This window comes from Adiantum capillus-veneris, chromosome 2, assembly GCF_014529385.1.
Source record: "Adiantum capillus-veneris isolate H3 chromosome 2, ASM1452938v2, whole genome shotgun sequence".
In the NCBI taxonomy this organism is placed as follows: Eukaryota; Viridiplantae; Streptophyta; class Polypodiopsida; order Polypodiales; family Pteridaceae; genus Adiantum; species Adiantum capillus-veneris.
Window position 1 is genome coordinate 169,082,961 of NC_140932.1, and position 72,089 is coordinate 169,155,049.

At 42.1% G+C, this 72,089-nt stretch overlaps 1 protein-coding gene and 4 pseudogenes across 2 annotated transcripts; 1 reads left to right on the forward strand and 4 right to left on the reverse strand.

Moving 5' to 3' along the window:
* Nucleotides 1–8,250: 8,250 nt before the first annotated feature.
* LOC147464048 (uncharacterized) lies at nt 8,251–9,374 on the forward strand. Its single transcript, XM_086530125.1, has 3 exons — nt 8,251–8,350; nt 8,562–8,687; nt 8,878–9,374. Exons 1-3 carry the CDS (start codon nt 8,251–8,253, stop codon nt 8,976–8,978), a joined length of 327 nt encoding a protein of 108 aa, XP_086386251.1. The 3' UTR covers nt 8,979–9,374.
* A 2,548-nt stretch (nt 9,375–11,922) lies between these two features.
* LOC147464049 (putative pre-mRNA-splicing factor ATP-dependent RNA helicase DEAH5 pseudogene) lies at nt 11,923–13,112 on the reverse strand (annotated as a pseudogene).
* A 1-nt stretch (nt 13,113) lies between these two features.
* LOC147464050 (uncharacterized) lies at nt 13,114–14,184 on the reverse strand (annotated as a pseudogene).
* Nucleotides 14,185–17,984: 3,800 nt separating this feature from the next.
* LOC147464051 (uncharacterized) lies at nt 17,985–50,215 on the reverse strand (annotated as a pseudogene). Its single transcript, XR_015185571.1, has 4 exons — nt 49,509–50,215; nt 18,449–18,599; nt 18,307–18,339; nt 17,985–18,233 (listed from the first exon to the last, which is right to left on the reverse strand). The product of XR_015185571.1 is annotated as an uncharacterized LOC147464051 (transcript).
* Nucleotides 36,440–37,162, reverse strand: LOC147464052 (uncharacterized; annotated as a pseudogene).
* Nucleotides 50,216–72,089: the final 21,874 nt, after the last annotated feature.

A 72,089-nucleotide genomic window follows, 5' to 3' on the forward strand; every position in this document is an offset into this window, starting at 1 on the left:
GACTGGCTAACATATTCATCGGAAGATTTCAAGCCGCGGACGGAGAGATAGTGAAGACCACCATCTTCCCAAGGGAAATGTGGACACTACACCAAAAGCCACAAGTGCAAGCAGGGGGAAGGTGCCTATAGTTGGGGAACGAACTTCAGAAGAACTCATGAACTCATAAGCTCGATTCAGTACAATAGGGAAACCACCCTGATTGACAAACATCGAGCAACAGTCAAGGTTAAGATCACAATAGAAACAATCAATGAAGCCCTCCATCTGCAGCAAGGGATGCAAAATCTATTGCAAAAAACAAAAGCAATAGACAACAACAAAGCCTTCCTGAAGCAAAGAGGACACAAGCTAGCATATCAAGGATCTACTCAAAAACCAAATTGATGTTGCCCCTCATATCGCAACACTTCAAAGTACAGAAGCCACCAAGATACTTGGAACCACTATTGTACATGGCAGTGGTAATGGCAATGGGCTTCACAGAAGGAAGAGTGGTCAGCTGCGACTTTGGAAATTACCTCCTCAACAACATCGTTGAAGCAAATCTTAAGGGGAGCCAAAAGAGAAAAACCTACATGAACGCTGGACCAGTGCTGACACAAATAGCCTACCAGGCATTGGGGATAATTAATGATTTACCACTTGCAGAAGAGTATATAGATTGGATACACAATGTAAAAGAGCAATAAAAACGGTGGCCGGATCATCCACAAGGCCAAAACCAGAAGTTAAACAAACAAGGCAAAGCGCCACAAGAACGGACACTGAGAGTGAAAAGACAAAGTCGCATGCTCCAAGTAGCGGGGAAGCTGGGTCTCAACAAAGAGTTACCCCTTCGGAATACCAGTCTTCAGAAGAGGAGCATGGGAGTGAGTTCTCCCTCAGTTATACAAGATTGAAGAAGAGAACAGGCCATATGGCGGAGGCCATCCCAATTACCCAAGCCAAGAGAAAAATGGAGGAAGCGCATGCGTTGAGAGAAAGAATCTGTCAGCAGAAGCACGAAGAGAAACTAAGTAAAGGAACAGAAGCGGACGATAAAAAGGAGGAAGAAGAAAAAGAAGAAGATGTTCCATTACTACGTAGGCAAAGATCAGCTTTGGAAAGGATGAAACAACAAAATAGATAGGAAGCGGAAAAGAATCTAAATATTGCCAATACCATGTGGCAACGGATTCAGAATGAGCTCAAACGAAAGATGGAGCAAAGAGAAAGAGAAGAGGCAAAGCGGACATGCATCGATGATCTTGAACCATCTGACGAATCGAGTAAGACCAAGGAAAAATATGATAACCAATAAGAGAAGAGAGAGAAGGACACGCTCGACCAGTAGGGTCAGAGATTTGAATCTCCAAAGGACAAAGAGATACCTTTGAAGGATGGAGCAACAAAAGGAGAAGAAGCTATAGACCTCCCTGAATAAGGACCAGAGAAGGTGTTGTTGAAAGAAAAGACAGATCAAGCAACAAAGACAGCACACCAAAGACTACTACAATTTCATTGCTATTGAAGTACTGAAAATGAAAGAAAAAATGACTGAAGAGGCTGGGTCATCAAAAAAGGGCCAAGGAAGCCAACAAAAACCAAGATCACCTCGTTCACAAGTGGTAGTAGAGAAGGGAACAGAAATGATCAAATCATTCGACATTGATGCTTATTTAGAGCAAATCAAGCTCCAGTTACAATGCCAAAGAGCTCTCTACAACTTGCGCAAGCTAGAGCTAGAAGATACCAAAAAGGAGGCTTCTAAAGTAGCTAAAAACACTCTGCAGTTAAAAGACAAAATAGAGGAGCTGCAAAAAGTTCAGCTACAACTCCAAGCAGAGTTGCAAAGAGAACAGGAAAATGCTACCTATTACTACAAAGAAGTCCAATAATTTAATGAGGCCAACTCTACTCAGCAAATTGAGCAGCAACGACTAGAGGAGGAGCTATCCAGAGAAAGAGAGCAGAGTGAAAAGCTACAAGAGTCTTATGTGGTGGTGAGCAAGACGCTGAGCCAGCTTTTAGCCCTACAAGAAACTCCAACCTACTCAACCATGATTGCTAAATCAACCTCGCTAAACAAAGAGGTTCAAGATCTAAAAGAGGTCCTTGCCCAAGAAAAGTATGACAGACAAATCATGGCAGCAGGACATAAAGCACTACAAAAAGCCAAATACCAGGAAATTGAGGAAGCAGTTGGCAGAGGCACGGGGGACTTGGAGACTCCAAGAGAAACACAAGCAAAGCCTCAACAAATAGCCCCAGTGGAAATTGAGCAAACAGGAGGATTTGAGCGATCCACTCTTGAAGCTCACCACATAGATGTGCCAACGACAAGCACATGCAAAACAACGTAGGAATGTGAAGATCCAGACAACATCCATCTCGGATTCGGCCAAGGAAGAAATTCAACGCTGGATCTCAGAAGTCAAAGACCCCTCGCACAAAGAATATCTGCAGTATGAATTGAAAGTACTTGAATTGGCTGCCCTGCTCATGATCACTCCAGATGAGGTGATAAAAAACCTTGGGCATGAGATAATTGGCCTGTCACTGATGCAGTAGGAGGCTAGATTATGGAAACAAAGAATGCTACCTAACCTTGAACCAAACAGTAGAGGGGATTATTGTCACAACAATAGCAATACAAATTCAGACTATCATTGACAATCCACTCCTCTGGCAAAAGAAATGGTTTGAGCAGCGACCAATAGACGAAACATACTACAAGAATGCTTCGCAACACCTCAGGATTGACCCAACTTATTGTCCCATCAACAGACAACGATCTTGGGACAGTTTTTACTCTTGGCAAAGCGGTATTGAACTACCCAGCTATAACAAAGCCAATCAATAACAACTCCCCCATCAGAGAAGTATATGGTTCAGACGCTCAGAGGGGTCATAAACATGATGAAGGAGATCCCCAATCTCGCATGCCAAATGCTCATGAAAATTTCCAAGATGCTAATCACCTGCATAATATCTTTCAATGATATAGAGGCAGTAGAGCATCCCTGGCAGATTTTTGTGGAAGGCACAAGAGGGCTCTGTTGGAATATGGAGACGAAAATGCCAAGCAAAAAACATCATCACGGGATTCTATACAAGAGTCACGTTCTGGCCCTCCCACTACATGTAGACTTTTAAGGAGGTGTTCACGATCGGGTTCTTTGAGGTAGACTCCTCCATATTCAATCCCATGACCAAAGATTTGCCAGCCCGACATGTAGCATATCAGAGCACTCTCAGCAATTATCCTTTCAAAGAGCTGGCAGCAAAAGTGGAGATCAAGGCAAGAGCGCAGAAGTTCAGACACTCACTGCAATGCTAGAGAAAAGACGGTAGAGGACACTTAGAGACAGATTGCATGAGGACGTGCAATAAATAGGAAGGGGGGAATGTTTGGTGGACACAGTGGACTAACACATAAAAAGCGGATGTACACCAAACCTTGTAGTACTCACTCATTTTTTCAAAACAAGTGATGTAATTCAGCTAATGAGGATTTGTAATTGTAATATATTTTGTCATGCCCTCTTAGCCTCTTTGAGTCTACACCCCTTGTAAGTGGACGAATGGCCGCGGAAAATTCCCCTTAGCTCTTAAGTCAAAACCCTTAGTTTTGAGAAAACACAGGACCATTAGGTGGGAAGAGTTTGAACGTTCACTGTGAGAAGCCTCTTGCTATTACAAATTATAATCCATTTTTCTCCTGGACTCGTAATCAGAATTCATTTCCAAATACCACATTGTGTTCCTTGTCTCTTGCTCTACAATTTGAGTGAACCATTCTCAATTCTGATGGGGCTCACGATGCATTGTTTGTGAGCTAAATGCATTGATTTGAGGTCTTAAATGGTTGTTTTTTGATGTTTTGACCACGGATAAGTGTTTCTATGCTTAGGGGGGACCTTTTCGTATATTTTGTTTTAGTTTTTTGCACATTTTTTGTGATGGATCGTGATTTATGTGCCTTCCCAGATGGTTGTAGAACTTGGTAAGATTGTGCCCCTAGGCGTTGTAATACCTCTCCTTAAGTTTCGTTGCATTTCGAATTCGTTTGGATGTCGAAAAGGCGTGATGACCTAGAGCGGTGAGATTGGACGCAGAATGATTCTCTGACTATGAAGAGGTTGATTTCCTTTTGTCGTAGTATGAGTAGCCCTCTGAGTTCACTTTGGTGAGATTAACACTCTCATCAAGTCTCCGTCCCCATCCCTAGTCACTTCCTTGCATATTGACATTATGTTAGTACAAAAAAGCTATGTTGCCGTCGACGTTCATCACGGTGACCCGCTAACAAATGCTCATCTTTGTTGACAAGATCCTCCACAATCAACATAGAGACCTCACAAAAAGGAAACTCCAAAGGAACATAACTAATCAAAGGCCTTACCCTAGCAAACTCCACACTTTGCACACTTGGCACCATCCTTACTGGTCTACAGAACACCCTACTGCTACAACATGCATACAATCTATAGGCTTGAACAAGCCTAACTCCAGCTTTATTTTCACTTTCTTGCTCTTCACCCTGACAACTTTGATAGCCTTGGCATAGCTTCTTAGTTCTTCTCATAACCAACCTTCTCTTGAACACAAGGATGCATGCAAGCTAGGAACTTTTCCAGCTTGAAACAATCTGCATTGACCACTTGGGTAACATACACCATATCCTTCTAGCTTGTTTCAAACTTACCCACAAAAGCATCAAAATTTTCACTTACTTCTTGTCATAGCCCTTTGATCTTTGCATCCACTTCAGCAGTCAATACCACTTTGCAAAAGTTGTGTAGAAATTGATCTCAAAAAGCAATCCAATATTGCTTATCTGTACCTTCTAGACCATCAAAACATGCCTTTGCTTTACCTTGCAATACCAATGGCACCGTTTTCACCTTCTCTTCATCAATTCTTCATCACTCCACATTTGCAGTGACATCATGAACAACTTGAAATCTATCACCATTGTCCACATCTTCAACACCGTTGAAAATTGGACCAACACTTTGCCACATCTTTGATCACAAACTCAACACCGGGGATCAATCAACGTGCTCCTCCATGGGGGACACTAGAAGATGGAAAGGAAGAAAGGGGTACACATACAACACACAACATATTGTCTCTCTATAGCCCATGATACACACAAACCCCCAAATCCACTGGGATTCACCTTCAAAATCCTCACAATCTCAGCTACACACACCCTTCTCGGTGTACCAATGCATACAGAAGACTTTTTAAAAAGTTGAAGCACATTCCACACCCACACAACCCTTGTTCCACACCACCTAGCACACATAATCCTCTCTTTCTCTCTCAGTTTGCATACACGGACCTCAGTTTGGGGTTGCACCCAACCACGTCGCAACTGGCAACAAAAGAAAAGAAACAACAAAAACGGGAAAGGGGAACGGGGAACCAACGCAAGAAATGGGGCAATGACAAGCTTTACATTTCACAAAACCTCTATACAATAGCACCATCATGCTGAGAAGGGCACAATCCTCCTGTGCCACTTCTTCTTCACCTTCAAAAGGCTCCCCAAGCCTTGGATTTGAAATGGCAGCTTCCCAAAAGATCCGACTTCAAAAAGCCTCCTTTAATTTTACAAAAAAATCTCTTATATGGAGTCCTCTCTTCAAAAAAAAAAAGAAAAGGGTTTTGATTGGCTCCTGTAGCTCGTTTTTGACATTTGACCCACATTACATGCACTCGTCCTTGCATTTTCAGTATGCTTGATAGGATGGTGACACCTCATCAAGTCTCTAGCTCCCACTCGCATGTGAAGCACCTCAAAGGACCCACTTTGGTTGTAACGGTGCCATGAAAACCCTAAGGGAGCCTCTTATATCTCAATAAAAGGACTGGGCTGTGTGTGAGCGCCCCCCCTGCATTCTCGCAAGAACACCACCTATTAGCATGCCACATCATCATCACCCTCATGCGAGCGGCATCGCCAACCATTGGCCACGAACTCCCATCACCGTAGGTTCTCAATCATCACCAAAATCACTTTTTTGAATCAAGTTACTAAATTGGGGAATTAACTGGGGTTTGCCAGGCTTTAATTAAGTCATGTATGAACTAGAAGTAGTATAATGATTTACAAAATGCACAAAAGATAACAGTGGCAAGTTGCAACTTTGATCACCTTGATACAGGAAAGAGTCACCAACAAAGAAGAGCACACACAAGTGGTAGACAAACCAACCTCCACAGGGTTACATATCTTGTCCTTGATAAAGCAAATCGAATGCTGGACATGGGTCTTGAACCTCAAATCAAAAAAATTATCTCCTAGATTCGGCTTGACAGACAAACTTTGCATTGGAGTGCAACTTGGCCTAAAGAAGTTGAAGGTTTATCCATACAATTTCTACAGAATCCTTACAAAGTTGTCATTGGTTCACAAGATCTAAAAGCTAATCATTCAATTCTACAAATTGTAAAGGTTGTTTCTGACAATGAGAAAGACACAAAATTGACATACATTTGTCATAACTTATGATTTTCTTGAATCATGTGAAGAATATGTACGTCGGATTGGACAAACAAGACGAGCTCATGCAAAGGCTATAGCCTATACTTTCTTTACATCAGCAAAACAACAACAAAGACCGCACTGACATCGACAACTAGGTCATGTCAGGGATGACATGAAATTGGAGGGGGGAGTGTTGACCATTGGGTCAACAACACAACATAGCTCAACAAGGCCTTATTTTCTGAGAGTTATGGAATGCTGAGGATTATGGTTATAAACATCATTTGTAATAAGTAGCTAGTCTAGTTGTAGAAGCCGGGGTGGAAGGGCACTCCCAGATTGTAAATACAAAGCCATTTTACCCCTTGAACTCTATTTTAGGTTTAACCTATGGTAGCCTTAGTATATAAGGTATCTTGGTCATTTTGTATAGAGAACTTTTATCATAATCTAAGTTTTAAGCTGCTGTTGACAATGTGTGAGAGGGGAAGAGAGAGAGCGTGAGCTTCATCTTGGAGCTACTCCCTGCTCATTCATCACATTAGAGAATCGACAATACCATCATGCTAGGCTCCACGAGAGCTACACGACAATGCCAAGCATTCCTCACAGAATGGAGCGAACTTGCTCGCACATCTACGAGCTATTTGTGGTCGTAAGTATATCTAATGATGTTAGTTTTTTTCATGCAAGTAGTCATTAGAATCATGGAAACATAAGCTATGCATAGGTACTCACAGATTTTAGTTTTGGGCATTTCAGAATTCTGCTCTATCTTTATACGTATTTTTCACAGATGGGTTTAGAGTGAGGGGTTGAGTGTAGAGGCTTTGGGACAGGTGTATGCTAGTGAGGGGATGGTGTTCCTTAAGTTTTGTATGATTTTGGCATGGTTTGATGGGTTTCCTTCCGTTGTGTGTATATGGGTACGTGGTGTAGTTGGGAGCAGTGAGATTCTAGATTGTGGTTTAGTTGGCCTTTCATAGTGTTGTATGTGTAGGATGGTCTCAGCCTGATAAGATAAAGAAATTGCCTCCGTGCGCCTATCATGTCATCTGTGTCCTCAATTGACATTATGTTGATCTAGGTTGTGTTGCATGCACTTTATAGGTGGTGTGATTTGCTCCCGCAACATTGGCGCCATTGCCGGGGACATAAGGACTTAGGTAAGTATTCCTACTAGCACTCGTGTGATGGTTGCTTGATTTAGTTTTGGCTAAAGAAAGAATCTTTCTTAAGTAGATCTGGAAGAGGTTATTCCAAAATCAAGTGGATAGCTAGGAAGCATGTGTCTTGCCGAGGGTATGCAACTAGGCAGATTTAGTTAGGATTTTTAGTATTAGTTGTAGATTAGAGTAGTTGTTGGTGGCTGAGTGACTTGTGAGGTGCTAAAAGTGTTTGCTAGTATGTGTGCGGCAGTGAAGCGTTTTTCTACCATAGATGCAAAATCCCATATAATGTGTAGGAGTAGGTTTAGGTAAATGATTAGATTCTAGAGTTATTCATCACTAATTTATTTGTTGAAGTGCTTGTTTGCATTTGGAATCACAAAAAAGTCTACTTTTGAAGGTAAAAATGCAATAAACAAGGAACTCCACCGTGTCGTCTCTCTCTCTCTCTCTCTCTCTCTCTCTCTCTCTCTCTCTCTCTCTCTCTCTCTTCAAAGTTCAATGATTTTGCAATTTCTAATCGTGTGTTGCTATTGATTTCTCGCTTGGAGTGTCCAAGCCTCTAACAACAGTCCTCTCTCTAAGGCTGGCTGTCATGGAATGGGGTGTGGGTGGGTTCCTATTTTCTCTCCGTATAGCTTATGGCCCTCTGTTGCACATCGCAGGGATTTTTACCAAACACAAAGTAGAGAGGCCAGAGGTTGTCGCCTTGGCATAACCTCGGGCCCTTTTAACTCGACTTGCCTAGTGCTCTAGTTTGAAGGCACCCTGTCTCTTGAACTCTCCCCTCTGCAGGGGTTCATTTTAGTATTGTTTCTGGTCAAGGATTAGTAGTATCAGTGAACCAAAATAGAAGACGTTCTAGAATTTCATATTGATGTTCAAAGAGTAATAAACTCTCTCTTTTTCAGCTGATGAGGAGAACTGGGAAGGTTTGATAAGGAGTGGCCTTGTCTATGGAGGTGGCCAGATTGAGCCAGAAGAGCTGTTCAAGGTCATGAAAAAGAGGGTGGAGCGAGTTGACATGCGCACGGTGAGTTTTCTCTACGTTTCATAAGAAATCAAGACATATTTTTGAATGGATTCACACAGCACGGGTTGTGCATCCCAGAGACTTGAACATGATTCCATCCTATTGTGATGATGCGTAAAATGTTTACTCAGTTGAATACATTCATCACTTGGCAGTAAACCCATTTCTTGTGCATTTTATGTTTGTTATGCAAGAGAGTGGATCATACCAACAACGGGTTGTGTTAGAGTATCTGAAGGAGATAGAAGAAAGAGCACAAGCTGTCATAGAGGCCTTTCAGACCTCCAGAACATGAGGCGTATGATTATGGCCTTAATAGCATGGCTGATAGTTGTGAAGGGGCTGAGGAATATTATGATCGAGCCAGCTAATTTAACCTGGAGTGGGATGTTGTATATATTAGTGCCTGGAGTGGGCTGTTGCATATATTAGTGCAAACACAGACTTCCCGTTGCTGGCCTCTTCCAGTATCATTTGTATGACTAGGAAGGACCAGTGGTCGATTCTCTCAACCGTCAGTCAAGTGTTGCTCGTAATATCTTGCCTGTACTCATTGAGTGTAAAGTCAGTATCTTCAGCCTTTTTTGGAATGAACTTAGGGTGCGCAATGTCAAGTTTTGAAGCTTTACAATTTGATTTAGTATCATGTAATCCTTACTGTGAAACCTTCTGACCATGTTCCTCTGTAGATCATTTCTCTGCTAGCCGGTCAAAACTATGTATTGCGCTCTCTCTCTCTCTGTGTAAGCATTGCAAGTTCTTTGATGATTCATGACTAAGTGTCTACGAGCTATATCTTCAATTTTGAGTGCTTAAAGCTTCACTTTATGTCATTTTGACTAGAGAAAAGTGTTATTAGACCAGTTTAGATAGTTCTGTTGCAATCTTAATGATTTGGTTAATGATAGATCGTGATTTTTGTATTTTGTTGGAATGCTGTCAGACTTGTCCCCTTAGATCTTCAAGGTCTCTCGGAATAGTTTCCTACGACGTTAAGACTCTCTTTTTCATAGTATTTATATTTCATCATTTTGTCATTTCATTTTGTTATTCTGACTTTGTATCAGATCCACATTACATTGAAACGATCTGGTCTCATAGGTCATTTTGGCCTTTTGAAGACGTTAATATATATTTCATTTCATTTTATTTCATTTGAAGACAGAGTGCCTACGTTGGAGGACATTGAATCTCTATAGCCTTTTGGATACTGATGTATATTTATATGATGCTTCGACTGTCAGAGAGCTCCATTGTATCAGCTCACCCTTTCTATTCCCTTTGTATCAAGCTTTCACCCCACCCCTACCCACTATTTTCTTTTCAATTCTTTGTACTTTTTGTGATTAGATTCACCATATGTAACCTTTTGGTCTCATAGGTCATTTTGGCCTTTTGAAGACGTTAATATTACATTTCATTTCATTCTCTCTCATTCTCTCTCTCTCTCTCTCTCTCTCTCTCTCTCTCTCTCTCTCTCTCTCTCTCTCTCTCTCTCTCTCTCTCTCTCTCTCTCAATATCAACACTTTATTGAAATCATACCAGAGCGAACATACGCTGAAGGACTACTATGCCTGAAACATAAGCGTCCGAGTAACAACGGAACATAGTGCGAGTGCCACCATTGAGAACCACGTTTTTCCTGAAGCAGTAAGGCATTACCGTTGATAGGAGAAAAAGGAATCACCCAGCACAGACGAACAATGTTATCTACTGCTCAAGGCATCTGCGTGCTTTCCTACTACTACTACTAGTTCACATGTAGAAGCTCGCTTCGCTTCTCTAGTCTCTTAACCACCCAACTCTCTTAGTCTCTGCTCATAATAAATTGAATAGTCAAGAGAAGGTGTGTGCCAAGTAGTTGGACTTGCTTTGTGTGCATATCCTTTGTTTGCTTTATAGAGCAAGAAAGGATACATACTGAAGAAGGAATTGCGAAGTTGAGCTCAAGAAGAAGGTGAACAGAAGCTTGTTTTGCTTATAATTCCTTCGCATAGAGCCGAAGTAGGGTAAGCCAACTTCTGTTTTTTGAACTAATGATAGCGGTGAACATAAATCATAATTGGGCTTGTGAAATTCTGAGCAGCCATAGTACGAGTTTGTGCAATCTTTCAAAAATGTGTCAAGAAGAAGAGGGTGGAGAAGAGGACTTGCAATAACCAAGAGACACCTTCAAGGAGGGAAGAGGAGAGCCTACATTACCACCGAAGTGTAAGTTTGTAAGAAGTCAGAAGTCCTCCCCATGCCTCTCATCTGAGCAAGAAGGTTAAGATTATTCATGTAACGTTTGTCATATCTGCGGATCAAGCTAGTGGTCATGTGTTGATTTATATTCATATCTCGGGATCAAGCTAGTGAAGTCTTGCCTAGATTACTTTTTTATTCTTAGGATATCAACTATTGTGAGCCCTAATGATTTGGGTGATTCAGGATTATTCCCATGCTGATACATTTAGGAGACAAATGCTGAAATTCCTATTTGACAGTTTCATGATATCCTCTCGAGGCTCCACCTCAACAACAGCTTGAATGCAATCTTCTTCATGTCTTGCACACAACTAAGAAGTAGAGCATTTAACAATAGCATCAAGAAAATTCATGAAAACCAAACACTAATATAGAGTCCCTCAAAGATTGGAGGGCAGTCGTCGCTTCAAAAGCAATTTGACAAGCCCACTTCACTCATAAACATAGCCCAAAAGCTCAACATAAAAGCGCCTACACCTATGATCATATCAAAACGATAGCCTTCCCCTCCTTTTCGAAGAATCTCCACAACTTGGAAAAGAGTTCTCTCAATTTACACTTCCACAATAGTAGCATCCACTTTGAAAATATCTTCTCCAAATCCATTATAGCAATACATTAGGAAAAACTAGTCTTGCTTAGAGAAATGGAGAAAAATTAATTGAAATATTGACTTGGTAATTGAGTAGGCATCCTGTACGACAGTGCAAGGCAAAGAACATTGTTTTTCAAACTACAAAAAACCTTGTGACTAGTTAAACGTCTCTTCATGCAATGAGGAAATGACGCAAACTAAAGACCATATAGTGAAGTCATGCAAAACAGAAGTGGCCATACATAACTATTGTGGAGGGTCGGCACTGTGTCTCCTTGGAAATTACAAGAAACACAAGTTGTGCCTTTGCCCCGTAGTTTGGTTGTGTGATCCAAGCAAATGCATATGAATCCAAATAACGAACCTTTACAACTTGTTGACATAGGGTTTTGTCTGTCAATTTGTAGAAGCTCCCATTGTCGATTTACAAATTTTATCATGAATAGAGTTGAAGCGTGTTGTAGCACAAAGGGCAAGAGGTCGGCACATCTGTTGTGGACCAATCTGCGATGACACATAGGCACCTAAAGTATAGAGTTGTTCCATAGCCGATATTAGAGCATGTAGATTGTGGAGGCCGTAGATCCAAAAAATTGAAAGTCAATGAATCAGTAATACACAGCCTTCAGATGCAAAGTTGTATTGCCAGATTTATTCTTTGAATTTCAGGCACAGTTCGTTGTAACATCTTATTTCATTCTTGTGCATGCTCTCAGCGTACAAGAGACAACACTTTCCTGGACTTGTTCTGCCTGCTTGGGGCTTTGCTTTGTAGAGGCTTGAGAAATGGGTATAATGAGAAGTGAATCTAACCCAAGCTTGGGATTATAGACATTTGGCTTAGCAAAACTTGGATCTAAAAGGGACATTAGATTCCATTGATGATTAAAAATGCCTTTCCAATGTTGGTTGGAGCCACACTTTCCTTGTTGGTGCTCGATCAAAAAGTTCTCGTCTATATTTCACTAGGAAAGGCACTATAAACTGGGAGTATAAGCAACTCTGGAACATTGGGACCCAACCCCTTTATTCTCTCATACAAAATCTGGTACACTATACTTCTTCTTGTCCTCTTCAGTTGAAAAGAGAAGGATATCACCTTCTGGCTCAATTTAATGTATCCGCGTAATAGTAATAGGTGCAACATCTAGAAAAGTGCCCAGAAATCTTCTCAGCATCCAAGTGTAGCTGAGGTGACTAAAGGACGCAAACCTTTATGCCATGTTACTAGGTCCTTCGGCAGCCCATAGAGTCCATCAGTGTGTATTGTCCTTTCATGTGCTTCATCAAGCATGATGACAAAATGCGCGAAGAGCTGGCTATCCACGAGCAATATTCTGAGACGTATTCCATCTGTCATATACTTGATTACTGTCTCGGGGCCCGTTCTTGAACAAGGATGCACCCAAATTCTTTTGAAACCCTCTTGACCACAGACATTGTGGCCACTCTTTGAGATTGTGTGCAGCCAATCTTTCGTTTTGTTGTGCACCCCTGCTTTTGCTAGATATTGTGTAGTCTCTATTGTTTTTCTTTGAATTGGTTTCTCCAATCACAACTTAAACCTGGTTCTCATGGACTGCTCCAACTGGGGTAATACCTCACATCCAAGACCCCTGACACTAGTAGTTGCTTAGCTTCTCATCTCTCAAGCAAAACTCGTTCTCTTTAGTGGTTGCCTAGAAGGGCCATTTTCATTCTAATCTGTGATGATAATCCCAAAAAGCCCTTTGATCATGTTGAAGGCTGAATCATACAAGAGGGATTAGATTCCTCATCCAAAGAGCTTCTTTTCATCATTAGAATATATTGCCCTATCTTTTGGTGCACCTCCCTCATGGAAGGGCTAATTTTATTCCCATCATGGAAACAACCTTAACCCATACCTCTTGATCATATTTGTGGTAATTTGCAACACATGCACAATCCATTCCTTTTGATCACAAAAGCCTAGAAGCTACATAAAGTAGCCGTATTCCATGACATTTGAAACCCTACCTCAGTAAACATTGCATAGCTTAAGTTCTTGTGGTTGATGCCCTTTTGAAGAGCTAGGGTTTCTATCATCTTGATCCCTCATGATCCGGTCACTGCGTTTATCATCATTGTCATTGCTTGTATCTATCCTTGCGATCATCATGATCTCTTGAGTCCTTCGATCACCATCCTGGTGGCTATGATCCCTTCTTTATTCATCCTCTCTATCATGGTCTCTTTGTCTTTCGTACCTTATCTCATCTAGATCATGTCCATCGCGATCTCCATTTTCATGTTGATCATGTCTACTGTAATCTTCATCATTATCTCTTCTGTGATTTTTGCCATCGTGTTGACTATCACATTCACTTTTGCTATCATGTCTACCATCACCACTACTTCTGTGTTGTTCCTCTTCTTTCATCTTAGCCTCATGCTCCAAGCTCGTTTTACAAATGTTTGATCCTCCCTCTGTCATGAGGGTCAGAAAGCCCAAAGAAGGTTGAATCTGAATGCTTACTTTTAGCTTTTAGGAGGAAGAACAACATAAATGCTAGTGAGCAAACTTTTAATGAAGTGCTTAGGAAGCTTTGCAAATGCCAAGCTTGCAAACCAACACAAGCAATTATGGCCAACCCTTGACAAAAAGATGGCTTTCTTATTAGCACCACAAAGGAGCATTATAAACAATATTTCCAGTGCTCATGGAGTTCAGAAAGGCATTCACTCTATCTTGGGAGGAGAGCAACATCACACTTTACATGGTGAGTAACAACACACATTACATGCTTTAAAAGTATTATTCATTTCTTGATTATGGTCACATTGTATCTTATTTGTGCATCGAGCATTTTTTATTGAAAAATATGGATCACTCAAAAATTTCAGCACCTAGGGCATGGAGAACTCCCATTGCCGAGCTACAGGGTGCAATTTAAAAATACCCATCATGATGGGGGTGTTGTGTATCCAAATATTTTAAAGGAGGCATTCAACTAGATACCACATGGGGTTTGCTTGTTAGTTCGCCATGGAGAGTGCGTGATTGTCTAACATTGCGAAGGAAGTAAGAACATTGGATCATGGAGAGGCATCAAGCTCCATTTGTTGCATAGCTATGACATAGAAGATTGCATACAAGCCATCAATTTAGATGCTGCATAGTAACCTACTAACGCACACCTATAGGTCTACTAGAGGATACTAAATTTTTGTCCATCCATGCCAAGAGAGTGACTATCCAGCCTGAGGGGACAAATATGGCATGTAGATCGAGGCAAGGGTTTGAGCAATTATAAGTTGCATCTTCTTTGTGATTGACCGCCCTATGTTTTGTACCCTTACATGATGTAAACGATTAGTGCCCGTTTATAGTGCAATTTCATTTTCCAAAACTCACACAGTTAAGCATTCATGTTAGTCTTGGTGTGAGATGGTTTTTTTTTTTTGGGGGGGGGGGGGGGGGGGGGGACATGGCTTAACACCAAAATCTCTCGGCCAGACATGTTGTAAGAGGTTCTTCATGGCCCCAATATGTCTTCATGCTTCTTCAATGCTACCACCACTTGAATCCGCTCATCAAAGAAGTACCCATCTCACCAGAAATTTCTTGAAAGCAAGTTATTCTCTTTGAATATGGGCAATATCCTTGGTGAATAAAACTTAAAAATTCTATGACACCCAAATCCTTGTGTGTGGTGGAATAGCTACCACATACTTGAAGATGTGCTCCTCCGTGCATGCCACAATTTTGAGAAATTTGTTGCTCTTGAGGTCAATGATAGAGCCAAGTTCTGGGACACAAGTGAAGAAAGCATTACCACCCATACACCCCCCCCCCCCCCCCCCCCCCCCCCCCCCACACACACACACACACACACACCATTCTCAATGTGTTTAGGAAGAGGGTGCATTGTGATAGAGGGATGGGTGTGAGTGGAGAGACGCTTGCAAAGGCTACAGATGTGGCCATGTTCAGAGTGTGTAAAAGCTAGCACTAAATGAGCTCAAAAGAAAGTGTAGGTGAAAAATGAAAAAGAGGTAGGTGGCTACCTTTTATAACGTCCCTCTTTCCAAAAAAGGGCTAGCCTCTTCTCTCCTCATAGCCTCCTTGAGTCCTTGTAGTGCACATTCTTGCACATAAACGTTGTGGTAGTTTCAAAAGAAGCAAGTTTTTTTAAGCACATGCACAAAACAATGAATAGGAAAGCACCAAGTCAAGGCTACAAATCAAGAAGCTCTTATCATATTTCAAGGAGCTTTGGACATCTCATACCATCTTTTGCTTCAAAGATGCTACCGACTGCAATTCTGGCTCATGCCACTCCACACTTAACAAAGACAAGACTTGGATAGGTTCAAGTCTACCATAATTATGTGTAGTAGTGGGGATGACATATGCGGGTGAGTGAAAGAAAACTATCGCTCTAAAATCTGTATGTAGTGCTTTGAATGTTCTCAAGGCTATGAAGTGGTTGCTCTTTCACCAATCTAGATGAAAAAAATGACTACACAAGCAAGTAGAAACACAATTGTAGGTATGAAAGACCCTTGTGACACCAAAAGAAACCCCTCATTGCCAGGAAGGTATTCAATGTGGTGGAAATGCCTTTCGAGTAGGTTGTTGCAATGCATCCTTTTGAGATTGAGAAAACAATAGCTACAATCCCCTTGTCCTTGAAATTCTTGGAACCATGAAGCCTCCCCTCTAATGGTGGTTTCAATTTCCACTAGTTGACATGGTAGGGACTATCATAAATGGTTGCATGTATACCCAAGCACCTTTGGTGAACTCTTGTGGCACCCATTCACGATCTAGCGACATGCAAGATTTACATAACAATTTCTAGATGAATCACATCTGCATGCATGTATTGATAAGAGAGAGAGAGAGAGAGAGAGAACCTAACACCAATTGAGGGCTACCCCTCCAAAAGAAACTATATTTATGACTCTTCTATATAAGACTAGAATTGAGTTCTCCAAGCTTGAAAGAGCATCAAATTCCTCTAGCATCTCATACTAATTATATTTAGAGTTTGATGACTCAATTGGGAAGCATCTCTCTCAAGGTGGATGAGGACATTACCACACTAATGCGGGAACTTTGCATGCTGGGTTCTCGTTTTCCATGTTTTTGAAGCTTCTTTAGACCGAAGGCTAGCCATTGATGATACAACTTTTGGAGGCACGCAGAGACACATTGAAGCTTTATGGTCTCTCAAAAGTCTTCATCTTCAAAAGCATAATTAAAGTGGCATAAAATTGAGGACCTTGCCAATGTCACCAAAGGTCCTATCATGGGAGAAAAAGGGTATTTGCCTTCCTCCATCCTTGAAATTCTTTAGATGACGAGCTCTCTTCCAAGCAATGTAAGAATGACGATGCCCTCTACACTTTCTTTGAAAGACAATTTACATATGTATGAATCACCGTCTGAGCTTTACCTTGGATGTCATGGAACTATCCTTGTCATCTACAAGAGAGAGTGCCAATCTTGCTCAAAAGAGTTTCCTTGTTTAGTAATTGGAGGATAATTTAATGATTCAAGGAGTCTCTTCCTACCACTGGATCACTAGAATTGACCGTGAGTCTCTTCCTACCACTGGATCACTAGAATTGACCGTGATTCTTGTAGATGTGGACTTATTTGCATCCCAAAGCACACAAAATCTATTGGAATTAGTGCCCAAGTTGGGGGGACATATCACTTATCCTAAATGAACAACCAAAGAGGTAGGAAGTGTTTCCATGTGCGTGAAGATCCCATTATTTGCATCCAAACTGGACACCTATGGCGAATCAAACTATGGTAATCTTTAGTAAGTGCTCATGGCAATACATGTGTCAGTCTCTCTCTCTCTCTCTCTCTCTCTCTCTCACACACACACACACACACACACACACACTTTTTTGTAAATCAATTTGATTTAACTTTCTGTGGGAAACCACAAAGAGAGGAAAACCCACCAAAAAGATGTACAAGGAAAGTCTCTCTCTCTCTCACACACACACACACACACACACATTCAAGCCAGTTTTTCACCATCCGCACTCCTTTAGGTACAATTTCTTTAAGGGCCAAGAGGAGAAATGTACACACACACACACACACACACACAAATTTATCAGAGCGCTTGAGCCTTGCATTCACCACTCGAAGCAAGCATGCTCCCTTAGCTGATTGCTCTCACAAAAGTAAGCATAGTTGTGACACAAAGCTGTAATTCTTTGAAACGAATTGGCACTGCAAGCTACATTTTCCATAGCTGAGCTGAATGGTTTATTGGCATGTGCCAGTAGCGCTATTAGGCCAAGAACTTTGGAAGACATTAACGTATTTTGTCCTTCAATGTAGCAGATATGAAACTTAGAAGCCATCTATTGTAAACCAATAAGATGCAGGGCTTGCACAAGTACTGTAGGCGATGGGGGGGGGGGAGAGAGAGAGAGAGAGAGAGAGAGAGAGATTGATTGATTGATTGCACAAACAACAAGGTGCATTGTTGAGATAAGAGAAATTCTCATCGGTTTCTCTACAATCAGCTCTTTTCCCGCATACTCTCACTTTGATTACTTACAAGAGTAGACTGATATTAAGTGCTCATAGGACTGCTGAGAGAAAGGGCTGCTTTTTTGATGAAAATGCGGCAGGTGCATGATAATGGGGCGTCGTCATGGTATCACAGCCTTAAATCTGGATCGATACGACACTATACATGTGAAGAAACCTGCATCAACATGACAATGTTAGAAACTATATCAAAAAGCAAAGAAAAAGTCGACCAAAACCAGTGAAGCCACCTTGTAAAGTGAAACTCGGCTTGGTGAGGGCCCCTGAAGTCAGGCTAGTTTGGATAACCAGCCGATCATCAAACTCATTCTACAGCATTGTATCGAAGCTCACAGCTTCCTTAATTCACATCTGGAAGCAGAATCTGCGCACCTCTCCAAGACTCTCCCTTATCTAATGTTATTGGAGAAAGAACTGTGCTGTAAGCGACTGATATGAAGGGCTTGTCTCCATCCGTGACTGGACTGGACACCACCAGGTTCTCAAACCCACGATTTTCAAGGAGTAAGGACCTTCGCAAACCCTGCAAAATTGTAAACAGCTGGGACATGGGCCTTATTCATTCATAACAGGCATTTCTTTAGAAACGCAGAACCAAACAAAGGAAAGAAACCTTAAAGCAAAGCAGCTCAGAGACAGCTCTCCATATTGATATCTTTCAATTCTCCAGAGACACTACTTGCTGGCCTGCCTGAGGCTTTTGTTAAGAGAGAAAATTTTTGCTACCCCTTCACAAGCTGCAGCAACCAATGATTGCCTTGCTTTGCATTGCAAGCTGTTGTCTCTTTCCTTATCAGCTAGACACAACTTTAGAACCACAGCATAAAAGGGGTTTTTATATGCCATCATCATGACACAGACTTTTACTAAGGTTTCTGCCATGTAAGCCTCAGATGTATATATTATATAAAGGAGCATGCAAACGCCCACAAACACATACATTATTATCACTGATGAAATGAAGTTAGCCTCTGTCCCGTTTCTGATGAAGCCTTGGCCCTGTTGTCAAAGAAAATCAGAGCCTCTTGATCTCGTACTTTGCCCTACGCTTGGAAGAGCTCAGTACTCTCGTCCTCTTTATCCTGTGGTATCCCCTTAAAATCTGAGATCAATCCTCCTTTAGTCTAACCCTTCTCTTCTTGTCTCTCCTCTACTGCCTTCGCTGTCTCCACCTTGTCCACTGGACTTTCTTCCTTTATCAAGCACTTCGCTGCAATATGATTGGTCTCTCTACAAGTGTAGCACTTTCACCACTTACTGATCCCACTCTGCCTTCTCTTCTGATGTCAAACAAGGAACTTCTTCACCTTCTTCCTACACTTCCTCAACTCTATCCAACGGCTTCTCCTTACTCCTCATCTACAAAAGCCAATGATCCCATGAGCAAAGCATAGTCCTGTGCATGGGCCATCATCCCTTGTATGCTCGCGACCTTCTACTTCAAGCAATACCTTTCCGACTCCAGAAGCAGACCGCAACAGTATAGCTCCATCTCGAGAGAGACCATCTAAAATGAAGCGAGGGGAAGAAAAGAACTCCAAAACCTCTGGTTGTACAATAAAAGAGCGTCGGTCTTCTTCATCCCTGGGCGCTTCCAAACTGTGAGAGTATGTGCCTCATAAGCAGGTGCCAACCATAGGGCAGGCTGACGCAAACAACTGTTTGAATCCCACCCAAGTACCTGGTGCATGTCCATGAAGCAATAAAGTCAGCCACCACTGCCGCCCATTCCCCTTCGGAAAGAGGTAGCGTTTCTGATTTTGGAAGCTTCCCTGAAGTTGCCTCCTGAGAAAGCTGTGCCAAAGCTTTCGTTTCATCTCAAAAGTCCTAAAAAAGTATCCAACTTTACGTTCTGGCCTCCTTCCTTGAAATCTTTCTATGTCCCCCAAACCGTCAACTAATTGTACATGTTCGGTCTCAAAAGAAGGTCGCCTTCAAGGTTCAGTGGCAAAAGTAGCCCCAAAGGTTGGAGACATAACTCCTTATGCATCCTAGTACTCCCTAATCCCTCATGTGGGATATCCATAAGGGTATCCATGCATCTTGACATACCTCCATACATCCCTCCCATGGGTCTTGGCATCCCTGCTCCATCGGCACCAAACATCCCTGTGTTGTAAGGCCCAGAACCACTCTACCCATGCCATATGGTCCAAAGAGCACCAACACCAGTGTCATATGGTCCATATGCACCTCTACCTGCACCGTAAGGCCCAGAAGCACAGGGAGATGTCGCAAGGTAACTCTTGATCGCCATATCAAAAAACGTTGTATTCCTGTCCACAAAGCCTGCATGTTTGCATGTGCACATATGCATCATCTGCTGTTGCATTTGTTGCTGAATCTCCTCATGTATCTTCCTCTAACTAACAATTGAGTTGGATCCCTTCTTATTGCTGGAATACTTGGATTACCTTCATCTTGGTCTATGACTTGGGGTTTACGAATCCTCTCCATTGCCAATAAAAACGACACCCCAAACTACTACCCATGAAAATCGACCTAATGGTACATTTAGCTATTGTAGAAGACATGGACATAAAGTGGTAGATGTTATTGGAGATGGCATGGTCGTCAAAAGAAGCAGATCGTGATGGCTCACCTCGAACTAGGATAACTTCTAACCTTGCCGCTCCCAATGCCTAGGCCGAGATCTTAGCGCTAGCACTGCCCTTTAGCCTCTTCATTTGCCCCTTTAGCACCTCCTATGTCAGTTCCTTTTGACTTGGAGTGTTGCCGGTTTCTTCTCAACCTAGGCAACCTTTCTCATTTGGTTGGAGTGTTATGCTTCAAAGGGTGGTAGCTCTTCTCCACCTCTCTCCGCCGGCTTCATAAGTAGCCAATGGGTATGATACGCTCATCTTTTGCACTTCCATTATCTACTTCCGCAATTTATTTTGCTATTTGGCCGTTATTTTCAGCTTCAACCTCCACTACGGTCATCTTCACTTGGTGTTGGACGGTCGGTCGTTTTTGAGCACCGGGTCCTTTCTAGCTTGGCGCTCATTTTGGTTCTCTAGATTTGTTAGGACTTTTTTGTTTTGTTTTCGGAGTCGGGTAGGGCATGCCCAACCGCTCCCCTCATACACCAAAAAAATATAGAAGAAGAACGACCAGGACTATGCACCCGGAAACCAAAGGTAGACACTTTTGTCACTAGTTTCCTCTGGACTACGAGAGGCCAGAATTATCTACACTCTTAGGGCCATGACTAATCCCTTGAGAGACCCATTTCGCCAACTTGATTTGGGCGTGACAACAACCAAGTACCTCTGTTCAGAGGCCCAGGTACTACGAGACTTGCTTTGGTCTTCCCTTTGGAGTTGCCTCCTCCAGGTAACTTATCGCTCACCTCACTAAACTGCTTTTGAAACCCGACGGGTTTCCCCCTAGGAAATGCCATACCCGTTGTTAGGTGCAGCGGAATGATTGTTTGCGCTTTGCTCAAGATGAGTGCTCCGAATTGTGCTCAAGGTTCCTTTTGTTCTTATGGAAGGTAGAGCCTTCCGTTCTTAGTGAGAGAATGCTATGATCACAACAAAGTGAATGGACACTGTGCATACAAATGTATGAGACTGAGAGATAGAGAGAGAAGAGAGATATGACACCAAAGACGTAAAACCCTCCTCCAAAGGCCCCACTCTCGTCGGCGAGAGTGGTCTACTTATTGATTGCACAATCTGGTACAAATGGTATGCATGTGACTGATGCAAGTCTAGGCTATGTCGACGATGACGACGGTGATGACAAAATCGACCTAAGGGCTGAAATCTGCAATCTTTCTACTACTGTCCAAAAACGCTATGGGCTGAAATCTGCAAATCTTCTATTTGCTGAATTCTGACTCTATGTCGGTGACAATGTTGATGGCGACGATGCGACGACGACGCGCTGAAAAATGAAAACGCTGATCCTAGGGCTGATTCTGTCGCGATAGATCTGCAAAACGCTGAGGTTGCTGGCAGATGCAAAAACGCTAGGGCTTAAAATGAAGTCAGCTTTGCATGAAAAATCCGCATACATTCGTGCTCATTCATGAGCGAAACGTGCTCAACATACAATATGTCATGCCTAGGAAAAGGGATCACATAAGGACGTTGACTAAAATACAGGAAACGATCATGAATGAAACATTCGAACAATGCGTGCGTATCAATCATGCGAACACAAAATACTTCCTATGATGGTTCTTTGGACCTAGGCTCGGGAGCCAAGATCAGTTCTTCCTGAATGATCGAATCCTCCTGTGGGGGTTCTTTGGACCTCGACTCGAAAGCCAAGATCGGTTCTTCGTGATTGATCAAATCTACAACGAGGTTAGCTTCGCTAGAAAAAGCATCCACAAACACATCATCCTTGTGAACAATCACATCATCTTCATGCAACTCATCATGCTTGTGAGAAATCACATCTTTATCATTCAAATCATCATGCAAATCATGGGCATTCAAATCATCATGCAAATCATGTCTATCATGCTTTGGAGAAGAAGAGACTGAGAGAGTCTCCTTTTCCTGATTCTCTTGCATCTGTGCCTAAACTTGAGAAAAGAGTCGCAAGAACTCTTCCCTCCTTGCTTTGATCACGCGATCAAATTCTGCTTGTCTTGCTTTGTTCGCTGCTTGTCTTTCTGCTTCGTCTTCTGCGTGTCTACGTTCCATTTCTGCTTTTCTTTCTGCGTGTCTGCGTTCCATTTCTGCTTTTCTTTCTTTGCCTTCATGATCAAATTTGGCTTGTCGTTCTTTGGCTTCCAAGCGTGCTTGCTCGCGCTCACGCTCTATGGCTGCCATTCTTGCGGCATTTCTTGCTTTGCATTGTAAATTCCGTTCCATAAACAACAGCTCCAACTCCTCCATTGGAGTTAGTGCAATCGGTGTCGTAGATGGGGAAGGGTCAAAAAAACCTCTTGGTGGGGAAAATTCTTCTTCGCCTCTCTCATGCTCATCACCTCCAAGCGAAGTATCCATTCCGCTTCGAGTGACAATCATTCTGAAGTCGTGGGTTCTTGGGGTCTTGAGGTTCTTAAGTTCACGAGGAACTTGGGTTCTTGGGATTCTTGAGGTTTTCTTTCGCTTGAAAATCACGTTTGAGAAGGATCTTCTCTTCACCCGAGTTCTACTCCTTTCTGCGGGCGCACCCCTTGGCGGCCTTGCGCTCACACCAAGGTTGCTTTTTCCCACCTCACGTCGATTGGCCGGCCGCTAAGTGCACGGTCCGCTCTCAATGAGTGAAAAGAAACACAAGGGGAGGCTAGACAAGCCCTTCTTTCTTGGGATTCCTGTCACTCTTCAACAAAACACGATTAGGAATCGACACGCCCAAGCGAACCTGGGTTCGTGCGACCTCAACAAGCAAAAAAATAAAAATAAATTATGTGGTTCTTGTGGTTCTTTCCTTGAGTGATACAGATAACTGCCAAAGCTCTGATACCAATGTTAGGTGCAGCGGAATGATTGTTTGCGCTTTGCTCAAGATGAGTGCTCCGAACTGTGCTCAAGATTCCTTTTGTTCTTATGGAAGGTAGAGCTTTCCGTTCTTAGTGAGAGAATGCTATGATCACAACAAAGTGAATGGACACTGTGCGTGCAAGTGTATGAGACTGAGAGATAGAGAGAGAAAAGAGATACGACACCAGAGACGTTGTAAAACCCTCCTCCGAAGGCCCCACTCTCATCGGCGAGAGTGGTCTGGTCTACTTATTGATTGCACAATCTGGTACAAATGGTATGCATGTGACTGATGCAAGTCTAGGCTATGTCGATGATGACGACGGTGATGACGAAGTCGACCTAAGGGCTGAAATCTGCAATCTTTCTACTGCTGTCCAAAAACGCTATGGGCTGAAATCTGCAAATCTTCTATCTGCTGAATTCTGACTCTATGTCGCGATAGATCTGCAAAACGCTAAGGTTGCTGGTAGATGCAAAAACGCTAGGGCTGAAAATGGAGTTTCTGTCGCAGGGATTCTGCAGATGCAAAAACGCTAGGATGATCTGCTGTGGTCTTGTCGCCGTGGCTCTGCAAATGCAAAACGCTGGCTGATCTGCGGTGTCTTGTCCAAAAACGCTAGCCAAGATGCTGTGGAGCAAAAATGCTAGAAGCCTTTGGGGTCCTGCTGAGAACGTGCCTGTTGAGCGGTGCTCCTGCTGCCTCTTCTGCCATTTAGTGCTAACTTGGGTTTGCTTATATATTAACTTAGCAAAATTGCCCTACCTACTTTTGTTGGAAAGTCACTTAAAAATAAAAAGTGAAAAATACCAAAAATAGGGAAAATAGGCTAAATGCACTGGAAAATTCCCCTGATTGAATCTGATGGATTCTGAAGGGAATAATGATGATCATGCTGTGTGCAACCAGAGGATATACATCTATACTAAGTCACTGGGCATGCACGGTCTACGAATAGACTCACAAAAATACCAGATCACTTCTAATCTAGACTGACTGGACTGACTGAACCCTGATCATGCTATAGCTTGTCCACGGACACATAGGGTTGGATGTGTCACGTGACACCCGCTTGGAAGGGCGTCGGCTCGCAGGTGGCGTCCGCTGAGGTTGGTGGTGTCTTCCTTTTGCACCTCCCAACCCTTTTTAGGTGAAGTTGACCCCCCCGGGGGGGAATGGCACTTCGGCGCTCTTGTAACTCATTTGGCTTCGCTTGGGGAGAATTACGTCATTTCCCCCGAAAGGGATCGGATTCAAAATAACAGCATAGAAAGGGGAGCATTATCTCCCCATCCACCTATGCAGAGCACCCAAATACCAGGGTATTTTTTTTGTTAGGACTCTAATACCTTTTTCAGTAACTTCTCTCAGCATGTTGTTGAAGAGGGGTGTTAGAATTTTATGTTCACCTTCTAGATGCTCTCACTCTTGCTTGGGGCTTTTCTTATGTGCCCTCAATCCCTTGGTTCATTTACGTTCTTGTTCCATGTAGCGGCACATTACAAAGTTTTTCTACTAGGCAAAGCTCCTCAAGGGGATACGGCACTGAAGCTCAACTATAGTTGGTTCATGGGTCTTTACCTCGAGTCATGCAATGATCGCTAGGTTGTGGCTTGGCCACCCTTTCACTCTCTTGGTAGGGATTCTATGCACATTTAGGGTCTGCATCAAGCATTTTGCCCATTTAATACCTTTTTCACTGTTTTGTGGATTTTCTCTGTTAGGTAATCTAAAGAGGTTCCACTATTTGGACATATTGTATCAATCTGTATCTTGAGTTATCAAGTTGCCGACTTCACACCTCTCTCTCTCTCTCTCTCTCTCTCTCTCTCTCTCTCTCTCTCTCTCTCTCTCTCTCTCTCTCTCTCTCTCTCTCTCGTGCAACACGAAAAAGTAGCTGATCAGAGATGTATATGACTCTATGTACTAGAGATTTAGTGGCATCGAGCACGGTTACTAGAGAGAGAGAGAGGCCTACACACCAGGAGACACATCCACAGACAGATCTCAATCTTCTTTCACCCAGAGAATGAGCAAAGATCAGAGCAGCTAGAGAGGAGGGATACAAGGCATATGTCACCAGCGTGTGACTACTATCTATCCTTTTTGTTGATTTCTTTCTTATTATCTATTTACTTTCACTTTTTGGAAACACCCCTCGAGAAATCTAACTGCCCTGCATTGCATAGCTAGTGTGGAACTGTCCAGAGGGAGTCCAGGCCTAAGGGCAAGAGAGCACTAAGGTTGGACAAGGACTATGGTTAGCCAAAGTGGGGTCATTGACTAGCCAAAGTGGAATCCTTTGCTACAGAGGCTACATTTCAGTTCTGGATGTGGCCGCAGTGTACAAAGAGGGTCAGATGACCTAGAAAGATACAATGGCAGCATCTCCTAAAATTTAGGGAACTGCTATTTTGGGACCTGAAAATGTGTTGACGTCATTACCTCCGGAATGACAAGGGGAACATTTTCTTACTCTGCCGTGAAGTCAACTGGGCAACCGGTTGGGATATTTTTAGACGGCAACCCCGAAACGGGAAAATGCTTATAAATGTGCCAAGTGGCACCTTCTGGTGCACTTTCCTCATGCAAGAGAAGGGGGCGCTGAATTTGAAGAGAAAAGAGCCTCATTTTCAGTTTTGTCACAGGTTAAGAGCTATGGAGTGCTTGCTTTCCCTCTTATGCACAGTGCGGTGCCAGCAGTGATGCCCTGCACGCTATGCACTGCCCTCTCTCTCCCCTTTGGCAGTATGTTATGCCCCTCTAGTGGGCTCTTCATTTGACCAATGTACAGTTGTGTGGGTTCATGCGCGATTGCCGAGGCAAGAGCCTCTTGCACAGGTACTGGATTAGCTAGCGGCTAATCCACCCGCAGGTACAGGTGAATTCGGAGAGGTTTCACGCCAGAAATCTCGTCCGATTCAAAGGGCAAGTAGCCCTACAGGTGCGGGAGCTCGAGGACTTGCTACGGATGCGACCGGCACGCGAAACGGAGCCCGAAACAGTAAATTACAGCCTGCTGTGTATTTTTGCAGGTTTAGGGTTTTGGCCCTAAACGGACCCTAATACCCCCAGAAGGTTCGGGAATGCAAGGGGACCGCTGTACAGGTGATCTGGCGCATTTTCAGGGCTGAAAACAGAGAATTCAGCGTGCTGCAGATTCTCGCCAGGTTTTGCAAAGTGCCCGTATGCGTCGGGAAAGTCAGTCAATGCGTGGGAATACTGATTGTGAAGGGTTCTAGTACAGTTATGCTGCCGAAATCAGGCTGGAACAGTGGAAATTCAGCCGAGTTTGTGCGGGGCAGCTTGTAGGGAACCACAACGTTTATTCCCTCTTTTGAACAATAAAGAAATACCGAAAGGGGCGCCTAAGTTAGGGGCCAATCTGGTGTCCGTCTACTCATACAGGTGCAATCTAACAGCCTGTATCCCTCTGCCCTTTGTTGTGTCTTGAAAAAGTACAGGTAAAATAGACGACTAATAATGGGGGAAAGCTAAATCAAGGTTTAAAGTAAAGTCTACCGCCCTTTTTGGATTGAATAGGCCGGTTTCATGGTTCCATCGACGGGATTAAATCACTTTTTCCCATAGAAGTGAGCCTTGGTCAGTTTTGGGCTTCAAGACACAGGGGATCATAGACCAGACACAGGGAATTGCAATTATGGCTGACAGACCAGATGATGTGAGTGAAGAGGTTTCCTCTTCACAGGGTCAACAAGTGAGTGAAGAGGTTTCCTCTTCACAGGGTCAACAGACACATGAAGTGGGTGAGTCCTCAAGACCACCACAGACAGATGACGATATATTCAGGACCCAGTTGGCTACTGCTGTGGCTATGTTCACACAAGTAATGCAGAATCCGAGGTTTTTAGCCTTTCTGCAACCTCCTGTTCCGTCTCAGCAAGTTGGGTCACTAGATCATATTCAAAAGCCTGTTAAGGCTCGAGCACAGGTGATTCATACCGCAGAGTCAATGGAAACACCTGTACACTTGACGGAGAACATGCAGTCTCCACAACCTATGCCTAAGGTGCAAGAATAGGTGGCTGAGATGCCAGTCTTTCAAGCTGTACCAGTTCAGCCCGCCACTTTTCAGCAGCCTATAGCTGGTTCTAATGGGCAGGGAAGCAACCTACAGGCTATGCAACAGGTCTTCCCACCACCTTCAATACACCCTGGCTATTTTGGAGGTGGATCGGTATTCCAGAGCATGGCTGGTCATGCACCTGGAAATCGGTTTTACACGCCAGGAACAGTGTTTGGGGGTGCTCAAACGATGATGCCTAACCCCATGTACAGTGTCATGGGTATGCAACCAGGGTTTTGAGAGCACTCAAGGCCAATTTGGGATGCCACAAGCAAATTTTGGTATGGCTGGAATTACAAATCAGCAGCCAAATATGGCATTTCCAGGTCAAGTTAATAGCGGCCAAGGAACACAGATGAACCCTAATAGTGTTCCCATGTTTCAGTCACTTCCATATGACAATTTAACACCGCTTGAGAGGCCAACTCCGTACAAAGAAGGTGGCAAAGGTGTGACATTCACGACCTTTACAGGGTTTGATGATAGGAAGAAGGCTCTTTCATTCCTCCAACAGTTTGACAAGGCCTATGCAGGGGGAAACTTTACAGAGGCTTCAAAGGTCCGCAAGGCAGCCACTTTCTTGACAGGGAATGCGGGACAATGGTGGACAACTTTATTGCTTCAAGGGCAAGCTCCGTCCACATGGATTTACTTCAAGCAGATTTTTGCAGCAGCATGGTTATCTGATGATTTCGAAGCAGATGTCATGACAGAATGGCACCAGCTAAATGCTGCCACTTGCAGAAATCTGGATGATTACAATCGGAAGTTTTGGAAAGCTCTACTTCCAGTAACTTCCTATAGGTTTGTGCCATTGACAGAACAGATTGAAAAATATTGTTGTGGCCTACCCAAAGGATTGAGAAAATACTGCACGAAGACAAAAGTCACTACTTTGACGCAGCTCATCGAGGTAGCAAACACTGGCAATGGTTTGCTCAAGGGAGAAGATTGTGAATTTAACACTGGCGTCAAGGCAGGATCAGGCAAGAAAAATTCAGCCAAGAAGCACATTCCCAATGAGGCTCCTAAAGGGACTCAGGAGTCAGCCAACGCAGGGAAAGATAAAGCTTCGGCTGAATCAGAAAAGGGACCAGCGAAGAAATGGAAAAGACGTTTTCCTCGCAAGTCTGAAGAGCAAAAGAAGGTCCTGAGGACAGAGAACGAATGCTTTATATGTGAGCAGCCTGGCCACATTGCTTACTATTGTCCTACAAAGAAAAGGCCAGCTGATTCTGATGACAAGGAAGACAGGAAAGGAAAGAAGCCCATGGCCGGTCTAGTGCCAGATATGGTGGGCGACAAGCCAAATTCAGATGCAAGTGAGCTTTGCAGAGCATGGGGAAAGGTCAGGGATCAAACAGTGCTTATCTTCTTTGATCCAGGTGCCAAAGCCAACTTTATTTCCCCAGAATTGGCTTCAAAGTTGGGAATCAGACCTGAAGAGATGGGGTATACAGCAGAGGCAGGTTTGGCATGTCCTGGCCATACAGAGGCTGTGACACCCATCATTGGAAAGTTGCGTCTACATATCCAGTCCTATGTAGATGCTGAAGAATTTTACATCATGCCACTGGACGGATGTGATGTGTTGTTAGGTATTCCTTGGTTGTTTCGTGTACAGGGAATCATGGATGCCTACAACAAAAAGATCACTGTACAGAGCAGGGGAAAGACTCACATTCTGGATGTAAAGCTTAAAGGGGAGTCTATTCCTACTGTATCAGCTTCTGCTATTACTTCTGTAATGAAAAAGCATCTTTCTGCGTACTTGGTTTTTGCACGTGAAGTGTCAGATTGTGATGAATCAAATTTATCTGTGCTAGATAAAGAAAGGTCAATGTTTTTACAACAGTATAGTGACTGTTTTTTCCGATTCATTACCGTCTCAATTACCGCCAGAGAGACCCGAGGACCATGCGATAGATTTGGTGCCAGGCAGTAGCCCACCAAATAAGCCTCCGTACAGGGTTAGTGCGGCTCAGCAGAAAGAGATAATGGGCCAAGTACAGGAGTTGTTAGAAAAGGGGCTGATTCAGCCCAGTTCATCTCCATTCTGTTCTCCAGTGTTGTTGGTGCAGAAAAAGGATGGCTCATGGCGTATGTGCATCGACTACCGTGCACTGAACAAGAATACCATCAAGAATAGGTTCCCTATACCTAGAATTGATGATATTATGGACAAATTAGGAGGAGCAGCTATGTTTAGCGGATAGATCTAAAGAGTGGGTACCATCAGATCCGCATTAGATCAGAGGATGTGCACAAGACTGCTTTTAGAACAACGTTTGGCCTTTACGAATTTTTAGTGATGCCCTTTGGTCTCACAAATGGTCCTGCTACGTTCAATAGGATGATGGACAGAATTTTCCGTCCACACCAGCAGTTTGTTGGTACATTCTTTGATGACATGATAGTCTACTCAAAGAATGAAGAGGAGCATAGGCATCACTTGGCCATTGTGTTCAAAGAGCTACGCAGTCATAGGTTGTTCATCAATGCAAAGAAAAGTGAGTTTTTTCTGGAAGAGATTCACTTTCTGGGACACATTGTCTCAAAGGATGGTGTCAGAATGGATCCTGCAAAAGTTGAAGCGATCAAGTCATGGCCAAATTTGAAGTCATATCACTAGGAAAGGTATTCTAAGTGATCAAGCAGGCGAGTTGTCACAAACTGGTGACGTGGTACCTCCCTAAGTTGTCCTAACTTATGGCTAAGTGACGAGGGGACCCCTAAGGACACAAGGAACTTAAAGCAAATGGCTGGCATACAGAATCCCACATATAGCGCTGACTGTATGGATCTCCGCAATTCGCGCTGACTGTTCGTACGGCTTGCCGGAAATTGCACTGACAGCTTTTTGCAGACTTTGACGCCAAGTTGATTTTGAACACTAACTCCTTTTGAGTTAGTGCTTTTGGGGCTTTGCTTTTGGGCATCCCTTACCTTCAAATAAGTGGGCAAGGCCTCACTTCTCAGAGCATTTGGACGCAGAGTCTGAGAGTGAGCACCTACCCACTCTCTTGTACTTTGAACACAGATTAATACAAAAAGAAATATGGAAAGGGGGTCTTTGGGACCAATACCTCTTGGCACGGAACTACGCCTGGCCGTGTCGACCTAATTGTGGATTGTAAATTGTCTCGAAGTGATCTCTGTTATGTCGCGGTAGAATCTTGACTTGATGTGTCCAAGTTTGTTACAGTGGTATCAAAGCGCGGCCCATTTCTCTTCTACCGGAAAATCCGATCCTTTACTTGCGGCACTTGTGGATTCCAACAGAAATCAATCGACTTCTTCTGCATCTGCGAATGCGGGAGAAGATCACGGAGAAGATTCTATGAGCAATCAGAGGAAGAGTACGGCCCACCTCGGCCTACTCAGTTCGAGATTGAAGAGATGGGACATCGACAATTGGTTGACGAGGCAACAAAGCAGATGATTAAAATTGCGAAGGATCCAAAATTTGCAAAATTTTGCCCCAACAATCCCTCGCAGAAGTACACACCCAGTGGTGGCAGAAGGCCACAAAGCCACCCATCAAACAGGCACTCAAGAAACCTCCTTCTCCAAGGATGTTTACAAAGCAAGAATTAGAAGAGGTGGTTCACACACAGATTAGCCGACTTTTGGACGCAAACAAAAAATCCAAAAAGCACGATAAAAAGCATAAGAAAGGAATGGACTTCCCGGGTTGTTTGGGTCATCAATCTTCTTTTGCATCGGCGAGAAAGCAGAAGAAGCATGTACGATTTGAAGGACTACCCAGGTTCTTCTTCTTCTGACAGTCCTAGCTCTCCTGACTTGAGCGAAGAAGACAGAAAAGGCAAAAAGCGAAGCAAAAAGCAAAGCTTTGAAAAGGGCAAGAAAAAGGCGAAGAAGCGTAAATTTCGCCCAGTTTTTGACAGTCCTATAGGGGACTCCTCCTCAGACAGTTTGGACTCCGACGATCACATGTTTTATGCAAAGAAGAAGCATTTCCATAAAGCCAACCAATATGACTTCCTCGAAGATAAAAGCAAGAAAGTAAGAGAATTCAAAGAAGGTGGACAATCAATTAAGTTTGACTCTTTTTCTGGATTTCGAGATGCTCCCAAGGGCTTTGGCCTTCATACAGCAGTTTGATATAGCTTTCTCTAGAGGGCATTACTCAGAGCACTCCAAGATTCGGAGGGCTACATCTTTCTTCAAGGGAAATGCTCGAACATGGTGGTCCACCCTTCTATTGAGAAAGGAAGCTCCAGTTAAATGGTTGAAGTTTAAGAGGCTTTTAATTTCTTCTTGGCTGACTCGGGAGTATGAACGAGATATACGAACTGCTTGAAATCATCTTCGAATGACCAAGGGAGATTCTTTGGACGCTTATTGCGATAGATTTCGGAGCTCTTTTCTACCAGCCTCTTCATTTAAGAAGGTCTCGTTCAAAGAACAGATTGAGCGGTTTTGTTGCGAACTTCCTACACAGATCCGAGACTACTGCTTGGAACAAAAGTCAAATTCTATTCAAGAATTGATGGGTCATGCGAAACGGGGTTTTGCCACACATTCGAGCAATCTGACTTACCCCACTGATGAGATCGGAGAACCCAACAGACTTCTAATAATGTAAGTAGAAAGAGGAAGAGTTCCCAAGAAAAGAAAGACAAGGATTCACGACCCCGACTCACTCTTCGAGAGAGGGCCAACTACATCAAAGAGGGGAAGTGTTTTGGATGCGGGGAACATGGGCACGTCTCCACGAAGTGCCCTAAAAAGGCACAGCAAGAACAGAATGAAGACAGGTCAGAGAGTTCAAGAGCAACTGAGGAACATGGTAGAAAAGGCAAGATGAAAGCAGGACTGGTTCCAAATTGCATGGATACTCACCCAAGCACGATTGATGAAAGTAAAGAACTTTGCCGAGCTTGGGGCAAAGTGAAAGATCAAGAAGCTGTCACGAACTGCTGACGTGTCAAAGCCCTGAAGAATGGAGCCAACTTGCAGATGTCGGCCAAGGGGCCTATACCCTAAGAAGAACAAGTAACAGAAGAAGAAGTCCTACCAACTTATGGGGACCCCGTCCGAGGGGGCCCCAAGGGACATAACGGATTAAAATAAAGCAGGACCTACACACAAAGGCTTGCGCATGAGCTGATGACGTGGCAGTTGTACGAACACTGCAGATTTTTTGATGGTTGATAACGTGGCAGACTGTACGGATCTCCACGTTTTGCGCTGACTCTTGACGTGGCAAATGTACGGATTTCCGTGATTTACGATGGCAGCCTTTTGGCATTGCTTTTGAACCAGAAGCTTTTTGAGTTTGAAGGCTTTTCATGTAAACTGCTTTTCATAGGCCAAAGGCCTTTAAATATGTGCTAAGGGCTCATTCTTTGGCATGCCTCCTAGAGAAGGTGCAAAGTCTGGAGTACCGGCTTGTACTGAGTTGATGCGATATAAAGAAATACTGAAAGGGGCGCCAAGGTTTGGGGCCAATACTCTCTGGGGTGGAATTCCGCCACTCCATGTCGCGTGTCATCTCTCTTTTTCAGTTCAGTTGTTATTTGTAGTGCTTAAAGTTGTTCAATCTGTTCTTTTCTATTGGCACACGGTGCCCGTCTTGTGACAACGGTATTAGAGCATCAATCGTGTGCTTCTCTGAAAGCATCCCGGTCCTACCAAAGAGGAGACAAAGAAAACCAAAGACTGATGGAATTTTATTTTAAGTATCTTCGGCCCCCGACCCTGGGCTTATTTATTTGAAGTATCTTCGGCCCTCGACCCCGCACTTATTCACCACTCCTACCCTTCATAAATCGCACATCAGGCGCGCTTCCGTCTTCACCGCTCATGTCTTACAGGGCATAAGCCAAAAACATCACTTGCAAGAGGACTTAAGATTTGTTTCGAGTCACTATTTTTCTCAAAAGCAGTGCCAAGCAGATGTTGATGTCTATGGCTACCAAGCTGCACACTTCCAAGGACTTGGCAAGCTTTCAAGAAAAACTTTGCCCAAAGTTATATGGTTTCTGACATCTTCCTTTGGAGTGCAACTTCTGGCAGAGTGGGATATCTTGAAATGCTTGCCATGGAAACCCTAGCAGATTATAACTTAAAATTCCTCCACATCTCTTTGTAGATGTCTCTTCACGAGCAGATGACCTTGGAGGTCCAGTGTGATTGCTATCTTGGGACTACCATCGCCGCCAAAGAAAACACTGTCTGTCCAAGAGCTGATGGACCATGCTGTGCTCGGCTACGACCTTATGGAATGAACCTAACCCTAATTTTTGGTGCAGGTTTTAGGACGGAAAGTCATTCGACTTTTTGAGCTCGACTGATGTTGAGAATGCTTTTTAAGTTTGAAAAATGTTTGAGAACTTGTTTGGTGATCTTCTTGGAATTTGTTTGAAATGGATGGTATCGGTTTTGAACATGTTTTGGTACCAATTTGAAATGTTTGACTTTGGTTTTACTACCATTGATTCATGATTTTACTCCCGGGTGGAGAAGTGAAAATACTGTTTTGGTATTGTTTGAACCTCGGAACGACGTAGGCCGATGCTTGGGGAGCGTTCCGTTCTATGTTTGAAAACCTCGGAACAACGTAGGCCGTTGTCTGGGGCAGCGTTCCGTTGTATGCTAGAAAACCTTCGAACCACGCAGGTTGGTGCCTGGGGAACGTGATGGGAACCATGAAACCGGCCTGTAACCTTACTAAAGGGCGGTAAAATTAGGCTTTCACCCAATCTATACGTGTTTAACTTTACCTGTACTTTATGACACAAAGTAATTTCACGAATAGCGTGACTGGAATCCACAACTTGGTAGCTATAGTGCTCCTAAGTAGACAATGACACCTTGTTGGCCCCAAAGCTTGGCGCCCCTTTTGGTATTTCTTTATTCCAATTGAACTTGGAGGAAAACCTGTAATCTTCTACAAGCTGTCCCACTTTTATTGGGCTGCAGATTTCCTACTCTAGTCAAATTTCGGCAGCATAACGACAATAGAAGGCTTCAGAGACAAAATCGCCATGTAGCAAATGCCTTTCTACGCACATTAGAGCGCTTTTACATACCTGGCGAGAAAATACAGCACGCTGAATTCTCTGTTTTTAGCCTTTGAAATGCACTAGAACACCTATTTAGCAGTTCCCTAGCTTCCCCGAAGCTCCTTGGACTTTTAGGCATAAAAAAGGGTCAAAACCCTAAGCCTGCAAAAATTACAGCAACCTATAATTCTCTGTTTTGAGCTACGTTTTGCGTGCCGAACGCACCTGTAGGTAGCCATTGAGATCCTGCAGGTGTAGGGCTACTTGCTCTTTGATTTAAATGAGATTTCTTGCGAGAAATCTCTCTAAATCAACCTGTACTTGCTCTAGATTAGCAGTTAGCTAATCCGATACCTGTGCAAGAGGCTCTTGCCTCGGTAATCAAGCATAAATTTCGCCAGATGAATAGCCCTTGAGCTCGGCATCACGATTCTGTATTCAAAACGGGAGAGAGGTGCACGAGAGCGGAATCGTTGTGCTACATAAGACAGAGGAGAAGCCAAGCTTTCCATTAAAGTTGTGATCACCTGCACACTCTACTCACACATACACAATAGCTCACAATGAACTTAAATCAACCTCTTCTCTTGTTGAAATCGATTTTGGGCGCTCCCCTTGCTGAGGTGTCCGTGCAAATGGCTCACAGACTGCCAAGTGTCCATTTTGTCCATTTGGTTTAAATTCCTAGTACCCACCAGCTTACGAAGTCTCGCCAAGGGCCCCAAATGACTAACTGAGCCTAGCCTCCCTTTTACTAGTCAGATTTCAGTGTTGATCGGCTCAGTCGTCTCGTGGCTGCCTAGCCTTGACTCTTGCGGGTGAAACTCTCGGCCATCAATCGTTTCACACTGGCCATGCAATGTTCGGGTATAGTGATTTCAAAAAGAGTCCCAAAAATTAAATAAAAATCAAAGGAAGGAAACCAACATATAAGGTTAGTGTTTGTCACAATCTCGTGAAATCCCGTGCTGGGACTTTGCTTTTCTTCATCTCCCTGTAGACTAAGAGTTAGAGGAGTGTTGTCTCTATCGGATTCATTGCAAGAACCCATGTGCTGCAGAAAAGGATCGGATCCTTCAGAGAAGAAGAATCGTCTGAGCTTTGATATCACTGTTACAGGCTTGGACACTCCAAGCGAGAAATCAGTCGCAACACACAAATAAAAATTGCAAATAACAGAACTTGGATAGAGAGAGACAGAAGAGGAGAGTCCACATGGAACATCGGAGTTCCATCCCTAGAGCCTTACTTGTGCCCCACAATTCAGCAAAAGGCAGACTAAGCATCTTTAAAATACTATTTTGCCTATAAAGCCGAGCCAAGATGTCAAAGAGCAATGAAGTCCAAGAGAAAATGCCCCAATAGGGGTGATGGAAACACAGATAAGGTGGCTAGCAATGAATTACACTACTATTCTAACTCCATTTCTAGGGGATGGGCGATACACCCACAAGAAACGGGACCCTAGAACACTAGCACACCACATTGCCATGAGTAAAATCACTTATACAACAATTCTGTCTCTTCAAGGTGTTCTTACATCCAATGGTATGCCCCAAATGGCATAACTGATACACTAAACAGATATCGGTATAATAGCTGCCTGATCTGCATTGTGTACCTTGCACAAACTCACACTGGTCTAAAAAGCCTAAACTTTGTACATATCATAGCTTATGAAAGCTTGAGCTCTATTTCTGACCATCATAAACAGAAACACACAAGCTTTGATAATTAAACATACACTTCAAGCAAATGGAGATCACTGATATTGACGAGAGTTATCTACGTTGAGTGAAAACAAATTTTTCAATGCTTTGATTCAATAAAACAATGCAATAATATATCTGTTCAGGATTTTCATATGTAACATGGATACACTATCTAATAAGCAACTCTTTTGCTTTGCCCAATCTAAAGACAAAGCATAAGAATTTGCAATACATCCAACAAAAGGTACATGAGTCAATCCGTACTGAAGCCTTGACAGTACCACAAACATCAAACTCTTACCTCATCTGTTATTCGCATCTTATTTGGAGGATTGGAGTAGACTTTATGTACTCCATTGGTGACAGAAATAATTTCCCCAGGTTTCTCCGTAAACCAGTGCATCTGATCTTCATTTGAGTTGCCTTCACTGTGTTTTTGCACCTCACTTATGCCGTTCGGTGTCTCGGACTGTTTAGATTTATCCTACTGAAATGGGACCACAAACCTTTTCAGCTTCTCAAAGAAAGACCCATTTTGATTGCCTTGAGCAGCCTTTAGAGCAGCTTCACTTGGACTAAAATACTCGCAACCATCCAATCCGACACAACAAACTGCTTGCGAAGACCTGATTGCGAATGCTGTTGAGACAGAAGCAGTAAACCTCAAAGGTCTTCTGTCCTTATTAGTGAGCGTAAGAGTAGATGCAAGTCCTTGATTAGTAAGGGTAATAATGTTATGTAGCTTGAAGTGACAGTCATCTCGATTTTCATTGGCACACCTTAGAGTCACCTGCATGGGTTCAACCATGTACCTTTTGTAAATCACTAACCCAGAGAGGAAGAGAACACAGTAGAAACCCTCAGACTGCAAGAATAATGGCAACACACACGCAATGAAACAATTTTAAGTTGAGACATAGAACAACTCTAGTATTTGCATCCTATGAGCAGCTTTGAGATTCACATGATAGTCTTTGCCACTTAATAACAATATAAAGTCATCAGCAATAATTCATATTATTTTATTTTTATTTTTTTGTGTTGAAAAGATCCTTCTATGAGTTTTGAAATTGTCTAATGTGCTACATCTCCCCTAGCAAGAAGGTAAACAGTACAAAAGAAAAAAAGGGGAGAATCTTGTTAAAGGGAGCCTCAATGTATTTGACATAATTTATTTGAGTTGCATAGGGCAACTTTCTGTGGGAAATATATAAGGGCCTTGGGCCTCTTACTTTGTATCTAACTGATCAGAGTTGATTGGAGCTCTCTCTCTCTCTCTCTCTCTCTCTCTCTCTCTCTCTCTCTCTCTCTCTCTCTCGTGCATGTCCAGTGCCGAATGTGTGTCACATCTATGCTTCCGCACGCTATTCTGACAACGATGGAGGAGGTCATTTGTGAAGCAGACAATGATAACACAGGCTTGGATCAGCTCTATCAGACAAGACCACAGGTCACCCCGAAGAGGAATTTGGAATTGCAGCCGACTAGCTCTATTGATGCTCCATCATTGGGTGGGCTAGCCCATCAAGGGCTTAAAAAACGCTTCGTTTAAGAACTATAGCGGCCATTGAGCCCCCCAACTCCTAAAACTGCATGCGGGTTTGAATTGCACTAGCAGTCAAAGACTGAAGATTTTCGAAGATTCAATGCTTTTCCAGAGTTCTATCAACATCAAAAGTCATTCCTTTAACCGAGGCTCTCATTTTAAATGAGAGGGAATGTCATGATTGTGACTATGTTACAGTATTACATCTACTCCTAGTTGCAGATACACAAAGTGCTATGCCAAGGAGAACCCCTACGCTTGGATGGTCACGACCCTTCGCTCAAGAGACATGCCTCTTCGCCAAAAGCCACACTCATTCGACGACTTGTCACAACCCTTCGCTCTACTGTTGCGACTCTTCGTCCAATGATTGCAGCTCTTTGCCGAAAGGATGTGTCTTTACGTCTAAAGTCATGTCTCTTCACCATGAGACCTGTCTTTTCATTTGTGTCTCTTCGTCTCCTATATAAGGAGCCTATTGTGCTCAGTTTTTATTCATTCATTCAAGCATTCAATCAATCAATCAATACACATTCAGTCTCTTGAGTCTCAGTTCGATCTTAAGTATGAAGTTTTAGTTTTAAATATAGGATTAGCACCACTAATCCTCACACTCTGGCAACAGAGCAAGGGGGCCCTTGAGGATGGTTGGGACCCGACATCCGGTGCCGTCCCTTCCTCTCTCTCTCTCTCTCTCTCTCTCTCTCTCTCTCTCTCCTTCATTGTGTTCGGTTCAGTTTCTCTTTCCAAGTGAAGTAAAGTAACCTTGTGTTTGTGTGGAGTACTAGATCCGAGCTATATCCTTAACATTTCCACTGCACATTACAAGTGTTTCTTTATATTTCTTCAACATGGTACAACTCCCATGGCTCTGCTCTGCATCTCCCGCGGGTAGACTGCTAGAGTGAGAACCCATGGGTCTTATTTAAAGGCCCTAGGCCCAAAAGCGAAAAGCATCCAAATTCTAAAAGCATCTGGTCTCAAAAGGGTGGAGTCCAAAAAACTGTCAGCACGTCTCACATAAATCCATACCGCCACGTCAGTAGCCTGTCAGCGAGAATTGTGGCAGTCCATACAGTGCTGCGTCACCATGTTAGCACGAATTGCAACAATCTGTACAGTGTTAGTCAGCATGTCAACGCAAATTGCGGGCTATCCGTACAAGTCTGCCACATCATTGGCTTCATACGCAATTGACTTTGTGTGTGTGGGTGGGTCTGGCTTACTTTTAACTGTCTTTGGGTCGATTGGGCCCCATCAGACGGGGTTCCCATAAGTTGGTTGACTTTTATTTATTTGCCCCGTTGTTAGGTGCAGCGGAATGAATGTTTGCGCTTTGCTCAAGATGAGTGCTCCGAACTGTGCTCAAGGTTCCTTTTGTTCTTATGGAAGAGAGAGCCTTCCATTCTTAATGAGAAAATGCTATGATCATAAACAAAGTGAATGGGCACTGTGCGTGCAAGTGTATGAGACTGAGAGATAGAGAGAGAAGAGAGATACAACACCAGAGACCTTGTAAAACCCTCTTCCGAAGGCTCCACTCTCATCGGCGAGAGTGGTCTACTTATGATTCCACAATCTGGTACAAATGGAATGCATGGGACTGATGCAAGTTTAGGCTATGTCGACGATGACGATGGGGATGACGAAGTCAACCTAATGGCTGAATTCTGTAATCTTCCTACTGTCTGCTGTCCAAAAACGCTATGGGCTGAAATCTGCGACTGAGGCAAAAACGCTGTTTTTGGGGCTGTTTTCTGTGGGTCTTTGACGCTGAAAATCTGCAGGTTTAGGGTTGAAAACTGATGATCTTCAAGGCTGAAAATTGAGGTCTTTCTTGGGCTGAATCTGCTACCTTTCGGGGCTGATCTTGATGGTCTTTTAGGGCTGCAATCACTGCATGTGCCGGATCTGCAAGGCTGAGGCTGAAACCAAAAACGTTGGGCTGTTGTAAACCAAAAACGCTAGTGATGCTGGTTTTTCCAAAAACACTAGCTTCTCTGTGACCTCCGGCAATGAAAGACGATGCTGATGCAAGCACTAGTGACTGAGGATGGCGATGTTCCTTGTTGAAAAACGCTAGGACAATGGAGCCCGGGGGATCTTGCTTGAGGGAGTCGCCCCCAAGGGTTCTTGCTTGAGAAGTTGCATGTTGAGCGGTGGAGCTCCTGCTACCTCTTCTACCATTTAGTGTCAACTTTGGTTTGCTTATATATTTTCTTACCCAATTTGCCCTACCTACTTTTGTTGGAAAGTCACTTAAATTAATAAGCGAAAAATGCAAAAAATAGATAAAATAGGGTAAATGCACTGGAAAATTTCCCTGATGGAATCTGATGGATTCTAATGGGAATACTGATGATCATGCTGTGTGCAACCAACGGATATGCATCTATACTAAGTGACGGGGCATGCACGGTCTACGAATAGACTCACAAAAGTACCAGATCACTTCTAATCTAGACTGATTGAACCCTGATCATGCTGTAGCTTGTCCACGGACACATAGGGCTGGATGTGTCACATGACATCCCCTCCTTTTCAAAGTGAGGTACTGGTACCGAACTGTATGGCGTCGAGGGAGATCGCCAACAACATCCGGAATCCTGGAAGGGACTCTTCACCGGCCCACTCTGATGTGTGGGTCGTGCGGTACTTGAACTTCATAAAGGTCTGCAACGCTTGCTTCTTTGGGCCGCGCCGAAAGCGACACAAAGTTTTTTGAGTTTCCTTCGATGCTTCAACTTCGTCGAGAGTCATGCTTCTTTCTTCTTCAAGAATCTCCGTGGCTGAAAATCCCTGAAACCATTTCCAACACACAACCATGAACATATCTATTCCATGTAAAGTGAGTGGAAAAAATCGTGTCTTCCTCAAAGACTGTGCATGCAATGTAGATAAACAAATAGATGGAGTGACAAACCGTTCATCAAACACATGCAAACAATGAGATCGAATCTTTCTCTTTTGATCTAGAGCAATCAACGGTGCCAATTCACAACGGAAATGCCCATGCTTCGTGCTCATACTTTCATGTGCTCGTTCTACGAATGTGTCATGCAAAGGAAGAGACATGGAATGTGACTTCCTTGAATGTATACTTTTCAGCTTTTCATGAACAATCCGCATACATTCGTGCTCATTCATGAGTCAACGTGCTCAACGTACAATATGTCATGCCTAGGAAAAGGGATCACATAAAGACGCTGACTAAAATATAGGAAACGATCACGAATGAAACACTCGAACAATGCGTGCGTATCAATCATGCGAATACATAATACTTCCTGTGAGGGTTCTTTGGACCTAGGCTCGAGAGCCAAGATCGGTTCTTCCTGAATGATCGAATAGTCCTGTGGGGGTTCTTTGGACCTCGACTCGAAAGCCAAGATCGGTTCTTCGTGATTAATCGAATCTACAACGAGGTTAGCTTCGCTAGAAAAAGCATCCACTAACACATCATCCTTGTGAACAATCACATCAGCTTCATGCAACTCATCATGCTTGTGAGAAATCACATCTTGATCATGCAAATCATCATGCTTGTGAGAAATCACAACTTGATCATGCAAATCATCATGCTTATCATTGTCAATCAAATCATCATCATGCAAATCATTGTCATTCAAATCATCATGCTTCTCACAATCATGCAAATCCTGTGTGTCATGCTTTGGAGAAGAAGAGACTGAGAGAGTCTCCTTTTCTTGAATCTCTTGCATCTGTGCCTGAGCTTGAGAAACGAGTCGCAAGAACTCTTCCCTGTATTGGTCGCTCTTTCCTTTGACGGCGGCTGCAATTCTTTCTTGGTGTCTGCGCTCTATTTCTGCTCTTCTTTCTGCATGTCTGCGTTCCATTTCTGCCATTCTTTCTGCATTTCTTGCTTCACGTTCTAACTTCCTTTCCATAAACATCTTGTGGAAAGCCTCCATAGGAGTTAGTGCAATCCTTGACATAGATGGGGAAGGTCAGAAAAACCTCCTGGTGGGGAAAATTCTTCTTCGCCTCTCTCATGCTCATCACCTCCAAGCAAAGTATCTATTCCGCTTCGAGTGATGACCATTCTGAAGTCGTCGGTTCTTGTGGGTTCTTGTGGTCTTGGGTTCTTAAGTTCACGAGGAACTTGGGTTCTTGGGGATCTTGGGTTCTTAAGTTCACGAGGAACTTGGGTTCTTGGGTTCTTGAGGGTCTTGGGTTCTTGAGGTTTTCTTTCGCTTGCAAACCGCGTTTGAGAAGGATCTTCTCTTCACCCGAGTTCTACTCCTTTCCGTGGGCGCACCCCTTTGCGGCCTTGCGCTCACACCAAGGTTGCTTTTTCCCACCTCACGTCGATTGGCCGGCCGCTAAGTGCACGGTCCGCTCTCAATGAGTGAAAAGAGGCACAAGGGGAGGCTGGACAAGCCCTTCTTTCCTGGATTCCTGTCACCCTTAAAAAACACGATTAGGAATCGACACGTCCAAGCGAACTTGGGTTCGTGCGATCGCAACAAGCAAAAAAAATTCTTGTGATTCTTGTGGTTCTTTCCTTGAGTTATTCAGAACACTACCAAAGCTCTGATACCAATGTTAGGTGCAGCGGAATGAATGTTTGCACTTTGCTCAAGATGAGTACTCCGAACTGTGCTCAAGGTTCCTTTTGTTCTTATGGAAGAGAGAGCCTTCCGTTCTTAATGAGAGAATGCTATGATCACAAACAAAGTCAATGGACACTGTGCGTGCAAGTGTATGAGATTGAGAGATAGAGAAAGAAGAGAGATACGACACCAGAGACGTAAAACCCTCCTCCGAAGGCCCCACTCTCGTCGGCGAGAGTGGTCTACTTATGATTGCACAACCTGGAACAAATGGAATGCATGGAACTGATGCAAGTTTAGGCTATGTCGACGATGACAACGGGGATGACGAAGTCGACCTAATGGCTGAAATCTGCAATCTTCTTACTACTATCCAAAAACGCTATGGGCTGAAATCTGCGACTGAGCCAAAAACGTTGTTTTTGGGGCTGTTCTCTGTGGGTCTTTGACGCTGAAAATCTACAAGTTTAGGGTTGAAAACTGATGGTCTTCAAGGCTGAAAACTGAGGTCTTTTTGGGGCTAAATCTGCTACTTCTTCATGGGCTGAATCTGCTACCTTTCGGGGCTGATCTTGATGGTCTTTTAGGGCTGCAATCACTGCATGTGCCGGATCTGCAAGGCTGAGGCTGAAACCAAAAACGCTAGGCTGTTGTAAACCAAAAACGCTAGTGATGCTGGTCTTTTAAAAAACGCTAGCTTCTCTGTGACCTCCGGCGATGAAAGACGATGCTGATACAAGCGCTAGTGACTGAGGATGGCTGGCGATGTTCCTTGTTGAAAAATGCTAGGACAATGGGGGATCTTGCTTGAGGGAGTCGCCCCCAAGGGTTCTTGCTTGAGAAGTTGCTTGTTGAGCGGTGGAGCTCCTGCTGCCTCTTCTGCCATTTAGTGCTAACTTTGGTTTGCTTATATATTTTCTTACCCAATTTTCCCTACCTACTTTTGTTGGAAAGTCACTTAAATTAATAAGTGAAAAATGCCAAAAATAGGTAAAATAGGCTAAATGCACTGGAAAATTCCCCTGATGGAATCTGATGGATTCTGGTGGGAATACTGATGATCATGTTGTGTGCAACCAGAGGATATGCATCTATACTAAGTGACTGGGCATGCACGGTCTACGAATAGACTCACAAAAGTGCTAGATCACTTCTAATCTAGACTGATTGGACTAATTGAACCCTAATCATGTTGTAGCTTGTCACGTGACACCCGTACTCGGCAGGACCTGTAAGTTGGTGTCACGAGGACGTGGCAATTGCTAACTTGAGTTGTTGATTTCTTTCCGATGATTTTTGTTTAATTTTTGGGACCCTCTTTTTGAAGTTGCAAATGGCCGGAATTGTATGGCCACTGTGAAACGGCTGATGGCCGAGAGTTTCACCCGCAATCAGGAAGGGCCACCACGAGTTGGTCGGGCCAATCGGCACTAGAATCCAAGCAGTAAAAGGGTGTCTAGGCTCAGTTCAAAGTTATTTAGGCCCCCGCTACACTTGTCAATGGGTACTAGGAAACTAACTCAAAAGAAGCATAAGGGACACATGGGGCTCCAGATGCATCTGCCAAAAGCATCAACAAGAGGGGGCGCCCATTTCAAGAGAGGGGGCTTATTTGACTTGATTTTTGTGCTACAGTGTGCGTGAGTAGTGGGTGCAGGTGCTCACAGCTTTAATGAAAAGCTAGTCTTCTCCCTTTCTCTATGTAGCGCGACGATTTGCTCTTGCGCATCTCTCTCTCTCCACTTTGCACATATGGTAATGCCCCTCTAGTTGGGCTTCTCAGATTGAACATGTACAATTATGGGGGTTTTGTGCGTGTTTGCCAAGGCAAGAGCCTTCTGTACAAGAACCGGATTAGCTAATTGCTAATCCCCTTCAGGTACGCACAGTTCCATTGCCAAGGAATGCGAAAACAAAGAATTTTCTCGCGTGAAAACTTGTCCGATTTACAGGGGAACTGTCCCATTGCGTGCGCGAGCAACTGAGACACGTGTAAGCGTGCTCACTCCGCTCGAAACGGTCCAAAACAGAGAATTACAGCCTGCTGTATTTTTCTACAGGTGTAGGGTTTTACACCTAAACTGCAGGGAATCGCCTGGGGAGCCTCGGAAAGGCCTTGGGATGCGTGTATAAGGCAGTAGGCACCTAACAGTGGCAAAACAGAAAATCACAAGATGCTGAAATTGACCTGCAGCTCACTAGAAAGCTTCCCATAGGGGAAAGTGTCCTCGACGTGTACTTTTGGTGGCGAACTTGGGTTCGTGCGACCGCAACAAGCAAAAAAAAAATTCTTGTGATTCTTGTGGTTCTTTCCTTGAGTGATACATAACACTGTCAAAGCTCTGATACCAATGTTAGGTATAGCAGAATGAATGTTTGAACTTTGCTCAATATGAGTGCTCCGAACTGTGCTTATAGATTCCTTTTACTTACGGAAGGGAGAGCCTTCCGTTCCTTTAGTGAGAGAGTGCAATGATCACAAACAAAGTGAATGGACACTGTGCGTGAAAGTGTATGAGACTGAGAGATAGAGAGCGAAGAGAAATACGACACTAGGGACATTGTAAAACCCTCCTCCGAAGGCCCCACTCTCTATGGCGAGAGCGGTCTACTTATGATTGCACAAATCTCTACAATGCTTGGACTTGCCGACGATGAGGACGACGACGAGACGGGCTGAAATCTGAAAACGCTAAGGGCTGAAATCTGCAAATCTTCTGTCTGTTGAATTCTGACTCTATGTTGGTGATGATGTCGATGGCGACGATGCAACAACGACGTTGTGAAAACGCAGATGCTGAAATCTGCATTTTCCGGGCTGACACTGTAAACCTTGCGGAAACTGACCGTGTGGCAAGGAACTGATGCGGGAAGGTGAGATCTGCGAGGTTCGGGACTTGATCTGCGGTGTCTAAGGGCTAAAAACTCAAAACGCTTATGGTTCTTGATGTTCCGTCGCAGTAAATCTGCAAAACGCTGGGGCTGATCTACAAATAAAAAATGCTAGGGCTGAAAATGGCTCTGCTGTCGCCGGATGGCCTGCAATTGCAAAACGCTAGGTCTCTTGTTGAGTCTTCTATCGCCAGGGATCTGGAAGTGCAAAAACGCTGGCTGATCTGGTCCAAAACACTAGGTGGTTGCTGTGGAGCAAAAACGCTAGGCTTTGGGTTCTGCTGAGAAGTTGCCTGTTGAGCGTGTGCTCTTGCTGCCTCTTTTGCCAGAAAGTGCTAGTCTAGGTTTGCTTATATACAAACTTACTCGATTTGCCCTACCTACTTTCCAACAAAAGTCACTTAAAAATAATAAGTGAAAAATGTCAAAAATAGGTAAAATAGGCTAAAATCACTGGAAAATTCCCCTGAAGGATTCTAACGGATTCTGATGGGAATGCTTATGATCATGCTGTGTGCAACCAGAGGATATGTATCTACACTATGCACGGTCTGCGAACAAACTCACAAAAGTGCCAGATCACTCGCTAATCTAGACTGACTGGACTGAACTGAACCTTGCTATGCTATAGCTTGTCCACGGACACATAGGGTTGGATGTGTCACGTGACAAGGTTTCTTCCTAAATTTATAGCCAACTGTAACAAACTGCTGAGGTGTCGACCTACTGAAGAACGGAGCTACCGGCCGAGGGGCCTAAACCCTAAGAAGAACAAGTAACAGAAGAAGTCCTACCGACTTATGGGGACGCCATTCGATGGAGCCCCAAGTGACGGGATTAAAATAAAGCAGGACCTGCACACACATACACGTAAAAATTGATGACGTGGCATATTTTTGAAGATTGCGCTGGCATGATGACGTGGCAAGTTGTACGGATTTCCGCGTTTTGCGCTAGCTGATGACGTGCCAGGCTGTACGGATTTCCGTGATTTACGCTCTTTTTGGCTTTGCTTTTGGACCAGATGCTTTTGAGTTTGAAGGCTTTTTACTATAAACTGCTTTTGGGCCTAGGGCCTTTAAATATGAGGTTAGGGCTCATTCTCTTGCATGCTTCCCGGAGAAGGTGCAGAGTCTGGAGTACCGGCTTGTACTTTGATGATGCAATATAAAGAAATACCGAAAGGGGCGCCAAGGTTTGGGGCCAATACTCTCTGGGGTGGAATTTCACCACTCCGTGTCGCGTGTCGTCTCTCTCTTTCAGTTCAGTTGTTATTGAAGTGCTAAAAGTCTGTTCAGTCTGCTCTTTTCTATTGGCACGTGGTGCCCGTCTTGTGACACCAACCGCAGCGTGGTCCAAAAGCTCTTGAATGATCGAAACTAGCTTGATCAGACAGTGTTCTTGTAGCGGTGATGATAGTCCCAAGATATAGCAATCACACTGGGCCTCCAAGGTTATCGGCTTGAGAAGAGCACCTGCTGAGAGATGTCAAGAAATTTCAAGTTGTAATCTGCTAGGGTTTTCGTGGCAAGCATTTCAGGCTACCCCACTCTGCTAGAAGCTGCACTCCGAAGGAAAATGTTTGAAGGCATGTAACTTCGGCCAAAAGTTTTCTTGAAGCTTGCCAAGTCCTTGAAGTGTGCGGCTTGGTAGCTATAGATATCCACCACTTCATGGCACTGCCTCTAAGAAAAACAGTGGCTCAAAACAAAAATCTTTGATCCTTCTCTTGCAAGGGATCTTGGGTTCGTCATGGCTTATGCCCCATAAGCCAGAGCCATGAAGACGGAACTGCGCCTGATGCACGATGGACTAAGGGTGGGGGTGGCTAGTAACTCTGGGGCAACAACACGAAGATTTTTCATAAAAAATTCTCAAAAAAAAAGAAAGTGCCATCTTGCTCTGTCTGCTCTTTGGTACGACCGATATGCTTTGAAAAAAGCGCACGCCTGAAGCTCTGATACCACTGTAACTGGACAGGCAGCACGTGCCAACGAAAAAGAACAAACTAAACAACTTTAAGCACTTCAAACTACACTAAACTGAAAGAGATGCACAATGAGGAGTAGCGGAGTTCCACCCCAAAAGAGCACTGGTCCCAAACCCTGGCGCCCCTTTCAGTATTTCTTTATATTTCTTCAACATGGTACAACTCCCATTGCTTTGCTCTGCTCTACATCTCCTCCGAGTAGACTGTTAGGGTGAGAGCCCATGGGTCTTATTTAAAGACACTAGGCCCAAAAGCAGTTTACATGAAAAGAATTTAAGTTCTAAAAGCATCTGGTCCCAAAAGTATGGAGTCCAAAAAGCTATCAGCGTGTTTCACAGAAATCCGTACTGCCACGTCGGCAGCCTATCAGTATAAATTGCGGCAATCCGTGCACAACCACATCAATATGTCAACGTGAATTGCGGCAATTATATAGTACCACGTCAGCACGTCAGCGCAAATTGCAGTCATCCGTACAGGCATGCCACGTCATCAGCTTCATATGCAATTGACTATTTGTGCGTGTGTGGGTGGGTCCGACTTTATTATGATTGTCTTTGGGTCACTTGGGCCCCATCGGACAGGGGTCCCATAATTTGGTAAGACTTTCATTAATTTGGCCCCCACTTAGCGAGGGCCTGTAAGTTGGTGAAAACTTCTTCTGTTGCTTCTTCTTAGGGTTTAAGCCCCTCGGCTGGGGTCCGCAGGTTGGCTCTGTTCTTCAGTGGCTTGACACGCCAACAATTTGTGATAGTCTACAACAGATCAGCCTCAGCGTTTTCAGATTTCAACCCTTTCCCTCGCCGGAACCGGCTCGGATCTACATTCGCTAGCCTCTCCGTTGCAGTCCGGTACTTCGGAAGCCCATCGAGCCTTTCCTCAGCCATTCCCTCGCCGGCATCGAGTGCTTCCATTGCTGTCCATCATCGGCATCGTCAAGATCTGCTTTTTCAGCCCTTCATTTCTCTCACATCGGGAGCACAAATCAGCCCCAAATCTACCCCTCGGTGGCCATCAGCAATTCTACATCGAGACGGATCGAAAGGTGCACCAAATCAACCCCGGAGGTGCTTCATCTTGAAGAGTTACTGAGGCGACATTCTCCATTCGAGTCAGTAGAGTCTGCACTTGAGGTATGCATGTGTGTACATTCCATTTACGCAATCTAAAGCAAATACCACATTGACAGCCGTGTGGGGGGCCCTTAAGAGGGTTGGTTGGGACCCAAGTGGGTCTCTCTCTCTCTCTCTCTCTCTCTCTCTCTCTCTCTCTCTCTCTCTCTCTCTCTCTCTCTCTCTCTCATTCCCTCTCTTCAGGGAAAGAGGAAGGAAACATCATTCTAGCTAAAAGCAATCACTAACGCAAGCAAAAGAAGTAAAAGATAGGTGGAAGTGTAAAACCTAGATCTTCATCATTTCAATTCTACTACACCTGAGATTTAAGTTGCAAGAGGTTTTTTTCTTTTAAAACTCTAACCCCTTAGGCTCCATCGGCCATCTTCTAGGTTCAATTTCTCTTGTCCCCTTGGCCATTCCTTTCCAGTTGGATATGCCACATCATCACTTTGTGACAGGAACAATAAAAAGTGTTTAATATGTATTTTCGGGGATAGGCAAATAGTTCAAGTATAATACAGAATGTATTTATCAGTTATTTACTATACACGGTTGTACCATTCAAATGATGGTAGTAAGTTTTGGTGTCATTGGCCTTTTGGTATATCAATAGAATATTCATTCTCTCTCTCTCTCTCTCTCTCTCTCTCTCTCTCTCTCTCTCTCTCTCTCTCTCTCTCGTCCAGCTGCTACGGAGAGATGAGCCCAGATGATGGCTGATATCTACCACATTTTATATCCCCTATTAGCACAGGATGGAGCTAGCCAGCTTGATGCATCTACATGAATGCACTACCCTCAGCATATAGACATGCACATATCCCTAGTACTAGAGCTCCATCCCCCTCCACATAGATCCCATCATACACCAGGGACCAGTTTGGACTGTTTTGTCTTTCCCGATAGATGGAGGACACACACATATATACTTGATTTGACTAATAGGCCGACTTTGGCCTCATATAGACGATAAAAATCTCTCTCTCTCTCTCTCTCTCTCTCTCTCTCTCTCTCTCTCTCTCATACACAATGTACACCTGAACGTGCTCCTTTGGATCGACTGCCACCGATTGTACTGACCGATTGTTATTGCAAAGGCTAATGTGAGGATCAAGAGAGTGAGCTAAAGAGGGAGCCATGCCACCAGTTACAAAAAACTGCTGAGGAGTAGCCCCATGTACACTTCTATCAATGCCGTTGACGGAGCTTTCTGACACATCAGTATACAACATTTCTTCGCAGCTACCATGCCAAAGGCGGCAGCTGTAAGATGTGATCCGTGCCTCTGCCAATAGTAGGCGTACTGAGGTACCTGATGCCAGTTTGAGCTCTGCCACAGTCCTACCAGCAACATCCGAAAATTGCAGATTCTCTGAGCCAAATTTGTCCTGCAACTTTGGAGCTTGAAGTGGCTTCACCTCTTCGAGGCCCCTTGCGGAGCAATCGACCTGTAAACATATCCTGCTTGGCCTTCACTGAAGACCAAAAGGCTGATGCCATAATGATTTTGCATAGAGCTTGCTCTGTCTGCTTTCTAATCTTCGAGTAACCTTCACAAACGAGCAGGCAGGCGGCTTTAACGAGGACGCCATTGCCTCCATGCAAGCTTCAAAAGTATCTGGATCACCAAAACGTTGTACAAGGAAAGGCAGAGTGTAATTGGTTCATATTCTTTAGCAAGAAAACTTTGCAGAGTGGATCTTATGTCAGTATGGTGGACAAAAAATTGAGCTCCGTGCTCGGAGTGCTCAGTGAAAAATTAAGCTAAAAATATTAAAGTTTAGCTTTGAAATTACCCAACATTGAGTCTGAGTCTTTTCAAAAGCCCCAGTAGTCTAGTAGAGCTTGAGTGTCAAAGGCATCTTCTAGAATGGCCTCTAATCATAAGCTTTGATTGGCACTCTCGTCTGTGGACAATCTTGGTTGATGATTCGCCAGAACCAAGAAAAATATACTTTTTTGACTTTGGTCCCTAGGCCAAGCTAACGTCTCATCGACTTTGGAGCACCGCAAAACAATTTATAGCGGAGAAGAATTCAACATGCACATAATAATGCTCACCAAGCTTTTGGAAAAGTGAATCTAATTTTTAGAATAGACAACCAAAGTGATGGTGTGTAAATGAGCAATTTAATTTCAAAATCAAGGTATTGATGTGTTTCTTGAAAATCATAGTTATGAAAATTGAGTAAACTTATTGCAAAGACAAGTTATAAAAAATTGAGTAAACTTATGGTAATAACAAGTTATTATTGATAGATTTAGGATGGATTAGTGAGAGCAGCACAATGATTAGAAATGCATCACCGCGGAACACTTGAGACCCAAAGTTTTTTGAGTTGGACTATTCTAAAAACCATGTATAGCCAAGTAAGAATGACTCTTTTTATACCAAGCATGTGGAGCTTGCTTTGAGCCATACAAAATCTTCTTAAGCATGCACACCTTGTTTTGTTCCTTTTTGAACAAAACCTCGAGGCTATGCTACTTGCACTTCCTCATGCAAATCATCATTCAAAAATGTAGTCTTTATGTCTATTTGATGTACATTTCAACCATTATGAGCCGCCAATGCTCAAATGCTACTAATGGTTGTCATACGACAAGTGGGAGCAAAAGTCTCATCAAAATCAATGCTCCCTTGAGCACACCCTTTTGTCATGATTTAGCCTTATAGTGATCAACACTACCATCATGCTTACTTTTTTACTTAAAGATCCACTTATAGCAATGGCTTTTTTGCTAGGGGTAAGTCACACAAAGACCATGTGCCATTCTTCACAATAGCATCATACTCAAATTGCATTGCATCCAACCAATTTTCCATTTTTTGTGCTTCGTCAAATGACAGGTTCTTCCTCCCTCTAGCCTACTCATTTTCATCCCTATCATCATCAATTACATCTTGTAAATATGCATTGAAAACTGGCTGATTTGTAACATCATTTACAACCTACATAGGCTCCACATGTGCTTCATTAGGACTTATATTCATACTCCCACCATTGAATAGATGCAACAACGTATGGTATGCATTTTGTGAGCTCATATATGTCTCCTTGGTACATGCTAACAACGATTGAACTGCATTGTCCACAAAAAATAGATTTCAACTAATCACGTTATGCTTTGTTTGTGAATGATATAACCTGTAACTTTTGCTTTCTGGACTATAACCAACAAAAATACATTTCCAAGCCTTATCATCCAATTTTTAGCATTGTTCCTGAGTCACCAAAGCATAAGCCAAGTAAACAAAGACACGCAAGTGTCCAATAGATGATTTCTTGCCATGCCAGGCATGGAGTGATCGATGGCAATGCTTTAGTGGGACTCTTGTGTAGTACATAAATAGTGCACATGATAGCCTCAAGCCAAAATAGATGTGGCAAAGCTTGGCTCTTGATTATGCATCATGTCATCTCCATAAATGAAATGTTTTCCCTCTTATCAACACCATTTTGTTGAGGAGCATAATGCTTTGTACACAGTCGTTTATCCCATGACTTGCAAGAAATGCATTGAATTATTTAGCATATATTCTCCCCTCGATCAAGACGAAGGATGCCCACACTACAATAAAATACATTTACAGCCATAAACAAAAATTTATTTAAGCATGCAAACACTTTTGCCTTTTCCTTAAGCAAATACATCCATGCATGTATGGAGTAATCATCAATAAAACTCATGAAATAAAAATGATTTGTAAAAGACGAACTATGCATCGGGCCAAAAATGTCATTATGGACAAGCTAAAATTTGTGAGTAGCCCGCACAAAACTATCCTTAGGAAGGATTGCTCATACATGTTTCAATGGTGGCTCAAGAGGGGGCAGCAAAGCAACCATCTCATATTTTTGCAAACGCGGTAAACTTCCAACTTTCAGATGTAAGCATTGAGCTTGTAGAACATAGAAAATAAAGTACTAGATACACAATAGTATCACCAAAATTGGGATCATGCACATTACATTGGTCATTCACAAAATTGACAACAAGACCAAGTTTTCCAAGTGTAGATTCAGACAAAAGGGTCTTTTTTATCCCAGATGCATACAAAGCATCCAAGAGCTACCACCTCCATTAGTAAGCACAATATTCCCAACTCCCTTGATGGGATAAGAGGCATTATTGCACACATGACAATATTTTTCACCGAAAACTGTCTCAAGAGAAGTGAACAAATCACGAAGAGGTTTAATGTGCTTACTTACACCATTGCAGAGTAGAGTATATAATCCATAATTTTGCGATACATGCATCATAAACACATAGGTCATATTAACATTGCACACAAAAAAGCCCGTTTTACATCTTGCAAAAGATTTTCTAAATCTGCATTGGAAGAAGCGCTTGCCTTTTTCTTTCAAACCTTTGTAGCCTTATGCTTTAAAACATTGCTTGATGAAATGATCATTTATCCTACGGTAATGTTTCAACTTCTTCTTGCCTCTATTGCCAAACTTCTCATACCTATTTCTGTTTGAAGAAACAACATATGTGGGGGCAGGCTATTACCAATAGAAGCTTTGGAAGTGGAAACAACAACATTTTCTTATGGTGTGCAGACACAAATGACTATTAAATAATACGTTTCTTAGTCATATTTTAATTGAATTGGGCCCCTTGCATCAACATAGAGACAAGGACATCAAAATTCACATCATCAAGTTTCCTCTCTATCACAAGCCTAAAGGTGAAGGCAAAAGTCTGATAAGAATCTGACAAAGCATCAAGAATTGTATGCACAAGAGAACTATCAGGAACATGTCACCAATGGAAATTAAGTTTCATTGGGAGCTTTAGTCTCTACAAGAAATACATCCATGTCATCCTCCTCATACATAACCTTGGACTACATGTCTTTATGTAGGTAAGCCATTTTGGTCAAATTTGACCCTGCATATAGAAAAGCTAGTCTATCCCATGCTTTCTTTGTTGTTTATGATGAAAAAATGTATAGAGTAATGGAATGTTGAAGAGAACATGCAATAAATGCACAAGAATTTGCACATACTTATCATCTCAATGTTCCTTTTTAGCATTAAACAACACAACTAAGTAGAAGAACTTCTAGAACCCGCACGATCATTTGTAGAATGTGTATCCATAGAACCTGGTCTTACATCATAACCTTGCACAATGTTCCAAACACCCTTTGCAATAAGAACACGTTTCATCATGCATGCCAAAAGTGGATAGTTGTCTCCATTTGATTTTTCCTCAGCAAAAAGCATGCGAAAAACATCATTGTTGTTAGCCCCCTTGTTAAACATGGCTAGTGTGTTGCGTGTAGAGGAAAAACTACACAAAAATAACATGTGCTATATAGCACAACCCACTGAAGACTATATAGTTCTATTTTTGGAGGAATGTGAATTGTTAAAACCTTCACAAAAGAATGTGCTATATAGCACAACCCACTAAAGACTATAAAGTTCTAGTTTTGGAGGAATGTGAATTGTTAAAACCTTCACAAAAGAATGAAATTGCATGCACAATATTGCCAATAGTGGAAATGAAGGCCGAAATGACCTCAAATCAAAATTGTGACAAGATCAAAGGATTGTCCCAAAGATTATGTCACCCTGTAAACACTCACTCAAAATCACCAATTGGAGAACATCAATGGAAAGGGTGTTGAAAATCCTCCCTTGAATGTTGAAGCCCATTTTGATACCAATCTTTGTTAATATGGTTGCACAAATGCATGCAAAGATGGACAAGATGAAGTAGAAGTTCAAGAGCACAGGTCACAATAAGTAGTATTATTGAGTGTGCTAATACAAAGATAAAGCTTACCCTAGAATGATGGGCATATAATAGAAGATGGGGATGAGACCTCCTAATGAGGGAAAAAAATGCCTTGTTGATCCTAAGTGTGTTCATGCATATTACTATGATTGACTAAGGGATGGTACACACACCAAGATACAATATAGAGCACACGAAGGTAGTGTTTTCATGTAGATGTCAGTGTATAGGACAAACCCCACACCCCCAACAACCCTTCCCTTAGGGTTTTTATTGAACTAGATGGAACCACTTCTACCAAGCTTAAAGCCTTTTTCTTTCAAGTTGTTATAGGTTTTTGGGGGTAATACTTTGAAAATGACATGCCTTCTACCACAATCTTGATAGTAAATCATAGGAGCATTTGTTCTTTCAATGGTTGTGAGCTTGATAGGTATGAAAACCCACTAGCCTTCTATTTAGGCTATGGTTTTGCAACTAGAGCTCTCGCTCCACCATTTGCTATGAAATGGATTGGACTTACCACTTAGCCTTACATAGCAAGGTTGGTCCTTAGTAGGTGCTAGTATGTACCATCCTTCCTCCATAGGCATTGAAGAGCTACCATCATTGTAGGGAGTAATTGGAAGTATTTCTTGCTCCTCTCCTTGCTCTTTGGGTTGCGTCAACTTTATAGGCATAAAATTTCCACTCAAAGAAGGAGGTTGATGTCCTAAAATAGCTTGAGGTCTCTTTATCCCTGCAATAGGCTTTGGCATTTGATAAAATAGTAGGTGGATACCTATATGCCAATTGTCCTTGTGGTCTCATGGAAAATATTGCACATTCCTATCATATTTAGGCCTATATTAGCTCTCATGCATATCATGACTAGTCCATTTTCCCCTTATTGTCTCTAAAGACTTGCTATCATCTGATTTCTCTTCTTGATCATCTCCTTGTAGTTAGCCATGGGAGGGGTTATTGTCGGCCTCTTTTGGGTAGGTATGGAAATTATCATTCTATTCATTCTCATCTCTATTTCTTGGCCATCCTCTCCATAAATCTCACAATTGTCTCCCAAATCCACCACGTCAAGCATACATGCTTCTAATGCAGTGTGTTTCATGATACAAAAACTTGTGTAAAGCTTCTTGTTTAGACGGCATTTTTTTTTGTGTGCATAAAAGTCATACACTCTTTTTGCTATTAATACTTGGTTAAAACCATTTAGATGATCGTAAAGATCCCAAGTCCCATTGTATTTCTTTAACCCTCAGGGAATTCACTCTATATACAAAAACAGGTGCCACCTGCGAGCGGACAACTTTGATAAAACCCCTATATATGACTCATATTAGGGAATATGACCCCCCTTTTTATGCTTATACGACAATCAATGAATACATTATCATACCTCTATCTTACATATAAAATTTAGGTCTCGCATGATCTAACTAAGTAAAATTAGTCAAAGAGTGTGTAGCATAGTGACTGGCAACGTACTAAGAAACCACTTCTGTTGATAACTAGATGTACCCTCAACATGTCTTAGTTTGACTTTCAATCTATGTGCCCGATCAGCATGCATTCTGGCTACTCCTCCAATTATGACCCATCCAAAGCTGGTGAAGATCAACCCTTGACCTGCTACAAATTAGCCCTTATCTAGACCGGCTTGATGCAAAATTGATGTGTGACTTGAAAAAAAAACTTCCCTTAAATTCATCTGAGTTCTAGTGCACAACAGTGACCAATCGTTACCAGTCATTAACCCGGGTCAGGTCCCCCCCCCCCCCCCCCAAAAATGAATATGATACCCCCTCCCTTATTTTTAAGCTTGGGAGATAAAGTATTGGGACCTGCCCCTAACTTATACGCTTATGTAACTTGTATTTAAAAAAAAACCTCCCCTGCACTTACGTGGTGTGGTAAGTTTTCCATGGTGAATCCCCTAGGCTTTCACCATTTTAAATATTTGCAAGTTTAACTCTTCTTGCATGGTCTAGTTTGATTCTCTAATGGTTTAAAGTTCACATCCCCATATCTTTGAATAAGGTGGTATTGAGTTGTGAGATTTGTGTGACCCTTGGTTGGTTTGATTGTCACCTTGTTTTTTCTTATTGAAGTTATTTTTTCCTCCATCAATCTAGTATTTTGGGATAAAATCCCCACTTTCATCTATTTTCATAAAATTTTGGGTGATCCCCTTTCATTGTTCATGCTCCCAAACGATGAGTTTGTTTTGAATCCACTTCCTTTTTCTTGTTTGACATCTAGTGCTTAATAGAGTAGACCTTATATTTAGTATGTTTAACCTCATCCTCTACCATCTTGATGAAGTTGTTGTAAAACTTATCAGGAACTACAATAACATATGTATCTCCTTTTGTTTAAAGACATAAACACTTGATATCTTGAAGTGACCCTAATTTGGGATGTGTGGTCCATAAATATCAATTGTTTTAGCCTGCTCCCAATCCCAATAGTAAAACTAAATGTTTTGGTTATTAGTCTTAAGCCTTACCATGATTCTAGATTTGGTTAAGACCAACTCTCAACTTTCAAGCTCCAACTAAGATGTCTTCTCTAGTATTTTCTCCAAGGAAACTGCCTTATTATCCATGACCACCAACAAACACTATGTCATGATCATCGATTCTAGCACAATATTCTCCAATTAGATCTAGATAGATTTGAGCTCCATGCTCATTTTTCATATAGTGGGCGAGTATAAAGCTCATACTAATGCTCCCGTGGTGCTGGGATTGAGAAGATGTAGAGGCCATCTCCAAAATAGAGTCGAGATACCTCTTTAGGAATAGGGTAAAGTCTGACTTCTCGGGTGATATACTCTTCCTTGGATGCGGTACTTTCCAAATCCTTATTTGAAGCTCAATGACCCAATACTTACTAAATCTAAGGTTCATCAATGTAACACAATAGAATGGATTTATTCCTAACTTGATGTTTGTGTTTAACTTGGTTTGCAATTAGTTTAGGCCTTGATGTTCTCCTTGGACCAGAAATGAAATCCAATTCTTCTTTGGTGTTCCAGCTATTCCTCTCCTAGCTTTCAATTTTCTCCTTCCTATTGGTGGAAAAATCTACAAACCAACAATTTTCTCAATAGTCTCTAACCTCTATTCAATGTTGCCCATGTTCACGTGCAGCTATACTTGCAATGAATTTTTGTTGAAACTTAATAGCATCAAATTTTAACTTCTAGCTACATCCAACCAAAAACTTGTAGATGATAGGATTTTTGAGGTGTGATTTAAGCAATACTTCTCCAGAGATGAATGACATTTTTTGGAGTATTGCTTTGAGGCGAGCTTTTTATAAAAAAAACTACCTACATGGTTCACGGGGGGAGAGAGAGAGAGAGAGAGAGAGAGAGAGAGAGAGAGAGAGAGAGAGAGAGAGAGAGAGAGAGAGAGAGAGAGAGAGAGAGAGAGAGTACAATAAAAAAGACTATATGCTTGTGCATGCAAAACATGATTACAATCCAATGGTCTTGTGATGCTCCCCAAAAGACCTATTCACCACCTCTACTCCTCTCTACGAAAAAGCACTTGGGATGTTGACCCCTCCTTTGGGAGGCTCCTTGAATTGAGCTTGAATACTCATAGCTTGTATCCTCTCGCTCTAAGGACCTAAAAATCTATAGGACGCTTCAAAAATTCAGCTTGTTGACATGAAAATCATAGTTGGGTGCTCCTAGGAGTTCATGCACAAAGTTTTGAAGAGTAACCATAAGAATCTTAATGGTGTCCAATGACAAATAATCTGGTGTTATCCAGATCATGTGATTCTTTGTTTGTAATGCCAAGGGAAAACACAGGGGGTCACGGACCCAGACCAAGGGGCGACTGCTAGGTGTGAAGGGGATTCTAAATCTGATGGCCAAGGGACTATAAAAAAGGGTGATAGGGTGGAGAATCTTGATGGTAGTTCCCTGGGTTCTCACACTGGTATCAGAGCTCAGGGGAAAGGGGAGCCATGGAGGAGGGGGAAATTTAATAGGGAGTAGCCTTGCATGAGTTCTTTTTTCATTTTTTCTCACATTTTCACATACAAAAGGGTGCTATAAAATGGAATTGGGGAAAAAATTTACAAATTGAATAGGAAAAGGGTGTATTTTATTTGTCAAAAAATTCACAGATTAGGAGTTTTATAAATAGTCCTCGAACGCACGTCATATACAGAATTTATACATAATGACCCCTCCCGATTCAATATGACAAGGCAATTGTCAATATGGCAAGGCATGTTACTAGACCTTTTGCTAGGTACAAAGGTGTTTGGCATGGCCGTCTCTTTGTACTTCAAGAAGCCACGTATGGCAACCATAAGCCAACCATACCATGGGGAATACGAACTCCAATGGTGCCAACGATAGAGATTACAAAAAAATGGTAAGTATGTTAAACTTAAGTTTTAACTCTTTTAGGATTACTTTACCATGCCAATTGGGGGAAATTTTTAAGCACAAAATGTTTCAAAGACAGCAAAAACTAGGCTACTTACAAGATGAACATCCATTTATAATAGAAACCATTACATTCCATATTACTTGCACTACATAAAGCATCACTTTATATGGTGCGCTGCTACATTTCATTCCATAGTACTTGCAGTACATAAGGCATTACTTTATATGGTGAAGCTACAACATTGCATAGGCTATTACTTGCAGTACATAAGGCAACACTTTATATGGTGCAGCCGCATTCATCTTCTGGAAGGCCCGGTGTTTGTAGTATACTACCCTCTATAGGCAAGAGAGAGTTCACCAGGCATCCTAGCTACTCCTTGAGTCTCCCCTCATCTTCTTCTATGATAATTCCAACTTTCTTCCAACAGTTGATAGCAAATTGCCCCCTCTTGTTCAAGTTTAGCAACAAGCGCATGTTGATTTTATTGTGGCATCGATAAAGGCGATATAGATATGTCGTTGCCTTGAGAGTCGCTAGAAACCATTCTTTTCCATATGTGGCCCCTCCATTGGGAATGGACTCCTTTGCATCCCAAGATGACTTGATGTTGTTCTCAAGATCGTCAGACATTGTGGGACTAGTAGACAAGCTCTATGATAGCTTTTGGGAGATTGCACAAAAAACCTGAAGCGAATACCAATTTTATAGCATTTAGGAGACCATTAATTTAATATTCAATAAATTATTATTGAAGTGACACCTAAACAGCAAGTTACCCTTTGTCACATCAACAAAACAATTGCAAAAGTGTGCACCATGATGTGTTAATTGAATGGGCATATCTAAAACTAGTAGTATGGTCGCCTTCCTAATCTTGCTGCCAAAAATTAGAAACGAAAAATGCTACATATCTATGGCTGGATAGGTTTTGCCCCGGCTAAGTGCATTAAATATATTAGCATCAGATAGAAAAAGTTGATGGATAAACATGTTCTCATTTTGACTAAGCCCTAGTACAAAAAAAAGACGTGTTTGCATGCAAGATATGATTTGTGGTTTCTCACCCGATCCATGAGTCCGGGCATGTGCACGATGGCTCCTTGCAAACACTGTACAATCCAACATGACCATCTTCGTCGTGGGACTCTACTTTGAAGACCTCATGAAAACCATTTACCCCACACATCTCCTCTACCACCTTTGCCTTCATCGCTAGCGCACGACTGATCTTGCGAGCATCATCTCTAGAAATGCTTGACCAATACCATACGTGCACACCATCCCACATTGTGTCTCATGCACTACCTTGAGGAGTGGTTGTAACATGTGACCTGATAGGTGCGTTCCTCTGGTTTTGAGCAGCAGCAACTGGCGTATGGGTATAGTTTCCTTCATTGCTAAACTCCACTTGACACCCCCCTTCAAACAATAGTTGAACCTCTCTTGAACCTCTGCATTGATTAGGTTGGTTCCAACATGCACGTGCCAAATTTGTGGTGGCCATTGAGATTGTGGCTCTGTGTTTTGATCCACTATGTAGCAATGTAACACATGATCTGGACAAAACCAAAACCACTGGTGCACCACACCTTCTGGATGCTTTTGGTATCCCTCAAAAGATGGGGCCGGTATAGCAAGATTTGAACCTGCAATATTCTGCCCACACCTACGTCCTCCTCTTGGTGTGCCATTACATGTGACTGCTACCTTGTGGCGTTTGACGTATAGGGCACATTTATTAGGGAAAGTTTGAGGGCTTGAATTTGCCTTGTAAGAAATGGTAGAGAGAGAATACTTTTCATTTTGAAAAATTGAGCAAGGAATTTTAAATCTCAAAATTTGGGGGAAACTTTTATAATTTTAGTGGATGCACGTGATGTACTTTTTGGGCCCCCAATGTAGTGTCATTTTCAAATCTCTTGGGAATGTGTGCCTTCCCCAAAATTCTCCCTCCCAATGCATCATTTTTCTCTTTTGGTCCAAATTTCAAATTTCCCTCTATTCATTCAGTCCTTTCTCTACACTTTTCTTTGCATCTTTCCTTGCACCATATCCAAATCATCATCTTTCCCACATTTCCATGAATCCTGCTAAAATAGGTATCTATCATCTCCATGTCGAGTTGGAAGATGAATATTGCTCTCTGCAAAAAAGAAATAGGCTTTGTGAAACTCCTTCTTCTTCAACAGAAGCATTGAGTTTAGAATAAAAGAAGCACATTGATCTATGGACATATGGTAGTTTGTATCCCATAGAAAGAAGATTTAGGGTTTCTAGGAAGAAATGCATTGATCTATGGACATATGATAGTTTGTATCCCATAGAAAGAAGATTTAGGGTTTCTAGGAAGAAATGTCCACCTCTGCACACTGCATGCACTTTGTAGAATCATTGAGGAGATTGTGCACCTGTACATAGGAAACTACAACATTTATCAGCCAGAGAAACTGCCATAAAAAGCATTGAGAGGGTATTGTCTAATATTGTTCATGGGGAGAATGTTGTGATTCAATCAAACCCCAAAAGGTCATCTGGTGGAAATAATGTCCCTAGAAAAGCTTCTATTGGTGGGATGAAGGCTAGAACATTCTTGGGATTTCATGAAAAGTTTGGTAGGGGTGCATCTAAAGTCCAGTTCAACCAATGGAAGGCTCATTACAATGCTCTGAAGGACCATGGAGTTGATGGCAGAGCAAGAAATGAGAAGGCAGAAGTGTGGGAAGCCCTGGATGCAATCTTTTCTTACTGTGATAAAAGGCATTGGGGAAAGAATGAACTCTCCAACTTTAAGAAAGAGTTGAACATATTCAAAAAAGCTATGACAAGTGTTTGAAGCTCATAACACTTCACACACTACATGGTAATAATTATGAATTTTGATTCTTCTAATTTGCTGCAATACTTGTATAAATTGCTAAATAGGTTATCTTTTTTGTGTGCAGCACATTATCTACAATCAACTCCATGGTTTGTAAAGAAATATGAAAGCCTGTCAATTTGCTCTACTCAAGTATGGCGAAGTTCTACTATCAGGCAAGAACCAAGTTTTTCAAACACACTAGACATGGTGGAAGAGGCTAATAACTTGCTTGAAGTATTCGATTGTTTTTCCAGACAAGTGTGGCATGGAATAAGATTACAAGATACCAAAAAGTTATTAGACAATTTTGATATTGTTGCAGCTATACATAGGAGTATACAAAAAAGAAGGATGCATACAGTAGATCATCTACAAGTGAAAGGTTTTTACAATGGCTTTCTACTAGAGAGAGGCAAGGAAGCAAATGGGGAATAATACAAGGATCAGTTTTTGTTGTTTGATCCAACATCAAGCTTTTCATTTTTCCCCTCCACTTCAAGTACTCCTCCTTCTTTTAACCCTACAACTGCTTCAAGTCACCAGAAGAGGCAAGGATATAACTAGCCATTGTGCCAAAGTATGCACTTCTTGAGCCCATAAATCCTGGAGCAAGTCCAAAAACTCTAATGGCTTATTGATTCTCAAGAAGTATGATCTTTTCCACTCCAACTCTTATTGGATGTGAACCTACCACCCTTGATAGAGCCACTAGTGCAAGTATGGGGAGAGTGGGAAATTGGGAAAGCTTCTTGTGGTAGATAGGTATTGTCTCCTTGTTGAGCTTCCCAATGTAATGGCCCAAACTCTGATCCCTCTTTAGATCCAACAGCCTGGAGCTCTTCCCTCTCCCCATAAACTTGTCACGATCTACAATATCAATTTGTGCAAAAAAAACATATCAAATCAGTTAGTAGAAATGAAGTTTCAATGAAGTATCAATATCCTAACTAATGTACCATTTTACCTTAGGGTTTTCATCATCTTCAAAAATGTTCTCTTTCCAAAGGTCAATGGAAAAGCTTGGTTTATTTTTTGTGTTCTCCCTTGCAACTTCTTTGCCCATGTGTTCAATCCTCAATCTTTTCTGAATTTGTTGGAACTCCTCATGTGTGGGAAGCCCTTGCTCTTCACAGCTTTGAACATTACCTAGTGCATGCTCCCTAGCATGGGACTGATCAATAAAATTCTCAGATTCTGTATCAAGTAATGATAATGGGCATGGTGTACTATGGTCACAAAGCCTTTATCATGCTATGCCCACTCTGCCAAAATAGCAAGGCAATAGTCCTCTCTTAGATCAAAGAGGTTTTGTATATCCTATAATAGCAAATACTCCTTATTGTTTATCTTGTAGGTGGGCATGGTTGCTGTGCAGAGCAAGGGATCAAGCTCTTCCTCTGGAATGTGGATGGGTTCCTCCACCTTGGAGAGGTTCCCCCGGGGTGTCCACTAGAAATTATGTAAGATAGTACGTGCGAACAAAATAAGGGATATATATTTAGGTACATTTTCAAAAAAATATACTTACATAAAGGGTTTTTTAATTGAGAAAGTGAAAAATTTCATACTTAAGGGCTAGTTTTTTTAACAAAGAACATACACAAGGGGTACATATAATACTTGAAAATATACAGGTAAGAGATTATTTAAATACCTCTTGTTCGCACGTATTCATGCAACTTGATGATATGAAGCACGTCTGTGCTATATTCAATTTTTACATAGTGGACTCCCCAGGGAGGTTCCTTGCCTTGAACCTGAAAACATCCATCTCTTTGCTTTCAAGCCTCTCCATTTCCTCTCTAAAATCTTTAGGTGTCTCCTCTACATCTTGAACATTCACAGTTGTTGTATTTTGCAGAGATTTAGACTCTCCTTCCTATGATGGAATAAGAGTAAAAAGAGCAAAAAGGAACTATGTTCAACCACAAGCTTGCATCCATAATTCCATGCCACTGACAGGGGTTTAGGACCTTCTTCCAATCACCTTGGAGTAATGCCAGATTTTTTGAGCATGTGCTTGGTGTTAAGTTGCCTGCTTTAAAAATATCATTTGAAGTGCACAAAATTGTCAATCTTGTGCTCACTGGTAAGGTCAACAAAAATCTATTGATAGTCAATAATGTCATTGTTGAAGCCTTGCAAAAAACCTTCCAGATCAAAAGGCACATTGAACATTTCTTTCACATAGGAAAACTTGGACAATTGCTTCACCTAGTATAGAAAGTCCATCAACCTATCGTCATATGTTTCTTCAACTTCTTCAATATCAAGACCCTCCAAACTTTTCCTTGAAGCCTTTTTTGCAATAGGAGCAAAATAAAATAAAATAAAACATAGCATACTTGGAAAACAGGTTGATAATATTGAGTCGCTTTATATTAATATGATGATATGTATCATCTATGAGAAAATAGAGTATTTGAAAATCTATCTGCTTGCACTGTTTTTGCATAGAGGCGACACAACATGCTTCATCGATATATTATTTATATACAACATATCTTGTCCTCTCTATGGAAAAATAGAGCACTCGGATGTATGCCCATGTGCTCTATTTTTGCATAGAGGCGACACAACACCTGGACATTTCATATATAATGTCTTCAATTAAACACATTTCTTATATCTTGTAGTGTCACTTCTATGAAAAAAAGCACTTGTAAAAACGTTTGAGTGCTCGAATTTTGCATAGGAACGACATGAAGACATTGATATATCTTGTCGTGTTGCCACTATGTGAAAACAGAGTACTCGGATAGTCGGCTACTCTATTTTTGCATAGGAATGACATGAAGATGAAAAAATATTTTTTTATAAAATTCTTATCTAAGATACATACCATTGTGCTTCCTTAGGAGCATATTGAGATCTTAAGCGTAAAAATCCAACTCTTTGGCTTTAATATGAAGTCAAAATAACTCTTAAAATGCCAAGGGTTGATCAAAAGCATTTATATACGATCAAAGAGCTATAAATAGTATGCCAATCTCGAGACACGTGCCCAATGGTCACATACATGCCCAACTCTCAATACATGTGTCCAACAGTCATATCTAAGCATCGAAAAACGTGTAATTGCATGCAAAACGATCATATCTAAGCACCAAAAAGCGTGTAAATTCAAATTAAACCTAGATATTTGTGCACCACTATACATAGAGGCACTTACACTCAAACTAGTTTTTTTGCAAATTTTTTTTCATTAGCTCCACCCATTCATTCACGAAGGCGATTCAAGGTATTCGGACTCTAAAGGAAGTGAATTTCAACCAAACCCCTTCTTTTTATCCAAAACTCTTAACTCTCCTAATACTGAGGTCACCTTGCGTAATGTCATTGGTTTTTCCTTATTTTGTCAAATGGTTTTCTATGTGTTGTGTTGTCTACCTTATGCTACTTATTGGTCTACCATGGTGTGTTGTCCCTTTGCAGAAACAGTATACCTGGATAGAGGTCCGGCTACACAGTTTTCGCATAGAGACGACAGAACCGTAATATTTGAGTGTGTACCTTAATTATTTGAACCAACAAATTACTTTCGGTAATTTTTTCTTAAATGTGTCATCCTTGTGTGAAAACAGTGTAGTCGGACTCCTATCTGGCTACACTATTTTTGCACAGGAATGACACAACTAGTTTTAGTTTGCCTTTTTTGATGATGTCGTCCTTGTGCAAAAATAGTGTAGCCGGACATCTATTCGGCTACATTGTTTTTGCACAGGGATGACACAACTCTTAGAGTGACTCCTTTGAGCTTAATATAGAGTGACTCCTTTAAGCTTTATATAGCGAAGGATGTGATATAGTGGAATGAAACAAGGTTACTCTATTTAATTTAGTAGACCTACCTTAATTTATTGAACCAACAAAGAAGTTTTAGTTAGTGTCTTTTGATGGTGTCGTCGCTGTGCAAAAACAATGTAGCCGGACAGATGTCTGGCTACACTGTTTTTGCACAGGGACAACACAGTCATTAATGTGTATGGAGAGTGTCTCCTTTGAGTAATAAAGATAAGTGATATATTGTTGGATGAAATAGAGGTATTTCTTTGTATTTTTTGTTAGGAACACTTTGATAACTTTTTTTGAATGTGTTTTTATATTCTCCTTCAAGGTCTATAGATATGGCAAGGATGAAGAAAACTACAAGGAAAGTTCCCAGAGAAAAGTCAAGCCAAGAGATGTGAATAGAACACTAGCTGATAGTAAACTAGCAGACACATGTGAAAGCTCACAAGGAGATAAGGGAGCTGCATCTCCCAAGCAACATGCCATTGATATGAAACTCCCACCTGAAAAGACAAGGAGATTCTCTTAGAAAGTTAGATGCTTAAGAGAGATAAGGAAAGCACAGAAGGATCTTAAACTTGCAGTGCCAAGGCTTCCTTTTCAAAGGCTCTGTAGGCAAGTAACAGATAAATTTAAGATTGAAATGAGATGGACAAGGGATGCTTTGGCATGCATAGAGGAAGCTGTTGAAGACTTTTTAATTGAGCTCTTCCAAGATGCATACATATGTGCAACCCACTCTCACAAGGTAACACTTATGGACAAAGATATGATTATCTTCAGGAGATTAAGATACAAATTCAACAAAATTCTTGAGCCAATACCTCTACAAGATGAAAAGACCTTCAATATTCTCAACATACCTCCATCAAGAAAAGAAAAAGAGCCTAAAATGGTGATTGAGGAGATCACAGAGGAGGATGTTCAGGATCCCAAAGTTGACAAAGAGGAGATAGAAACAAAGGACCTTAGGGAGATTGAAGCTCAACTTCCTTGAATGCTGAGAGCTATCAATCCCACAGGCTTCTTGGTGGCCGCTTTCTTAGAGGGCGACTTCTTCAAAGAACAAATTATATTACCCTAGATGCTGCGTCTGTTAATATCCTTAAAGATTGGTAGAGAGAGATCAATGATTGTATTATTATTGCATCCTTGAGGTTAGCCTAATCATCAACATTCTATATGGATTTTGAAGATTGGTTATAACTAATAAGTGTTCTTTGAATTTCTTTGTAGAGTAATGATGCATGACTTCAAGCTAAATGCCCATAAAAAAGTGGACATGGTTGAGCCAACCATCTCTCACTATTTGAGATTTGATTCTGACATAAGGATATGGCTCACCAACATAGATTTTGAGACTTGTGAATTGCTTCTCTGCTCCTACCATGAGAGGTATGTTCTATTGTAATCCTATGTTATTGTCTCATTTTCTCCTTTGAGACCTTAACACAGTCATCACTGGAGTTGTCTTGCCACAGCTCTCACTGAAGTCTTATAGCAACTGATATTAGTGATAAAACATGTTTCATATTGAACTCTCATCTGGGCCATCATGGAATGGTTAGGCTGTAAGTGTAACTATCCAATACTTTAGCCAGTGCTCCCATTTTTAGTTATTTTGTAACAATGATTTGGATATTTCTAAATAGGGATGCCTCAAGGTTGGTAGAGGCAATTGAGCAATGTCCTCCTATTACAAAGCTATTGGATGACATGCAAATCTTAAATCTGAAGGTAGATTGATCTTCAAATTGTAAGTAGATTGAGCTTAGATTGTGTATTTATTTTTCCTATTTTGTTTGTGTAGCCACTTTTGCAGGAGGAGTCTTTCTCATGTGGATGGAGAGTGATAGTGATTGACTACACCTATTGCAATCCACAACCGACTATTAGGGTAAGAATTTGACCATATAAATAGCTATTGCTATTAGGGTAAGATAACACACTAATTTTTCTTTGCTAGATCAATAGGAATTGCTACATTGACAACCATGTTTGGTGGGTAAGGGAAAATCTAATTAAATATATAGTTAGTGTCCAGATACCACTAGTCAAAGAAGCACCCAAACCTCCAATGGGCCAGAGAAGCCAAAGGAAGAGGCCAAGCACCACACAAGGAAAGTAGGATACACAAAAAAGAGCAAAGGAAGATAAGCCAAAGGAGACGAGGCCCAAGTAGGAGAAGCAAAGGAAAAGAAGCCCACGACAAAGAATCCAAAGGAGGTTTTAAAGGAAGAGAAGACAAAGGAAGAGAGGCCCAAGGCAGAGAAGCCCAAGGAGGTTCCAAAGGAAGAGAGGCCAAAGAAGGAGGTTCCAAAGAAGCATGGTGCACCCAGAAAGACCACCATATTAAGACAAACACATGCCAAAGAGGAGCAAAAGAAGTAGACATTTGAAGAGGTAGAGCCCAAAACACCCCAAAATAGAGAAAAATAGAGGAAGCTAGCGCAAGAAAGAGTCCTAGAACCCCCAAAAGTGTTCTACAAAGCAAATTTTGTAAATACATAGATTACATAATTGAGAACATCTACTTGAGAAAATTACATACTCTCTACTTGAGAGAACCTTTGTAAAGAGACATATTACATACTCACATTTTCTTGCAATGAGAAAAGTATACAAATTCTCTCCTTGAGAGTTTTCAATTTTCACTTGCTCCATTTCTCATGAAGCTCCCAATACAGTCTTTCCGTTTTTGTTGCAACTGTGGCAGCCCTTGCATTTGTCTGTGCATGTTTTTCATAGTCCAACTGTGCTGACAACAACATGTCAAGGCTCAATCCATAATCCATGCCATCCTCCAACCCTACCCCAGAGGGGCCTAAGAAATCTGCCAATTATGGTGGGATCCCTTTCAAGTATGTGAAGATAATGAAGAGTGGCTTAGGGTCTTCCATTTCTTCCACCTATTCCCTCTATTCCTTCTGTCCATGGACTTTTCTCTTCTTCTTGCCCACAGGAAATGAGGAGGAGGAGGAGGCAGAATCCCTACCCATATCTCTTCACCTATTGCTCACAGAAAGAAAAGGTGATAAATCTAAACCGGGCTCTCCTCTTTATTGAAGAACTAAAAACAATACTGATTACATCAAACTAGACATCTGAACAATAAAAATAAATAAATTAAACAAGACATTAACATTAAACAAGGCTTTTGAACCAAAATGTCATTTGTCATTTTGATATGGAAATGTACAAAATGTCAGTCTGCTACAAGAAGTGACAACTAGCATCTGTGAAAAATGCAAGTTTGATACAATTTGCATAGGCTTTAGCTTGGAAGAAGATGTACTATCCCTTCTAGCACATCCTGGCATAAAATATTCTTCTCAATTCTCCTCAAGACCTGCAATCACATAGAAAAAGTAAGAATAAGTCACACAAAAATTTCTCCATAAAAAAGGACACTATTATTTACATACCTTCCTTCCTGCTGTCTGAAAAGAAAAAGTTGAGGGTAAATCTATCTCCTCATTGTGTAAGTCCTACCTCACTTGGTGCAATGAGCACTTGGTCCTAATCTTCAATGTTGCCAAGTGTTCATTGTGCATCCACACATCAATGTCCTGAATGGGATTCTCATTGAAATCAATCATGTTTTGATCTAAAGGAACCAAGCCCCCCCACATGATGCCATCAACTATAAAAGGGAGAAATAATAAAGTTTTGGGTATGGATCATGTATTTACAGGTAATGGATCCAGATTGCACTTTGAAAAGAACCCCATCCACTGTTTTTTGACTCCAACCCTCATCCACAAATTCTAACATATCTTCACTTTTTCTAAGCACTTGACTCATGTCATTGTTCTAGAGACTTTCACATCAAGCTTTGCAAAGACAATGATGGGCATAAACATTGAAACTCTGCTTAGCTTGCTTGCAATGTTGGCCTTCAGACATTTTTGGATCTCAGAGAAGATCTTGCACCTATAGCTTTCACTTGTTATAGAGCTTTGCAATGGCCATTCTCCACTTCTGAAACTAGGTAGTGAAACCTTGGTAACAGTGCCCCAATCCCCCTCATAGATTTTGAGGGGACATAAAAATGATCATAAAAGGATATCCCTCTTTCTGTCAGAGAGCCATCATGTGTTCAACCTCTGTAAAGCTCTTCACTAATGGACGCATGCTAGACATCTAAAATATCTATGACACACTCCACTGGTTGCCATTCCTCTAAGCTTGAGGGATATAGGTCTGTAATAGCATAGTAGAGAAACACAAACCACAAAGTAAGTACATAAGACAAGCATAGTGTAGAGCCACAAACCACAATCATGTAGAGAACAACAAACAAGAAGTGAAGTGTGAAATACTTAGAGTTAGCTCTTTGTAGAGGAAGATTTGAGCTTTCGGGTTGTAGAGGAAGCTCCTTGTGCATGTAAACGTGCTGCACCAAAATCTCTTTCACTGTTTTCTTGGCTCCAACTAGTCGAAAGTCCTTCACTCTCCCTTTCTAGCATGGCTAAAATGGGTTTTTGGATGAGACTTTTCTTCTCCTCTGCTGCATCATAATCCAACTACCTTTGGATATAGATATTGGAATCCAATGATTGTGCTCATCTAATGTGGCATAAGTTGTGATGGATTCAATGGATGTGCTAGGGTGTTTGGATTGGGTGGAATCCATTGCTAGAGGAGAATAAGATGGAGAGCAGATGAAGGTGAATTGAGGACAGGAAGAAGAGGAGGGAGAGGGAAGTGAGACAAAGAGGGGTGGGGAAAAGGAGGGAAAAGAAGACTTCAAGAAGATTCAAAATCTTTTGGGCCGTGAAAGAGACCTTTTTGAGGTAAAAGGAACATGTATTTAAAAGTTACCTCATATTTAGCCTCAAAGAAAATTCATTTTAAGAAAGCAAATGCAATTCAAAAGAAGATTCCGTAACAGAAGCCCTCCCTCATTGGCTTACAGCACTCTCTCTCTAAACGTTAGAAGGCCAAAAAGAGACCTCAGACTTTCCCCAATAGCCTCATTTACCTTGTGTTCCATTATAGACTTTCCACCTAAATCTGTCATACATTTTGGGGTTTGTGACATGCTTTCCTACACAAAGTCAATCTTACAGGCCCTCCCACACTTCTTACTATCTTTGCTAACAAAGTTGTACTCTGGCTTGTGTGATGATTCATCCTCCACATTAATAACTTTATTGGGTCTTCGCTTTCGCCGTGACATCTCCTTATCCCTTGTCAGTGGAGTGCTTGCTTTGTACATTGGAGTGCCTGAAGTAGCTTTGTTCACTATCCTTCTTACTTGATTGGGATGACTTCCATGGAGTTTGGTGAGCTTTTGTATCGATGGACCCTTCCCAATGTGTTTTCCATGGCTGTACAAAATGGCCTTCGTGCTCTATAGAATAGAATTTTCTAGGTTGGTTGTACATGCATTACACAAGGAGATGGGTCTTTAAAAATCCTCCTCTGCAAGCCAGCTACCATGCTTGCTCTCCACCACGAGGTTTGTGCATGGAGTGTTTGGTCCATCAGAGCTTCTCTCTACACTTGTCATAATGCCACCCCAATTTGCAATAATAATTTTCCACCAGCTGAGCCATGAATCCATGTATGTTGCAGTCTACATAGTGACCATTCTGCCCACCATTGGCATATACAAGCCTTTACTATAGCACGCGCCTATCTCCACTTTTCACACATTTCTTTGTGTACGTGTTGAGAGACTTGCACCACATACTTTCTTGTATGTTGATTCAAGCTTTGCTTCCAATGGAAAAGGCAAGAACACTCTCGTTTGGTCATCACATTATTCTTATCACCCCCATTGAAGACAATTCAGATTGCATTCCAATTTTCTTGAGATTTGTCTGCCATGAATCCAAAGAAGTTAGCTCTTTCACACCCATGTGATATCATTACCTCATTGAGGCACTCCAAAAACAAACTTTGAGACTCCACATCTTCCTCCTTCATTTCACAAGTTGCAATAGTGAGAAGGTCCTACATGCTACAAACAAATAGTTAGATGATGTGTCATGTGTGACCTAAATTGTTGCCAAGGCTGCCCACATACCTTGGATCATAGACATGACAAGCCATGGTGACCCAATCGTTACGCGTATGGTGTGATTGAATTGAATCCACGTGCATTGAATATTGCCGTCCATACCTCGTCTCATTCAGTTCACAAGGTCCACACTGGATGTTGGACCTATTGTGGATATTTTGAAGACAAAACATTTCTCTTCTTCCGTTCCCTGACCAGGAAACCTACTTCCGTGAAAAAAATCATATGTGCAAGCTCCCTTTAGTTTGAGGAGTGCATCAATATCAAAAGAATCTTTACCATTACCCTTTGTGCAACGAACGTTGACCTTCAAAACCTATCAAGGTCAGAGTGTTGGGACTAAATATAAACAATAATTTAATTTTGCATTCAAACAAGATAATGAAAAATACACATACCAATTATCTTGCACCAAGGGTCTCAACACCTTCTTGGCTCCTGTGTGTGGGTCAATGGTCAAAATCCTTTGTACATCATTTTGGTGCTATTCGTCAGTGTCTTGGATGCACCGCTACACACATCATGTATATGTGTGCCACGATGAGTCATGAGTTAGGTGGTTGTCTCATCCGCTATCATGACATAGTACACTACACACTCACATGATGCAATACAAAAAGCAATTGCCTTACAAAAGAGGCATGTAAGGCTCTTATCTATTATCTCACAACATTGCCCAGGTATAGGGGGCTTTTGTAGGTGGCCATTGAAATGGCTTGTATTGGCAATTAACCAAGCAGGTACAATGTTCATATGTGCACTT

Excerpts from the sequence above, each read along its gene's own strand:
- LOC147464048 (XM_086530125.1), top strand. The coding sequence starts at position 8,251 with ATGGGGTGTGGGTGGGTTCCTATTTTCTCTCCGTATAGCTTATGGCCC. Across the intron at positions 8,351-8,561 it reads ACAAAGTAGAGAGGCCAGAG|CTGATGAGGAGAACTGGGAA; the intron begins GTTGTCGCCTTG and ends TCTCTTTTTCAG. Across the intron at positions 8,688-8,877 it reads AGTTGACATGCGCACGGTGA|AGAGTGGATCATACCAACAA; the intron begins GTTTTCTCTACG and ends TTGTTATGCAAG.